Source organism: Rhinolophus ferrumequinum, chromosome 11 (genome assembly GCF_004115265.2).
Source record: "Rhinolophus ferrumequinum isolate MPI-CBG mRhiFer1 chromosome 11, mRhiFer1_v1.p, whole genome shotgun sequence".
NCBI classification, from domain to species: Eukaryota; Metazoa; Chordata; class Mammalia; order Chiroptera; family Rhinolophidae; genus Rhinolophus; species Rhinolophus ferrumequinum.
This window is the reverse complement of record NC_046294.1, coordinates 44,981,116-45,042,063: the sequence shown is the minus strand read 5'-3', so window position 1 is coordinate 45,042,063 and position 60,948 is coordinate 44,981,116. Positions and strand designations below refer to the sequence as shown.

Below are 60,948 nucleotides of genomic sequence, written 5' to 3'. Positions count from 1 at the left end.
GAGACTATTTATAAATTAAGACATTCTGAATACTAATTAAAATATGAAGTAGGCATTTTATATGGATTTTATTTTATTTTTATCATATGTTCATATATTTTAGTAAATTTTCTATTTACTAAAAAATAAGTAATAAGTTTCTTATTTACAGAAAATTTAGTATATTTTCTGTTTTTAAACAGAAGGAATTGAGACAAAGAAAAATGAAGTCCTTCCAACAGGAAATCTACTCTTGCAATGTTAATTGATTTATTTTTAGATATTTCATTTGAAAAATGGAAATAATGAACGTTCTTATTGTCATAAGGAGGTATCTAGGATTGTTCAGGTACTACAATTCTTTTGTTCACATTCTCGTACTCTTGTGGTCATTGAGTATTACTGTTTTTTCAAGTCATCAAGGACATTCTGCTTTGTGATTTCGAACCATTGATCAGGGATTTTACCTCTACCTATAAATTTTTTCTCATATTTTTCTTCTAGGTTTGATCTGAAGCGACAGACAAACCATTTCCAGTAAGGCTGGGTGGATGAGTCTGGGGTGATGCTCCATGTGGCATAGTCCCCTCCTGCCTGTCGATAGTTCTTATATGGGAATTTGCGGTCGTCACTCAAAATAAATATACAATCACTTGCTACTGAACTAGTACAGTAATCAATGGCAAACTCTTCTGTTCCATACCATTTCCATCCATTGACAGCCTGAGGACGGTGGAAGGGAACACTGTGGTCTCCATCATGTGTGGGGATTGTGTTTGTACAAATTGCTCTGCAGAAGGGACACTGTTTCCAGCAGCCACAGAGATGTTCAGAGAGCATTTTCTGGATTTCAGGAATCATCTCTTCTACAGACATACTCAAACAATTCTGTTCTACTGTCTTCATTGTGGGATCCAAAGCTTCAGTCATGGTTTCTTTGAGAAACTCAATATCTTTTATCTCCTGGTGTTCAATGCTTATCAAGTCATTTCGTGGAAAGATCAAGTTACTTCCCAGGTGATCACAGAACGAATCCAACCAGGCAGACACAGTGCTGTTTTCATCTTTAGCTATTGCTGTGGATTCATGAATTGCTGAGAGGATGGCATTCTTGGTGTCATCTAAACCTATTTGTAAAAAAGTCTTCATTGTTTCACTTCCTTTGGCTGAACAATATTTTTCAATATGGTTTTGAATGTATTTCCTAAAAAATGATTCTGGCTCATGAAGGTACTCCCAGTAATCATCAAAATTTTCTTTTTCTGCCAGAGAGATGAGAATGTGTCTCTCCAGGTTAGCCTTGTTTCCATTGAATGCGGAGCAGTTAGCTCGCATATCTCCAGCAATTTGAGGGGCCATTTTTCTCCATATGGTGTTAGAGACAGCAGGAGTAAGTTTGTGCCACAGAAAATCAACAAATGTTTTGATTGAGGTTGCTCCTTGACAAGAGATTTTAAAACTCATGAAAAAATCATCTTTCTTGCTTTCCAGATAGTTTACAGGATCATTTGCTCTTTTGAATGCCCTGTGCATCTCCTTAAAATTCTCTGATGCTCTTTGGAATAAAAACAAAGATAAGTCAATTTTATATTTATTTGTAAATGTGTATCTATCCTCGGTGGGGGCAGATTTCACCTCCTCTTCTATTATTCTCAGGATTTCATGGAAATAACTTGGATTGTAATCATGTTGTTGCCTCTGAATGTTTTTAATAGTGTCAGTACACCTTGAAATAATGAGCTCAGTGGTCCTCTCTATGGACTCTTTATCATGGACAATTAATGACATTCTATATACATGAAATTTCTTACTCATTTTGACATGTTCATCATAATTGATTTCAAATGTTTTTCCAGAATACTTATTCAGTATGTTCACCCTGTCTCTCTCCTTTTTAAAATATTCCAAAAGGATGTCTTCAGAATCCACATCAATGTCAGGCTCTGTGACCGGAGGGAGAGCTGAGGATACAGCATAGACCCATTTTTCCCAAAGTTGATTGAATTTCTCATATAACTCTTCATCACTCAATTCCTTGCCCTTTACAGTTAATGCCAATTTTCGGCTTTTTTCTAATAATTCCTTTTCATAACCTGACTTTTCATCATCCAGTTTTTCTTGACTCTTTTTATAATTAATAAGTCCCTCGGCCTTTCTTTGGCTGTCTAAAGTAAGTGCCTCTTTAAGGATCATTAGCTTGTTTTCAAAATTTGTCTTCCACTGAATCAGTATTTCATTGTCTGGATCTTCATTAAAATATTTTTCAAGTTCTTGCTTGATGGCTTCATATTTTTCTGTAACTGGAGCCTCAAGTGTGCTTGTTCTGAGTGTCTGGACCTTTCCATTCTGAATCTGGTTGATCAGCTGGTTCTGTAAGCCCAGCACATGACTCCTCAGCTCCCAGGTCCAGCTGTTATACATGGTTTCCAGTTTGCTCATGGCCATGACCTCTCGAGTGTTCCTGAAACTGAAAATAAAGTTCTCATTCACCAGGGCTCTCCATAGATCTTGAACTCGTGATTTTACATCTGATATCTTCATGATGCTCCCCCTGGATTCCTGTTTGGCAGTCATAAGAATTCTAGTTTTCAGTTCCTGGACGTTGTGGCTGTAGCGAGGATTGGGAGGGGCCATTGGGGGATTGCCATCCCAGAGGTGAGCAAAGTAGTAGACATGAGTATTGACATCAAACTTAATGACATCACTAAAGCGGGTTATATCTGAGCATTGTTCTTGCTCAGCCGCTATTGTTGCCATTTCATCCAGTCTCTGCTCTAAGCGCCTTCGTCCTTCCATAGTTTGGTCTTTAGCTGTAACTTCCCCCACATTCTGATGGACAAAGAGGCAACTTGGGGAGATTTTTACTTGCTTCATCCTCAAAAAGGCTTGGACAACGATTTGGAGAATATCTTGCATTTCTGATGGATTTTCCCCAAAAATATTGATCAGAGTCAAGTTTCCAAGTCCAATGACAAAGGTTGCCAACTCATTATCACGATTCTTGGATTTGTTGCTCAGTTCTGGGGCCCGAAGCCCTTCTGTGTCCACAACAAGCACAAAATCAAAGCCAAATTCCTCTGAGAATGTCTCCTCCACCTTCAGGAGCTGCATGTAGGCCCCCCGGGTACACCTCCCAGCACTGACAGTGAACTGCAGCCCAAAAAGTGCATTCAGCAGGGTGGACTTCCCTGAGCTCTGCAGGCCAAGGATGGAGAAAACAAAGAGCCGTTTGTTTCCAAGTTTCTCAGAAAGCTTGTCAAAAAGAGCTGTCACCCACTTCAGAGGCACATATGAAGCATCCCCGTCCATCAGCTCAATGGGAACACCAGATATCATTAGATCTGCAGCAATCTGGGGAAGGGAGAGAAAAAGGATATCTTTTGTGGAAGATGCTTCTTCCAGAGCTTCATAGATCTGGCCAATTTCTCTCAGAAGATGCTCAATTCCCAAGGTACAGTCAGTAACCTCTACGGAGATAGCTTCTATCTTATTTTGCCAATCTTTCAGGTTGTTGCTATTTGGTGCCTTTTGCTTTTCTGTTTGTATCAGTAACCACACAGACTTCTTCTCTTCATTCAGTTTTTCCAAGTGTCCTGAAGTCAGGTTGTCCAAAAACATACTCAGCCATTGCAAAAAGTAAAGTGTGGTGTGAGTTTCTGAGTGTGTTTGGAGAATTTCAAGGACAGAGCGCATTAAATCATTGAGAGGAAAGGCTCTCGTCAACTGTTGGTGCCGTATTCTCTGTTTTTCTGTCTCAATCTCACATTTGTGTTGTTCAATGCTCCGATTCCCCTTTTCTCTGAGGTGATAGAGTTCTTTGTCCTTTTTACACCAAAGGTGCCACAGTTCTCCCTGAAGGGGTAGTAAGTTTTCCTTCACCTGAGATATCTTCATTTCTTTCAGTAAGACCATTAGGATCTCTGCCTTTTCTTTGGCTTCCCTGCAATCTCTCTGGTCTTCATCAATAAGGAATCCTTGCTTGCGAGCAATCTGGGAACAGTCCTCTATGCTCAGAGCAGTGTCTGAGAGCTCTAGCAAACGTCTGATTGTAGTAGCGATTTCCACTGTTAATTCTGCCTCATTTCTGTTCTTGATCCCAATGATCACTTTCTGATTAGAATTATTGGCCATGGTTTTTTCTTTGTTATCAAGCAAACAGATCAGAGGTCTTGGTGACTGACTCAGGTCACGGACAATTTTCCGGTTTTCTTTATTGTCATCTGAAGTTGACATGAGGACAACAACGAGAGAAGAGACCTCCTGCAGGAAGGTGAGTTGCTTCTTATGTTCTTTTGCATCTCCATGAAGATTGGTGAAGGTCAAACAGTTGTCAAATCTGTCCTCATCTTCCCCCCCAGGACAGAACCAGTAGACTTCCACCACACCTCCCATCAAGAGACAGTCTTTGCTGCTCCCTCTGCAGTGTCGGTGAAAAAAGATATCATGTTTACGTTTACTGAGGAGACAGTTCATGATCTGAGATTTGGAAGCAGAGAAACTATTTCCAACTCTAATAAAGGACACAATGGGGGTAGAGACACGACACATCTGCTTATTCTTGTAATTGTTCTTCTCCTCTTTTGGTGATTTCCTGGCTTCCTGCCAACTTCTTCTAATTTGACGGAGAGACCAGAGAGAGAATTCAATTTCAGAACTGCAGGGATTTGGTATGAGAAAGGGGAGGGCAAACTGACAAATGGCAAGTTTGCCCAAAATATATTGTCTGGCAAAATCATCTGCACAGTGAAGAATCGCCATCTGAATATCCATAGGATGAATATGAGGACTAGGATTAGTGGCTGAAGGATTAGCGGGAGCATCAGTGTCTTCGAACAAGTCTTCATATGGATCAAAAGCCTCATTTTCCTGATTCAAGGCACTTGGATAGACTTCATTCTGTGTGTTTCTGTCATCTCTGAAGACCAGGTATCTCAGCCCGTAATCCAGCATCAGTAGCTTCTGCAGGAAATAGAAGGGAAGCTCCTGTTCAGAACTAGGCTGGCTGTTGTATACAGAAGCCTTGCAGATCACATGGAAGTTAGCTTTGCTCATCCTTTTTGGGTAGTAACGTGTTAGGCCTAAACGCTGGAGTAAATCTTGGAAGGCTCCATCTTCTATGACTTCCCATTTGCTATTTTCATTATCATGTGGTTCCTGGGGCTGTTTGTTTTCATGGAAGATGCTTTGCAAATTTTTTCTCACCTCATCCGTTTGCAGTGAAGAGATGGTGACTTCATAATTCCCATCAATGAGCAACCTCAAGTCTTCCTCTAGGTCTTTCCAATCATGATCTTCTTCAAGTTTGGTGAGGACATGTACCAGTTCTTTAGACAAAGATTGGCCCATGTGTTGTCTTATTAATGCCAAGCGTTGTGTTTTCTCCTCTGAAGACACAGCTGTGACTCCTGCAGTAGCTGTAAGACCTATGAGTATCAGGAATGCCTGAGCCCTATAGATGCAAATATTTTTGAGCTCCTGGTATTTATCTTGGGCAGTTTGCATTTCATTCAGTAGGAAGTCTATCTCATCACACCCCAGGAGATACTGAAAAGTATAGTTTCCCACATGATATCCTGCACCAGCTGCAATGTTAAGTAGCAAGAGGTATGTGTCGGGCTGCTCTATTTCCTGGAGGTAATTCAAGAAGCAGCCAAGAGACAAGCTCACCTTATAAGTGGCCTTTCTTTGAGCTTCCTCCACTGTTTCTGAAGATTCAGATTTGGTCTTCACTTCCTTGAGGTTATTCTGGGTTTCCTTTAAGATTTTAATTAATTCAGAAAACTCAGAGTTGTTGATGTGCTCTCTCTCTGACTCTGGCTGGAAGATCCATTGCATGATGGAATGAGCCTGAGGAAAGTTTGTCACTCTATAGATGTGTGGATCCAAAAGACAGCACAACTGAGATTTAATAAATTTGGTTTTGTAAGTGGAAGATTTTTTGCAAAAGTCAACAGTTTTTATCAGAAAATTCTGTAGACCCCAATCTGTGAGGCATATATTAACCCAAGTGTCATAACTTTTAATTTTTTGACTCAACATTTGCATGAAATTTATCAGCCTTTTAAGCTGCTCTTCTGGATCAGATACCTCCCAGGATTTCACATCCTCTAGGAAAACCCAAGCCTCCTTCCCAACACTCAATAATTCTTCTCCATCCTGGATCTGGGCAGTGAGGCCAGTCAGAGCAGTGTAGCTGTCTTTCAGCCAGTTAGCTACCTGAAGAGGATCCTTAAAATCTTTTCTGTGCCTGGATAGGATGATGTCCCAAATGGGTACCAGCTGAAGTCCCCTGTCAATGACACACCAGGTTTGATTACTGGCAATTAGGCCAGCTGTCCACTGCAGAAAGCCATTTGCTTCTGGTGGGCCCCCTGTGTGGGCCACAGATAGTTGGACTTTGATTTGAAGATTTTGGCAGGTTGTGTTTTGGGAGGATGCGTTTGAATGTGAGTGTGACACATCCACACCTGCAGCGATGTTCACTCCAAAGCCACTGTAGCTGCCCCTTATGTAACTATTCAGGGACTCTGCTGACAGCTGTTTCACTTCTGCCAGCTGCTCACTTCGGAAACCCTCTGAAATGGCTTTCCACCAGTATATTCCTCCCAGGTGCAGAGGGCCCTGGTTAGCATGAGAGCCAAACCTGTGGAAGAAAGCTTCAGCCCTGTGTCTTAGCAAGGGGAGTCTGTCTGGGCCTGCAGGCTGACCCAGGATGTCTTCAATGCATTTCAATTCCTGGAGAGCAGCCTTGGAGAACTGGAGCTGATCAATGGGAAAGTGGAAGGAGGTGAGTGGGACATAGCTGAACTTGGTAAAGCAGAAATAAGAGTGCTCAGAATGTGATTGATTGGTTTCCTTGGATTCTTTATGTTTGGTGTGATCCATACCAGTTTCCAAGCTAAATCCCCAACCTCCGCCCTTGGCTGAAGCTGTTATGCTGAAGCCCAGCCTCTCTATTGTCTGGGTGAACATAGATTCTGCTTGAGAAGATGTAAATTCCTTTGTTTCCGTGTGTGTCCCCTGCTCTGGGCCAAAGAGTAAGAAGTCCTTGGGGACAGTGAGTAGTTCTTCTCTTTTCTCCATAAGGTGCCTTTGGCAGCTGGTTTTGTAAATTCCCTGCAGGGCCAGCCCTCCAGATGCCCATCTCACCAGATCTCTATCTGGGAGGTTTTGCCTGTGGGACAGTGTTCCCTCCATGAGGTTGAGTCGTCTCTGCATATTTTCCATGACTTCTCTTAGGCACTTTTCAGGGGGTGGCCAGTACTCTTTGGGGATCTCCATTACCTTCCTCAATTCTGCCTCTCTTTCCCTTACTGCCTCTTCTTGTTGTTGCTTTCCTTCAAAGAGCAAGTCTTTTATTTCCTGCAGCACCTGCTCTGCCTTCTTTTGCTTTTTCTTTATCATTTCCACCTGAGACTCCTGGATCTCTGAAAGACTATTTGAGTGTGACAGGTTAAGCAGTTTCTCCAGGGCCCTTTTCTCCCAGGGGTATTGTGCCTGGGATTTCAGCTGCTGGAGATCTTTGTCTTCTAGGTGTTGTAAGGCCTGGGCACAGGTCACACCCAGGTGTTCCTGCAGCTTGGGCAACCAGTACTCAACCTCCAGTCCTACTTCTCTCAGCATCTCTTGGAGGTCTGGCCTGTTTTTGCATCTGAGAAGGGGCTCATCAGCGGTGGACTTTGCTGTGTCCATGGCTGTGAAAACAAAAGATACTCAGTTAGCCTGTGTCGTGCCCTAAAGAAGTGTCAGCCACGTGGCCAACAGAGTGAGTGTACTAAAGATGCAAGTCTTCAAAGCTTTCTCACCCCCTCCTTTCATTGTTCCAACAAATACAGTTTAACACTGCTGAAAAAAATGTTTGTGGTGTGTGTGTGTGTGTGTGTGTGTGTGTGTGTGTATAAGGCATCTTTGTGGGTTTTCTGAACATGGACTGCCATTTTACTTGCCAGGATAAGTTGCAAGTTGAAACCATGCTTTTCACACTTCCTATTACACAGAGTCTCTTACATGGAGAGCATTAAGCTGAGGGTTGCTGTTTGAAAATATACATGAGTTTTATAGCTTGATTTTTTTTTAAGTGATACCACCAATTACACCTCCTAAAGTTCTTTCCGTCAAAACTGTTGAATGGTTTTCTTCCTCTCTCTCACTTCTTTTTAGGTCCTTTTGTGATAATTAGTTAAATTGCACTTCTAGATGTCAGTATCATGGTGGCAGATCTTTCTCCTTTTTGTCCCCCTTAAAAAATAAGAAAACTAGACACATGTCCACAAACAAAAGTGCCTCAGTGGGAATTGTGGGATCTAGCTCCGTGTGCCAAGGGATGTCAAAGGAGTCTCGCCGACCTGTTCATCTAGTAATAGGAAGAAGAACTCAGCATGGGCTGTGGAAGCAGCAGAGCCAGCAAACCTGCCCCAACCATCTTGCAGTAGTTGGGGAAAAAAACAAAACAAAACAAACCTTTAGATTGCTGACCTGGGTAGATACCCACAGATAAGAGAATTTGCAGAAGTCCAGTGTTCCCAAGGGGAGAATCCTGCCTGAGTTGGGTGACATTGCATGGGCTAAACTATGTGGTGGTGGTGATCTTACCAGTGGGGGAAACGGAAAGCCTGACTATCCCAGTTGTGTGGAACAAGGATAGAGAAATACATTGCTTTCCAGGAGAACCAGAGTATTGTGGCAGGTCCTCCATAACTGGGGGGTGAGCAGATATGGGAAAGAGGCAGATAAGAATATCAAAGGGCATTAAAGGGCCAAGGTTACTGCTGATTTTGCTCAGGACTTTAGCAGGAAGGCCTCCCAAATCCCTGTGAGAGAACCTCACCTGAAAATCTCTCCACTGGATCTGCAGGCACCCCCAAAATCCCGAGTGCTAAACCCTGGGCTCCACCTACCCTGTGGCTGGCTCCTTGTATATGCTTCTGAGTTCGGTAGTGAGAGCTAGCATAGTAAATGTAGTGCTATTGGAAAAAAACACGAGGATCTTTGTGGTAGGGGACAAATCACACACGTGAGGTATAGCGCCACCTTGTGGAAAGCAAAAGTGAAGTTTCCCGTAGCCAAACGGGTGAGCTGTTAAGATCTAGAGAAGACATAAAAGCTTAAAAACTCTGCCACAAAAGAGAGCAAGAAGAGTGAAGCAGGTGTACGCGTACAAAGGCAGATAAAACCCAGGTATAATAGCACCAATAAACAGAATAGCCAATTTGAAGGAAACTAGTAAAGATTTAAGGAAGTGTCTGCTACTTCCAATGCTAAAGCAACAGTACAATAGTACAAAGTCAAGAAAAACCAAGGACACATGTCATCACCAAAAGATAATAACAATTCTCCAATCCAGCTTAAAGGCATGGAATTTTGTGACCTGACTGACAAAAAATTCAAAATAGCTGTTTTGAAGAAACTCAACAAGCAGCAAGAAAACTCAGACAATTTAACAAAATCAGGAAAAAATATGTGAACACAATGAAATATTTACCAAAGAAATTGAAATAATTCTGGAATTGAAAAATTTAATGAATGAAATGGAAAATGCAATAGATAACATCTTTATTAGATCAGGGAAAATGGAAGATAGAGTGACTTAGAAGGCAGGAAGCTTGAAATAACTCAATTAAAAAAGAATAAAGAAAAAAAATGAAAAAGAGCAAAGAAAACCTCCACAATCTATTGGATTCCATAAAGAGAACGAAAAATAGAATAATCAGGATTCCACAAGGAGAAGAGGGGGAGAAGGGTGCAGAAAGTTTGTTTAAAGAAATAATAGCGGTGGAGTTTCCAAACCTGGGGAGAGAATTGGACACCCAAGTTCACAAAGCTTATAGATCACCCTATTATCTCAATGCAAAAAGATCTTCTCTGAGACACCTGATAATGAAACTGTGAAAAATCAAAGACAAAGAGAGAATCCTAAAAGAAGACAGGGAAAAAAAGATCCTAACTTACAAAGGAACCCCCTTTAGACTACCGTGTTTCCCCCAAAATAACCTAGCTGGACAATTACCTCTAATGTGTCTTTTGGAGCAAAAATTAATATAAGACCCGGTATCATATTTATTATATTAACCGGGTCTTATTTTAAAATAAGACTGGGTCTTATTTTAAGTTTTGCTCCAAAAGACACATTACAGCTGTTTGTCTGGCTAGGTCTTATTTTTGGGGAATCACGGTATCAGTGGATTTCTCAGCAGAAATCCTACAGGCCTGGAGAGAGTGGGATGACATATTCAAGTGTTGAAAGAAAAATAAAATTGCCAGCCAAGAATACTCTGACTAAGTTATCCTTCAGATATAAAGGAGAAATAACAAATTGCCCAAACAAACAAAAGTTGTGGGAGTTCATTACCACTAGACCTGCCATGCAAGAAATGCTGAAAGGAGTTCTTTAAGCTGAAATGAAAAGATGTTAATTAGCAACATGAAAACATATCAAATTATACAACACAATGGTAAAGTTAAATTTTTAGAAAGCTAATTCTGTAATAAGATGGTATGTTAACAACTTAACTATTTCATATTCTTTAAAGGAAAAGAATATGAAAACCATCTATAGCTACTATAATAGTTAATGAATGCATACTATATGAAGAGGTATATGACATTAATAATATAAAGGGTGGGGAACAAAAGCACGGAGCTTTTGTAGGTGATCAAAGTTAAATTGCTATTAGCTTAAAATAAACTGTTTTATCTATCAGGCATTTTATGTAAGCCTCATGATAACTACAAGGCAAAATACTATGAGCAATTAAATGCAAAAAAGTAAGACAAACTGGAAGAAATGCATAAATTCCTTGAAACATACAATCATCCAAGACTGAATCAGGAAGAAATAGAAAATGTGAACAAATTGATCATTACCAAAGAAATTGAATCATAAATAAAAAACTCCAACAACCAAAAGTCCTGGACTGGATGGCTTCATAGGTGAAATTCACCAAACATCCAAAGAAGAGTTAATACCTATCCTTCTCAAACTATTCCAAAAAATTGAAGAGGAGGCTCCCAAACTCATTTTACAAGGCCAGCATTACCTGGATACCAAAACCAGAAAAAGACACTACAAAAAAAGAAAATTATAGGCCTATAGCCCTGATAAACACAGATGCAAAAACCCTCACCAGAATATTAGCAAACTGATATCAGCAATATATTGAAAAGATCATACACCATGGTCAAATGGGATTTATTCCTGAGATGCAAGCTTGGATCAAAATCTGAACATCAATTAACATAAACAAAATAAACAAAATGAAGGGTAAAAACCATATGATCATGTCAATAAATGCAGAAAAAGCATTTGACAAAATCCAATATCCATTCGTGATAAAAACTCTGAGTAACATGAGGACAGAGAGAACATAACTCAACATAATAAAGGCCATATACAACAAACCCATTATACTTAATGGGAAAAAGCTAAAAGTGTTCTCTTTAATATCAGGAGCAAGACATGGATGTCCACTTTCATCCTTTTATTCAATATAGTATTGGAAGTCCTAGTAACAGAAATCAGTCAAGAAGAAAATAAATAAATGCCTCTGTATTGGAAAGGAGAGGTAAAACTGGCATTATTTAGAGATGATTTGATACTATATATAGAGAACCCTCACGATTCCACCAAAAAAAACTATTAGAACTAATAAGTGAATTCAGTAAAGTAGCATCATACAAAATTAATACTCAGAAATCATTTGCATTTTTGTACACTAATAATGAACTATCAGAAAGAGAAATTAAAATAATCCCATTTACAATTACATCAAAAAGAATAAAATACTGAGGAATAAATTTAACCAAGGAGGTAAAAGAGCTGTATTCAGAAAACTATATAACACACTGAAGAAAGAAATTGAAGAAGACACAAATAAATAAAAGACTATACCATGCTCATAGATAGAAAGAAACAACATTGTTAAAATGTCCATACTACCCTAGCATCTGTAGATTCAATGCCTTCCATATCAAAATACCAATGACATTTTTCACAGAACTAGAACAAATAATCCTAAAATTTATATGGAACCACAAAAGACCCTGAATCGCCAAAGCAATATTGAGAAAGAAGAAAAGAGTTGTAGGTATCATGCTACCTGGTATCAAACTATATTATAAGGCTATATACTAATCAAAATAGCGTGTCACAGACATGAAAACAAGCTCATAGATCAATGGAACAGATAGCCCAGAAATAAACCCATGCCTATATGGTCAACTAATTTATTACAAAGAAGGCAAGAATATACAGTGGGATAAAAACAGTCTCTGCAATAAATGGCCCTATGAAAATGGGCAGATAAATGTAAAAAAGTAAAACTAGACCACTTCTTACACCATATACAAAATAAACTCAAAATGGATTAAAGACTGGAATACAAGACCTGAAATCATAAAACTCCTGAAAGAAAACATAGTATGCTCTTTGAGCATTTTGTAAGGTATATAAATGTGTAGTCACTATGTTCTACACCTGCAACTTGTATAATATTGTATGTCAAGTATAAATGAAAAATAAATTTTTAAATATTTATAATACATCACCTTAATAGAATGAAAGATAAAATTACATGATCACCACAATTGCGGCCAAAAAAAGCCCTTGACAAACTACAACATTCTTTCATGATAAAAACCCTGAACACATTGGGTATAGAAGAAATACACCTCAACAAAATGAAGGCCATATATGACAAACTCACAGCTAACATACTCAATGGTAAAAAATTGAAAGATCAGGAATAAGACAATGGTGCCCACTTAACTACTCTTATTCAACACAGTACTGGAAGCTTTAGCTAGAGCAATTAGGCAAGACAAAGAAATAAAAGACATCCAAATTGGAAAGGAAGGAAGAGTAAAATTATCATTGTTGCAGACAATATGATTATATATATATATATAAAATCCTAAGGAACTAATTAAAAACACTGTTGGAACCAATCAGTAAATTCAGTAAAGTCGCAGGCCATAAAATCAGCATACAGAAATTGGTTGTGTTTTTGTACATTAACAATGAAACATCTGAAAAAAAAAACAAAACTATTCTACTCACAATAGTATGAAAAACACTACTTAGGACAACATTGAACAAGAGAAGTGAAAGATCTATACAATAAAAATGATAAAACTTTGATTTAACAAATTGAAGAAGACACAAATGGAAAGAAATCTCATGTTCATGGATCAGAAAAATTAGTATTGTTAAAATGTTCAAACCACCCAAAGCCATCTATAGAATCAATATAATCCTTATAATTCCAATGAATTTTTTCACAGAAATAGAAAAAAAAAACACCTTATAATTTGTGTGAAACCATAAAAGACCCAAAATAGCCAAAGCAATGATGAGAAAAAAAGAATAAAGCCAGATGCATCACCAATCCTTATTTGAAACTCTACTATTAAGCTATAGGAATTAAAACAATCATGTAGAGGTATAAAAATAGGCACATAGACCAAAGAAACAAAAGAGAGAGTCAAGAAATAAACTTCTGCATATATGGTCAACTAATATTTGACATAGCAACCAAGAACACTCAATGGGGAAAGGATAGTCTCTTCAATAAATGGTGTTGGGAAAACTGGATAACCACATTCAGAAAAATGAAATCGGGCCCTTATCTTTCACCACTCACAAAAATCAACTCTAAATGGTTTAAAGCCAAACATAAGACCTGATACTGCAGAACTAGAAGTAAACACTGAAAAGAAGCTCCTTGACATTGTTCATTACAATGATTTTTTTTTGATATGACACCAAAACAAAAGTGATAAAAGCAAAAATCTACAAGTAGGACCTCAGCTAGCCACAAAGCTTCTGCACAGCAAAAGAAGCAATCAAAAAAGAAAGGGTAACCTGCAGAATGGGAAAAAAATATTTGCAAACCATATATTTGACAAGAAGTTAATATCCAAAATACAAACAAAAACAAAAATCTCATACAATGCAATAACAAAAAACCCACACACTCCAACTGAAAAATGGAGAGAGAAACTAAATAGACATTTATCCAAAGAAGGCATCCAAATAGTCAACAGGTACATGAAAAGATGCTCAACACCAGTAATCATCAGGGGAATGCAGATAAAACAAAATGAGATACCATCTCACACCTGTTGGAATGACTATTATCAAGAAGACAAGAGATAACAAGTTCTGACAAAGATGTCAAGAAAAGGGAATGGTTGTGTACTGTTGGTGGGAATATAAATTGGTTGGGCCACTATGGAAAAGAGTATGGAGGTTCCTCCAAAAATTAAAACTATAACTGCTATATGATCCAGCAATTCCATTTCTGGGTATATATCTAAAGGAAGTGAAAACAGGATATCGAAGAGAAGCATGCACTCCCATGTTTATTGCAGCATTTTTCACAATAACCAAGATTACACACACATACACACACACACACACACACACAGGAATATTATTCAGCCATGAAAAATAAGGAAATCCTGTCATTTGGAACAACATAGATAGACCTTCAGGTATTATGCTAAGTGAGATAAGTCAGACAGAGAAAGACAAATACTGTATGATACTAATTATATGTAGAACCTGAAGAAAACAAACTTGTAAAATGAGACATACAATAATGATTAGCAGAGGTTGGCAGGTGAGGGAATTGGGTAGATGTTTAAAGGTACAAAGTTGTAACCAGTAGATAAGTAAGTCCTGGACATCTAATGCTCAGTATAGTGATTGTTTAAAAAATATTATATTATAAACTTTAATGGTGCTAAGAGACTTCATCTTAATTGTTCCCACCACAAAAAAGAAATAATTATGTAACATGATAGAGGCATTAGCTGACTCTATAATGGTAGTAATATTGCCATATATAATGTATCATATCAACATGTTGAGGACCTTAAACCTACACAATGTTATATTAATTATATCTCATTATAAATAAATAAATACAATGTGCTTTTAACCTGGTCTATGCTTGTCCCTCCCTTCTTATTCTTCATCTGCCCTAATTAACATCATCTTTGTATTATGAATAACTGTACATATATTATGAACTATGTATTTATTATGAACAACTGTCTGTATACTGATGTCATCCTAATCTGTGTATATAAACCCCAAAATACTCTTGTATTCAATGTTTTCTCATTGTCATGCTTTTCCATCCACTGCCTTCGGGACATATCCTTGGCCAGCAGATGAGATGAGGTTTCCCATGTCTCAACTTCACACAGTATTCAGGTTTCCCCTCTTCCTGTAATCCCTGTAATCCTACTGAATTGTACTACCATTCTTCCAAGCCAATGGGCGTCCTACTCATCTTCCTTCTCCCTATAAATATAGTTTAAACTATAAATATAGTTTACCATGTCTTTTAAATTTATCCATTTAAATTGCAGTTCTTTTTCATCCCTCACAAGCTCTCCCTTAGATTTTATCTTCATCATGTCTTCTTTGTTGGATTGCTGTAATTGTCTTCTCATCTAACAGTCGTTCTCATTTTCTGCTCTCCATCTTTTCTCATATCACTAAAATTTGAATCTAGACTTTCATGGCAGACTCAACAATTCAGATCAACCTTTTCAAATGAAGATATCTAGAATAGATAGATAAAATTTTAAGGTAAATTCTTTAAAGCTCAAAGAATTTAATAGATGGTGAAGAATGTGTGATAGAAGAGGTAAAAAAATTGAAGCAATAATGACTGAACCATTTCTATTACAAATTAAAGACAAATTTAAGACCTTGCCAAACACTAAGCAGGATAAATAAAAGAAATTCACATTCAGTCATATCATAGTGAAACTACAGAAAAATAAAACAAAACAACAAAAAGAAAGCATCTAGAAAAAAACAGAGATCATCAAAAGACGAAAAGAGAGAGAGAGCTGACTTCTCAACAGCATCGATGGAATCCAGAAGGCAGTGGAATGAAATCTTTATTGAAAGACTATAACTGAGAACTAGGATTCTATACAGTCTGAAATATTTTTTAAAATTGTGGTATAGAAACCATAATTAAAAACAACAAATTGACAGAATTTGCCACCAGGAAATACACAGTGAAGGAACTACTAAAATTTGTTTTTTAGGAGAAGTAACATAGAAGGTCAGAGTTGCAGGAAGAAATGAGCAACAAATGAAATAAATATATAGATAAATCTAAATAAATGCATAAAACAGTGGGGTTTAAAATACATAGCAGTTGCATTCAAGTTGGAGTGTGTGGCCAAATGGATTTAAATAGCCTCTAGGTTCTTGCAGTATTTGGGAGGAGGGTCAAAGATTCAGTTCATTTTGATACCTTTTGTTAAGTCAACTGTACATATTGCAATGTCTAATATAATATGCAGATGGAGAGTCAAAGAATATACACCTGCCAAACTAACAGAGAAAACAACGAAATAATAGAAATGCTTGATTATACAATTTATCAAAATTTGTGGAATACAGTGAAAGCAGTGCTTGGAGGGAAGCACTGAATGAATGTATTAGAAAAAAAAATAAAGATCTGAAATCAATAAGCTAATCTTCCACCATGGATTATGAAGATAAAATTAAATCCAAATAAGCAGGAGAAAAGACATAATAAAAATTAAAGCTGAAATCAATGAAACTGAAAACAGGAAATCAGTAGAGAACGTCAATGAAGCCAAAATCGGGTTCTTTGAAAATACCAACAAAACTGATTAGCTAGACAAAGGAAAAAGAGTGAAGACACAAATTACTAATATCAGAAATAAAATAGGGGTTATAAATCCTGATTCTTTAGTCATTTAGAGGATGTGAAAGGAGTACTATGAACAATTGTATGCTCATAACTTTGATGAAATGGATCAATTCCTTGAAAGACAACTGACCAAGTATGCAAAGCTGGTTCAACATTCAAAAAACAAAGCATCACATCACAACAGACTAAGAAGAAATATCCCGATTATATCAATAGATGGAGAAAAAGCATTTGACAAAATCCAACAGTGATTCAGTATAAAAACTCTTGGCATAACCTAGGAATAAAGGGGAACTTCCTCAACTTGATAAAGAACATTTACCAAAACCCCACAGCTAACATCATACTTAATGGTATAAGCTTTCCCTCTGAAATCAGAAACAGGCAAGCATCTGCCCTCTTACTACTCCTACTCAATATCCTGCTGGAAGTCCTAGCTAATGGATTAAGAAAAGAAAAGGAAATAAAAGATATATAGATTGGGAAGGAAGAAATAAAACTTTGTTCATAGATGACATGATTGTCTATGTAGAAAACCCTAAAAAATCAACAACAAAAAATTCCTGGAAAAAACAAGTGAATATAGCATGTTTGCAGGATATGAAGGTAACATACAAAACAAAAAACAAAACATTGTTTTCTATATACCAGAAATAAGCATTTGTAATTTGATATTAAAAACACAATACCATTTACATTAGCACCAAAAGAGAAATACTTAGATATAAACTTAACAAAACAAGTAGGTATGGCTGTTATCTGGGAATACAATATATCTTTTATGATTCCTAATTCAATACTTAGTTGGTAGAAGGGACTTGGGTTTTAGGTGGTTCAGAAATTGGAGCTGGGCTATTCAGGACATGGATTTCATTTGGTGCCTTCATCTCTCTCCGGGTGGTAGAGGCAAATTTACTGAGATTATTCCTGGTTGAGATTGGCCTAGGAACCAAAGTACCAGGAAACTGGCAAGTGTAGTAGTTGGAACACAATGGAGACAAAGGCAGCTTTAATAGGATAATGTCTGAGAACCAGAGAATCCTATAGGACTGGGAATGGAAACCTAGGAAAAACAGAAGCTCCCACGATAGAAGGACTCTATCCAATCTCCCAGAGACCATGAAGATTGAAAGGGGAATGGCACACCAGCCACTGAAGGGAGCATGAAATACTGGATTTTGGATGACCATATATCACATTATGATAAACACTGGGGAACTTACACTGGGAATGAAAGGAATGATCAAGACAGAAGGGCCTGAATTAAGGCTACGCCTTTTTTCCCTTTGAACTTTAACTTGAAATTACATACCACAACTGTAGTCAGAGATTATCCTGTAGGTTAACTTTCAGAGGTCGCTTCCCATCTCCTGGTACTCCTGCCATGAGTTAATAAGAAATATTAGCTATGGAAATTGCTACGACATGGATAATAATTTTCCATTTTGGTATAGACTGAAAGTTAAGGGAGATGCTGTGTCTCTTTTTTGCTATATGTTTTAACAAGCCCTGTTATTTTTCTTGTTATCTCAAAATGGGGAGACTCCTTCCTCTAGGAGATATAGGAGGCCGTGGCCCAAGGATGGCCTCTTCAACCTTTGCATTCCCACAGCTATTGACTACCAAGTAGGTTAGGAAGAAACTAAACAGTAAGACAGAAGCTGCACCTCCTTTTTCAATCTAAGACTAAGCCTATTCAGCTAGAATTCTCAGAGCTGTCACTTCAAGGCCATAGACAAAGGCATGTAGGAAGGAGAGTAGACTTCGATGATAACTGCCTCCACTAGACATTGTGGTTCATATTTGGACCAATATTATTCTGGCACTGGGAACTGGGGAGTCAGTGTGGGTCCCATTACACTATCAGGCTCTTCTCACTCTGCACTCTGCACGAGTAAGCTCTGCAGGGCACTGTGTAAAAGTGTGACGGGTCAGAAGACATTCTTCTCTAAAGGGAGCTGGCAAAACTTTGATATGTTCCCAAGGAACAAGATGATCCACTAGTGATTTGGGAGCATCAACTTGTACCCTAATGAACGCCTCTTTTGTTTAAGCAAAATGGAACAAGATTTTATACTGACTAGAGAAAGTATAAAATTGGAAATCCATTCGTATATTTAGTGCTTGCTAAGATGGAGGACCTGGAAGTTATGGAGTCTACTAAAGTGATCTCTGCTGAACATTAATAAACAGGTCTTTACTAGGTACAGGTAGAAGACACTAATATTTTCCTCCTGAGGAAGTTACCGTTACAGTTAAGGAATGTACCAGGGCCCCTCCTTCCCAGGTCAGCTAGAGAGTCTGGGAAGAAATCCTTTGCAGCTACATAAAAAGTCAACTTTGTTAGTTCCAGCAAGAATCTAATCATACTCACAGAGTTACATCCTTGTTCAGGACCTAGTTTCTCTTTTCACTGACTTATTCTGTAAGAAAAATACATACAAAATGGTGTGTTTATCCAAGCGCTGTATATGAGGCACTTGTTATGATAGTTTTCAAAGGCCACAAACCCATTCTTTATAGCTTTGTGTGCCTCAGAGCAGGTGTTGGGGTTGTGTAAATGAGGAAGGAGCAGAGACGCGGATTGTAGTAAGAAGGTGGAGAAGCCACACAAGTCCCTTAGATTTTGTGAACTATACTGTTGCTTACTGAAAAGCACTTGTATTGTGGGGGTACATTACTTGCCCATACTTTGGGATGCTGGAAGATTTAGACAATATTTTTTCCTCCTGGTCTATCACACAGTTTGGGTCCATCTGAATTCCAATTATGGAGATAGATTAAAAGCAGGCAGGGATCTATTCAAGAAAGGCAACATTGTACAAATTAATGGAGGTCTTAAGTATTTGCATGTTCTCACTCTTCTGCCTGATTGAACTAGACTTGGTTTTAAGCCAATTTAGAGTTCAAAATATGAGTTAATATTTCCAAGTGTTTTTTTCTCAATCTTTATTTTGCATAATCACCACCTGAGGACATTTTAAAAATGTGAATTTCCAGTCCCACTCCCAGAGATTCTGTCATGAGGGGTGTAACTTATTGCTCAGGAACTATCATTTTAAAAACTACCTCAATTTTAGTTTATAAATGCTGCCAAGTGGTCAATCATATTTTCAAAAAACACTATTCTAAGGAGAAAATTTTAGTGGAGAAATTGTGGAAGTGTAAAAAATAAATTTACCTCCTGCAACTTTACTGTATTTTTTTTTTCACTTTAAAAAAATTAATTCATTTTTATTTTCAGATTATAGTTGACATACAATATTATATTAATTTCAGGTGTACAACTTGTTGATTAGACATTTATGCAACGTACAAAGTGATCGCCCTTGTAAGTCTAGTACCCCCCAACACCATACAGTTATTACAATACTATTGACTATATTCTTATGCTGTACTTTATAACCCCATGACTATTTTATAACTGTCAATTTATACTTCTTAATCCCCTTCACCTTTTTCACCCAGCCCCTACAACCTCCTTCCAATCTGGCAACCATCAATTTGTTCTCTGTATCTGTGAGTTTGTTTCTGTTTCGTTCACTTATTTTGTTCCTTAAATTACATATACAAGTGAAATCATATGGTATTTGTCTTTCTCTGTCTGACTTATTTCACTTAGCATAATACCCTCTAGGTCCATCCTTGTCATAAATGGCAAGATTTCATTCTATTTTATGGCCGAGTAACATTCCATTGTATATATGTACCATGTCTTGTTTATCCATTCATCTATCGATGGAGGTGCTTCCATATTTGGCTATTGTAAATAGTGCTGCAATGAATATAGGGCTGCATATATCTTTTTGAATTTTTGGATTTCTTTGGGAAAATATCCACAAGTGGAATTACTGAGTCATATGGTAGTTCTATTTTTAACTTTTTGAGGAACCTTTGTACTGTTTTCAGTAGTGGCTGCACCAATTTGCAATCTCACCAACAATGCACGAGGGTTCCCTTTCCTTTGGAGCACTTAAAATGCAGGTTCCTAAGCTCCACCAGGTAGGGGTTAGGGTACCTAGTTCACATTAAAGTGTGCGAACCACTGTCATATACATCAAAATACTTTCCATGTATTTGTTTTTTCTTTATAATAGTCTTTTGGTAAAGTTGTTCATATTTTACATATATAGAACCATGCTATCTTCAAACAATGACAGCTTTACTTATTCCTAATTTGGATGTCTTTTATTTCATTTTCTTGCCCGATTGTTTTGGCTAGGACTTCCAGTACTTTGTTAAACAGTGCTGAGAGTGGTCATCCTTGTCTTGTTTCTGATCTTAGAAGGAAAAGCTTTCCATGTTTCACTACTGAGTATGATATTATATGAAGGTTTGTCATATTTGACCTTTATTATGTTGAGATACTTTTGCTCTAGGCCATTTTATTGATTGTTTTGATCATAAATGGAAGTTGTGTCTTGTCAAATACTTTTTCTGCATCTATTGATATAATTTTATGATTTTATCTTTTAATTGTTAATATGGTGTGTGGTGTACCAAATTGAGTGATTAAGGCAACTAATTTTTTTTTTAAAGATTTTATTGGGGAAGGGGAACAGGACTTTATTGGGGAACAGTGTGTACTTCCAGGACTTTTTTTCCAAGTCCTTTCAGTCTTAGTTGTGGAGGGCGCAGCTCAGCTCCAGTCCAGTTGCCGTTTCTAGTTGCAGGGGGCACAGCCCACCATCCCTTACGGGAGTTGAGGAATCGAACTGGCAACCTTGTGCTTGAGAGCCCACTGACCCATGTGGGAATCGAACCGGCAGCCTTCGGAGTTAGGAGCATGGAGCTCTAACCACCTGAGCCACCAGGCCGGCCCCAAGGCACCTAATTTTTGACAAAGGAGCCTAAAATATACAATGGAGGAAGTAATATCTATTTAATAAATATTGTTAAGAAAACTGAAATGCTACATACAAAAGAATGAAACTAGACTGCTATCTCACATTATACACAAAAATCAAGTCAAATGGATTAAAAATTTGAATATAAAACCCCAAACAATAAAATACATAAAAGAAAACATAGGCACTAAATTATGGACCTTGGTCTTAGAGGGATTTTTTTGTTGACCTCAAAGGCGAGGGAAGGAAAAGAAAAAATAATAAATAAATGGGACTACATCAAACTAAAGAAGCTTCTGCACAGCAAAAGAAACCATCAACAAAACAAAAAGGCAAGCAACCAAATGGGAGAAGATATTTGCAAATGGTACCTTCCATAAGTGGCTAATATGCAAAATATATAAAGAACTCATACAACTCAAAGACAAAATAAATCCAAACAATCCGATTAAAGAATGGGCAGAGTACCAGAATAGCTACCTTTTCAAGAAGGACATAAAGATGGCCAACAGATATATTAAACCATTCTCAACATCACTAGTTATAAGTGATATGCAAATCAAAACCACAATGAGATACTACCTCATATTTGTTAGAATGGCATTTATCAATAATATAAGAAATAACAAGTGTTGGAGAGGATATGGAGAAAAGGGAACACTTGCACACTGTTGGTGGGAATGTAAATTTATGCAGCCACTGTGGAAAATTACCATATGACCTAGCAATCCCTCTTCTGGATATCTACCTGAAAAATTTTAGAACAATTATTCGTAAAGATATATGTACCCTTATGTTCATTGCAACATTATTCACAATAGCCAAGACATTGAGGAAATATAGGTGTCTTTTGACAGATGACTGTATGAAGATGATATGGTACATATACACAGTGGAATACTACTGAGACATAAAAAGATTAATATTGCCATTTATAGTAATATAGATGGGTCTTGAGAGTATTATGCTAAGTGAAATAAGACATATGGAATAGCTCAAGAACCGTATGATTTCACTCTGTGGGATATAAAACAAAAAGCAACAAATGAAGAAACAAAACAAATAAACTAAAACATAAACTCATAGGTAGAGAAATTAGAATGGTGGTTATCAGAGAAGAAAATGGATGGAGGAAGATGAAACGGGTAAAGAGGGTCAAATGCTTGGTGATGGAAGGAAACTAGGGTTTGGGTGGTGAGCACAGAATAGAGTACACAGATGTCATATTATAAAGTTGTACACCTAAAATTTATATAATGTGATTAACCAATTTCACCCCAAAAATTTTAATTTAAAAAATAAATTTGCCATTCTGGATGACCTGGATATGAAAATAACTCATTTGAGACATTTAACTTCCTAATTTCCAATTGGAGTATTCTTTCTAGCTGAATATTTGAATGAATACATCTGATAGTTCTACTACTATGCTAGAATGTTCAACTGAAGGATTTTTCAGAGTTTATCTTCAAAGAATAAAGAAAGCAAAAAGTCTATAAAGAAATATGCAGCTCTTAAAGTAGACATGTAGGCTCGATCCAGAAGTGTTGTCGACATCTGACTGACTCTAATATGGTTTCCAGAAGGATAGATTAGAAAGAATATTAAAGGAAAATTAAGAGAGAAACAATAGAACATTTCCCAGAGCTGCAGTATGACCTGATTCTTTGTAATGAAAATATACATAAAATGTTGAATTGAAATAATAATAATAATAATAATAATAATAATAATAATAATAATAACAACTCTATTTAGATATATTCTGGCAATATTCCTATACTCTTAGAATAAAGAGTAAAGAAGTTAAAGATTAAACAAATGAATAAACATGTCATTTATACTTCAATTAAACAAAACAAAACAAAACAAAAAAAAACAGACAAAGGCAAATGACCAAATTATATTATTTACAGATAAGCTAAAAGCAGACTGATATCAGAGTTCTCAGCAGCAGCATGGAACACTATATGATATTACAGCACTCTTAAAATTCTGAAGGACTATGATTTGAAACCTTACATTATATGTCAACCAAATTAGTAAAGAAGTAAGTAAAAATACTAGTGTAAATAATTGTTGTATAAAGAATAAATTAAGACCAATCTGTAATTAAAATTTCAGCTGCTTTAATATAGGAAATTGTGGTATGTGTGAGGAGTGTGCATGTGTGTGCGCGTGTGTGTGTTTATAGGGAGTATGTGCAAAGTTGATAGAAAATTATTTTTTAATGTATAGGATAAAAATGGAGGTTAATTAAGCCATAAAAGGGTGATTGCATATTAATTAATATAATAATAAAATGAAATTAAGAAATCTCAATCCATATCACAAAAGGTAGGAAAGAAAAAATGCAAGCAAAACAATAAATCGTAGAAATCACATAAAATAAAAAATAAAATGACGGTAATAAACCAAGATTTTTATTTTTACATATATGTCAACAGAACAGTGTGTACCTATGCACCAGGACATATGCACTGGAATATTTATAACAGCCCTACTCCTAAAGGTCACAAACTGGAGACAACTCAGATGTCCATTCATAGACAAATCGGTAAGTAAATTGTGCCATATTCATACAATGGAATGTTACACATAATGAAAACAAGTGTCACAGCTACATACTGTGTTTCCCTGAAAATAAGACCTAGCCAAACAATCAGCTCTAATGTGTCTTTTGGAGCAAAAATTAATATAAAACCTGGTCTTATTTTACCATAATATAAGACACAGTCTATAATATAATATAATATAATATAATATAATATAATATAATATAATAACCAGTATAATATAATATGATATAGTATAATGTAATATAATATGATATTATATAATATAAAATAGCAGATATAATATAATACCAGGCCTTATATTAATTTTTGCTCCAAAAGATGCATTAGAGCTGATTGTCCAGCTAGGTCTTATTTTCAGGGAAGCAAGGTACATCAGTATGGGAGAATCTCACAATATTAAGTTGTCAGAAAGAAGCCAAATACAAAACAATGCATGCAGTATGATTCCACATAAAGAAAGTTAAACAACTGGCAAAATTTAACTATACTATTAGTAGTCTGAATAATGACCAGTGTAAACTTTTGGTAAGTAAAGAGGATAAGAAGTAGATACAGGTATGAGAGATTGTTCTGGGTCACATGCAGTGTTCTCCTTCTGGGCATGCTTACATGGTCATTTAATTGGTAGCATTTCATTGAGCTGTCAATCCTACTAGGCTCTACTGTGATGGGATGATCTCTATGGCTTGTGAAGTCATTGGCAAATGGAGGAAGGATCAAAAAGACCAGGAGAAAGGACCAAAGAAGTGTTGTTTCCATGAAAGTCAGGATAATCTGCATCCTTTCTACCTATAAGTAATGTTGCAGGCACGTGTTTCCTGGTTTTGAGGTTCAAATCTCTTTTAATCACAAAACAGACAGCAGGCAATCTCAGACCTCATATGGAGAATCCTCTGAGAACTTGTGTCCTATTCCTTGTGCTGTCTGAGAAGCCTGGGCATGGTCAGTCTGAGAGAGATTTAAAGGTACAGTTTGCCAGGAACAGAGAAAAACTTGAAGGCCGTTGGAATAAGGTTCAGGCCACTGGGAAGTGGTAATTTTTCAGAGACTGGCACGTTGGCACAGGCTTATTATTAACTGACTTATCCCCTCTAAAAAGGAGAACATAGTTCTTTCTTTAATTTCCCATGGTTTAAGAAACAGATAAAATAGCATGGACACTCAATGGCCTGTACATTGCATGAGATAAAAATTTGTTCCGAGATTTTCTCTGACATCCCCCAGCTCAAAGTTTCCCTTCTAATGATTACACAATCCTGAGCTTCTGGGTTTTTGTGAGTAAAGAGGAAGACAGAAGAGAATAGTTTTCTCTGCTGTATTCAGTAGAAATTTGCCTGGAGAACGGATATAGTTCCTAAGGTTGATGTTCTAAAAGCTTAGATAATAGCTCATTTTTCTAACCTGCATTGATCTATATCTTCTTAAACATACAAATTGTTAATTCCACCTTGCTGAGATTGCCAGGAAACTCTGAGGAATTCATAACTCAACAAGACTTCTTTTGGAGATAGTTAGGAACTTTACTTTTTGACTCTTTTGTTTTCTCTAAGGAAATTGGATCTGTATATGTGGTTTGGGTATGCACGTAAAAAAAAGAGAAAAAGGTCATTACATTGTCTGATTTCAAGACTTAATATCAAGTTACAATAAATAAAACAGTATGGTATTAGTGAAAGGACAGATATAGATAAATGGAAATGGAACAAATAGAGAGTCCAGAAATAGACTCAAACGTATATGGTAAAATGATTTTCAAGTGGGAAAGGAAAGTCTTTCAACAAATGGTGTTGGCACTATTAGGTATGGACCGGGACGTAAATAAACATTGACCCTACATCATACCAGACACAAAGTAATTCAAAATAGACCAAACGCTAAAATGTAAAAGTTAACTATTAAAATTTTAGAAGAAAACATAGTCAAAAATGTCCATGGCCTTGCAATAGGCAAAACTTTCTTAGGATACTAAAATCATGAACCATAAAAGAAAAACTTGATCAATTAGACTTAATCAAAATAAAAACTTTTTGCTCTTTGAAAAATATCATTAAGAAAATTAACAGCCAAACAAATGAATGGAAGAAAATATTTTCAATGCATATATGCAATAAAGGACTGGTATCCTAATCATATGAACACTCTTGTAGCTCAACAGTATATGAGTATGCACTAAAAAATGGGCAAAAAATCTGAACAGACAATTCACAAAGAAGGTATGTTAGGGTCAAAAGGTATATGAAAAGATGGTCAACATAATTTGTCATCAGGAAAATGCAAACTAAAGTTGCAATGAGATAACATTACACACTCATTAGGATGGCTTACATTGAAAAGACTGACAATATGAAGCTTCAGGGAGAATGGAGAGCAACTAGAACTCTCACACACTGTTGTTGGTAACCACTTTACAAAACTGTTTGGCAATTTCTTAAAAAGTTAAAATTAAACCTGCCATACAACTCATACATTTCACTTCTAGGTATCTAAACAGGAGAAATAAAAATATACGTCCACACACGTTTGTGTATAGATATTCATAGCAGCTTTTTTCATAATAGCCCCGAATTGGAAACTCCCCTAAATGTCCATCAATAGGTTAACAAATAAATAAAATATGGTATGCAATGAAATGCTGCTCAACAATAGAAATGGATAACTACTCATATAGGCAACAAAACAGTTGAATTTAAAAATTATTATGATGAGTGAAAGAAGCCATCAACAAAATAATACATAACTGATTATTGCATTTATAGGAAATGCAAACTAACTTATAGTAACAAAAAGCATATCAGTGGTTGCCTGGGGCTGGGTCAGAGTGAGGCATAGACTGCAAAGGGGCACTAGGCATTTTTGGGGGATGATGAAAATGTTTTGTATCTTGATTGTGGGAACGTTTTCAAGGTTTCAGTGCTTTCAACTTGGCAAAGTTCATCAAAATGTGTACCTTAAGTGTGTGCATTTGATTGTGAATAAATTATTTCTCAATACAGTTGACATAAAATAATAAAAACAAACTTTAAGCCAGGATAGAGGAAGTCACATGAAATCATCTCCTATGGTACATTTCAGCGGGAGACATAGGCCCATTTACATGGGAGTATGTGCTCACACTTAGACATGACATTCCTAGGACGAGTTTACCCCATATTCTAATTTGCTTCCAAACTACTGAGGTGTCTGGGATGTTACCCAAAAGTATTCTGAAGCCAAATAGCAAGAGGATAATTTTTCCCTTCCCTTGGTTTTTATATTTCTGGCCTTTTATAGCTAGTGATTAGTAGTAAATCCCCTAGCTACAGATGAAGCAAGAGGCATTGTTTTGAGGACAGAAAGGAACTGAACTGGACCCCAGACCAGGATCAGCCAAGTGCATAGAGGATGTTTGTGAATAATTGAGGAGAGTGAAGAAGAAAGCTGAATCCCTAGAGGCTGAAGGGAATGAAACACTTCCAGGGCCAGCCTGGCACATAGATGTGCTTCTCACCAGCAGGGTCCCGTGAAGTGGGATATAAATAAGTGCATCCCAAGTTGCACCCCCCACCTTCTTTCCAAACTTTTTCCTCTTTTGGTTTCTCAACACACTCATTCTAGTCCCATCTTCCCAGGGTCTCAGGCCCCAAACAATGTCATCTTTGACTCTTCTCTCTTCTTCACTGTCCACAGTCAGACATCACATCTTCATAGTTTTACATCTAATTTACATACACTTATCTCCTCCTAAATGCCAGGCACTTTGCTAGACAATGAGGTTAGAGAAATAAGTAAGAAAAGTGTGAGATGGTCCCTTGAACCCACAATCCTGAAGCACAGAGAGAGGGCTAGGATTGCAGGAAAGATTACATCCAACAGCATTAGTTGAGCCTCCTCTTTGGTGACTTCACTTTCTAATTCTGGAGAATGCAGAAGCCATGTGGTCAGACCTTTAATTATTTTTAGCTTCAAATTAAGACTGTAATTTCATCCTTGTGTTTTTCCCTGCAGTCTTTAAGGAAGAAGTGTCCCTAAGTCCTTTGCAATACTAACTGTCCTCTAACTCATGCTCCTACTCAACTCCTCTTGGGTCTTGTTTTCTATTATCTCAAGTCTAAAATATCTTGAGTACCTCACTTTCATGGTTGCTTAGCTCTGGACAAGAAAACATACTCAAGCCTTCCCATTCCATTTAAAGAAAGATTGGATCCTGCCTCCTCCATAAGCTTTTATCTCCTTTATATTCCCTTTATTGCCACATTTCTCACAAAGTATTTGCAATTTAGCACTTCTGACTCAATAAATGTTTGGTGATAAAGTGAACCAATGAACGCATCTCATCCACTTATTAGTCTCATTTCTGCCCCTATCTTTTAAAGAAAAATTCTCTATAAGCCCTGTACTCACAGTCCAGTTACCCAGTCCAGAAGGCCCCTCCAATATTGTCATCCTGATCATTCTATGGACCTTCTCTTTGTGGACTATCTCCCCTCTCTTGTACCCATCATGATAATGTGCCCTTAAACAAACTACATCATATAAGTATTATGGATGTGACGCTTAGCAAAGACATGTTTAAAATTCCAGCATTTATTCCACACATATGTATTGAGGACTTTCAGCATGCTGGGAAGTGCTCTAGGAGCTGTGGGGTGATTGATGAATAAGAGAGGTTAGATCCCTGCCCTTTGAGAGTTTGCATTCTAGTCAAAGGAAGCAGCCCATAAACTTGTAAAGAATTGAATAAGCACAATAATTTCATACTGTTAAGTGCTAAGATAGAACTAAGCAGATAATGGGATGGAGAGTAACTTGCGACTACTTTTGATCATGTCGTTAGAGAATATGTGTTTGAGGGGTTGTGACTCTGGTGCCGATAATGAGCTGCTGTAGACACTTCTTGCCGTGTCCAACCTTTTCCAGTAACTATCAAATTTAATGATTCATAAATTCTATTTCTGGAATTCTATTTCTGGAAGGAAAAGAAAACACTAACCAGAAAAGATCTACACACTCATGTTTATTGAAGTACTATTTATAATAGTCAAAGATAAAGTAACCTAAGTATCCATGGATGGATAAATGGATAAAGAAAATTTTATATATAAAGTGGAATATTATTGAGCCATTAAAAAGAAGGGAATCTTGCCATTTGCTACAATATGGATGGACCTTAAAGGCATTATGCTAAGTTGGTAAGTCAGTCAGCAAAGGAAAGGTATGACCTCACTAGTACGTGGAAACCAAAATCACACAAACAAACAAAAGCAACAATGGAACCCCCAGAGAACAGATTGGTGGTTGCCAGAGGTGGGAGGCAAAATGGGTGAAGGAGGTCAAAAGGTACTAACTTACAGTAATAAAATGAATGAGTCCTGAAGATACAATGTACAGCATGTCGACTATAGTTGATAATACTGTATTGTATATTTGAAAGGTGCTAAGAGAGTTAATCTTAAAAGTTCTCGTCACAAGGAAATATGTAACTATTTGTGGTGATGGATGTTACCTAGATTTAATGCGGTGATCATTTTGTAATATATACATATATCAAATCATATGTTGTACAATAGAAACTAAGGATATATGTCAATTATATCCCAATAAAAAAAGGTTTAAACAAATTTTAGCTTGCCTCTTAATCTCTGCCTTGGTATCCTAGATCTTATTATTCCTTTTGTATTTGGAGCTGCCCATTGGACTTGTTGGATGAATTATGTAGAACAGCTTGTCCAATTAGAAACTCATCCTAACTTCCTGGCTCTAGCCATTTTGGGGTATCCATCCAATTCTGATGGGGGAAATGGTGATGTGGGTACCTTTTATGTCTTGAAGCCCATTTCTTTCCTATTTCTTTCCGTAAACTGTGGTCACTGTTGGATACTTATTAAATATTGGGCATTAGTAGGTGTATTTATTTGACTGATCTCTATGAAAAGTCCTTGAATCTGTTATCTAACTTCCTATTTGGTCCATTTTCTACATGGCATCCTGAAAGTTATATTTCAATCATTTGTTTACAAAAATTTGAAAACTCTTTGTGGGGACAGAGCCACGAGTGTAGTTTCTAGGCTCTCAGCCTCACAGGGAAAGGTACTGGCTCAGGTAGTAAATGGCCATCAACTGTGATTGGATGGCCATCAGCTGTGGCTAGTTGGCCGTCAGCTATAACCAGTGAGCAGTTATGGCCACTAATATAACTGCCGTGGCTACCCTAGCAGAAAATGGGGGCTAGCAAGAAGATGGTGGCTGTGCTAGCAAGGGCGGATTGCAGAGAGGTGCGGAGTATAGTGGTATGACTCCCCTATCCATGTCTCCGTGGGTGTTCCTTTTTGGCCTCACCATATCCTGCGTTCTTATGTGAGGAGCGGGACCAGAGACCCCGCATGACATCCTGCATGGCACATGGTGCAGCGAGCAGGGTACGGTGCCGGCCAAAACTCTCCGAAGGGCGGTGGAGCAGTTTGTGTATATGAACACTCAGTCTCAGGAAGACCAGGAGGAACGGCTGCCGGAGAGCTGGACCCCCATGGAGGGGTAGGAAGACATGGACGGTTCCCCAACGAGCATAGGCTGGAGAAAGCGAAGGTCGTTGTGGCCCTGTGGGCTGGGAAGTGCTTGCTGAGTCCCTCACCTCCAGGTTGGGGAGGACTTGGAGCCATCACCCTGCGGAAGGGGCACTGATTGTGAGGCTCACAGCCCTCGCAAATGACTGTGGACTATGGGGAATTGCCATCCATCCCTGATTTGATGGACCGCTTGACTGTTTGCTTGGGAACATACCACCATGTAGTGGAACTGGTGGATGTTTGCTTCCTGTGTCTTGACCAGCCCTCATCGAGAATATATAAGCACCTTGACTGTGAGCCGCTGTTGTTCCAGCACGGTACCCTGAGATGCCCAGAGAGTGGCAGTGCCCTGAGAACCCTGGCTGAGTCCAGGAAGTCTGGCTGAGCCCAGAGAGACTGGCAGTGCCCTGAGATGCCCTGGCTATGCCCGGGGAGACTGGTGGTATCCTAAGAAGCCCAGGAAATCTGGCTGTGCCCAGAAGGAATGGTGGTGCCCTGAGAAACCCTGGCTGTGCCCAGAGAGCCTGGCTGCGTCCAGGATATTGCATTCACCTCCAGGCTACTCGCACAAAGCCCCTTGCGGAAGATGCTGGTCGCATAGATTGTGAGGCGAGACCCTGTAGGGGTGGAGTGTGGGGACAGAGCCAGGAGTGCAGTTTCCAGGCTCTCGGCCTCACGTGGAAAGGTGCTGGCTCAGGTAGTAAATAGCCATCAACTGTTATTGGATGGTCATCAGCTGTAGCTAGTTGGCCGTCAGCTGTAACCAGTGAGCCATTGGGCACTAATATAACTGCCGTGGCTACACTAGCAGCAAATGGGGGCTAGCAAGCGTGCATTGCAGTGAGGCGTGGAGTATAGTGGTATGACTCCCCTATCTGTGGCTCTGTGGATGTTCTTTTTTGGCCTCACCATATCCTTCGTTCTTATGTGGGGAGCGGGACCAGAGACCCTGCATGACACCCTGCATGACACTCTTCACTAGTTTATGAAATGATCAAATTACTTGGCCCTGGCATTCAAGACCCCTCCTAACTTGGCAACAGTCAACCTAATTCCTTTCATAACTGCTTTTTCCTTTGCCTACCTTCTAGTTCACTTTCTGCACTTAGAAACTACACTCTGCCATCTTTCCTCAACCTCATAGTTTTCTAAATCCTGTATATTGAGGAGGAGCAGAATACACCACCGCAACGTGTTCCACTTTAGCACGTGGATTGCTTTGCACTGAAGGTAATTAGGACCAAGCAGACTTAGGAAAAACTTTTAACCTCTCTCTTGACTGCCTAAAAGCATTGATCGGGGCCAGTATTAGGAAGAGAGAAGAGAGCTATAACCAGAGACAACTTTTTATATCAGAAAGATATTATCTGCATGGCAGGGCAAACATTTGTTTACCGAACATTTGCTCTTTTCATCTTCCTCTGAATCGTCTTCCTCCCCTTTGGAGCTCCAGACCCCCACCCCCTTCTCCTTAGCTCAGGATGGCATACAAGCCTCAATTGCCAGACGGCCCTTGAGTCTTCATGTCTTTGTGGGGCTCCCATAGGTATGTGATTACACTTGGTTTTCTCCGGTTAATCTGTCTTACATTGATTTAATTATTACACCAGTCAACAAACTGAGAAGGGAAAGAAGGACGTTTTTCCTCTCCTATATTATTATATCCATCAGTCCTTTTCCATCTTCTCTACCTACGGCCTTATATTCCTGACCCAGGTCAAGTTTCTCCTTACTTTGAAGCCATCCATTTGTCTTCCAGATTGAGTAAATACCTCTCTTCTCTGTGCTCACAATAACACCTGTTACGTACATGAATCATAATAACAATGTTAATCTTTTCCTGAGCCTTTTATTTCTGGAAAACAATTAAAGAAATATATCCATCCTTTTTGCTCTAAGATAAGGCTTTCTGCAAAGAACCACCGTTCCCCATATGACTTGGATAGATAAGACTCACTGCTGTCTCCTTTTTTCACTTACAACGAGGCCAGATAAAAACCCTTCAAATTCCCATTTTTTTTTGCCTCAGAAAAGATGAACTGAGCCGTTTGTCTCCACTGATCACTTGAAACAAACACTTGTGACTAAACCTTCATTAAGCTTCTTTCCTTTCTCCAGGCCCCTGAACTTTGACCGGCCTTCCTTCTGACCCAGGAAACAACCCCTCCTTAAAGATCCTGCCTGAGAATCAGCCAATCTCATGGAAACACATTTCGATTATCCCACTCTCTCCATACCTTATTCTTTCTAGTAGAACCTTGTTGATCAATCCACATAAAAGAAAATTCCTTTCTGCCTGGCCTGTCTGTTGCTTGCAGCTCTGTGGTTGTATTGTTTTCCTTATTTCTACAGTCTCTTTCCCCTTGTTTCAATAATCCTTTCAAATAAAGTCTCTATTTACCTGTCTAGATTTATTTGTATTTGATAACACAAATTGCCAAGTTCTTTACTTGTCTGTTGAGCTAAAGTACCTCCTTTCCCCCCACATTTGGAGCTGTGTTTTGGAATAGTGACAAGGCCAGATTCATGTTTGTGTTCTTAGCATGTCTTAATCTGTCTGTTCCCTATGACTGTTTCCATCAATTTCTGACCCCACTTTCGTGTTTGAGTCTGTCTTTGTATCTGTCTACCCCATTTTTCTCCTTCTTCACCTACTTGTCTCCTTGAAGACTGGTAGGTCTCTGAATGTTAGAGACCTTGACTTAATATTAGGTCTCTGAATGTTAGGTCTCAGAGACCTTGACTTACAGACAGAACCATGTCTGCAAGAAAACAAAATGTCTGTTGGCCTGCACCTGCAGACAGAGCCAAACTTGCGATATCAGAAAACGCCACAAAACAGCTACTGGCTTGCAGGCAGTCAGCGTTTTCTGTTCAAACAATGCTACCCTGTCAGCAGAGCTTCTATAAAACCCTCCTAACCCCCTCCCTCGGGGCTGCAAGTCTCCTTTAGATATGCAGCCCGGGCTGCAGCTGTCTTTGTCCAGTCCGATATACTTTTCTGTGTTAACAATAAAAACTTTCTTAACTTGCCTGACCATGCGCGTTCTTTTACCAGCCGATCTATCAAGGCCAAGCTCCTGTCTTCAGGTTGCTCCAGAGAGACCTGCTTGTAGAGTAAGTTCCTTCCCTGAGTCTGGTGGGTGATGACTCACATCTCCAGCCCAGACTTTGGCTCCTTTGGTGACGGAGGGGTCTGATTTTATCCTCTAAGCTGGAAGGGAAAAATTGGTTTCACTTTTGTTTTTGTTGGTTCTTTTTTTCTTTAAAAAATTCAGCCGATTCAAGTGAAACCTGTTTGTTTATTTTTATTGCAATCCGTGGGTTTTGTAATTACTGCAATTAGAAGACTGATGTTTGTGCATGTACATGTGAGTGTGTGTACGTGCACGTGCACGTGTATGTGTGTGTGTGTGTGTGTGTGTGTGTGTACCAAAGGCGTGGGTGGGGTGAGCCCAAGATAATGAACATAGAAACAGGACTGGGAGAGAATTGGGAGAAGAGACATGGGCACATTTTCAAGAGCAGTGTCTTCCTCCACGGGGAAAGTGGTTTGAACTGCTTTCCTATTCTAATTCTCATCACCCAAGAACAAACAGAGAAGCATGTTCCCAGTGCCAACGAAACTTGTTAGTTTCTATTTCCTATAAAAGACTTTTCATGCAAGAATCAGTTTCAAGTCTTGAAGCTCTGAGTTCCCAAAATGATTACTTTGAAAATTAACAAATCTTCGAACATTTTATTACCAAATTTGGAGGATTCAAATCCAAAGTACTTAAAGGTGTTTTGTGGGAAAAAAATCTAAAAAATGTACAAAAACACATTCTGTGTTTATCTTGAGAAAGAGAGAATTTTATTGGTCTTCATCTTTTATATTAGAGCTTTCCAGTAATGTTATTTCTGACAGTTGTCCCTAAAACTTAAACCCATGTAAAGCACTTTGTTTCATTATATTTTTGTGAATATAATTCATTATGATATTGATTGCTGACCAGTGCCCCTGGCCTATTGTTCTATTTCAAACTTTTGTAGTCTGATGCACACATATTCTTTCAGGTGAACTTCATACTCGTTTTTTTTTTTTTCAGTTCCTCCAGAAATCTTACCCACATCCTCCCTTTTCCTACTCTTTCCCTTAGATAGGAGCACTGGTGTTTCCTAATCAAGATTTTTAATGTCATTCAGAGACACATTTGAGTCCAGCATCCAACAGTTACTAGCTGTATTTACTTCAGTCTTGGGTGTGGGGAGGGTGACCCAAGTAATGAGAGCAGCTGAGCAGTGGAATGAATTTGTGCCACTAGTACTATCTGCCTCACATGATGTTAAAGGGGATAAAATACTTGGCCTGGAGTAGTTATTCAAATTAAAAATTTCTCCCTGACACATAATTGGTTTGAAAATCACATCTATCTAGACAGAAGGCCTCAAGGGGAAGTTTTCCAGCTACAGTGTTCCAACAAGTATTAAATTTGAACCTCTGAGAATTGCTATATTCATGCCACCATCTGACATGTCTTGGGGGATTTCCTTTTTACACTCATGCTGGGTGTTGTATCCGTGTCTATGTTTTGACTATTGCTATGCTACAAGTCTATAGAGGATAGAGTGTGTGTCTGATTCACCTCATATTTTTTCACAGTTGAGCACACTTTCTGTATATGACAAGGTCTCAGTAAACGTTGTATACGTTAATGAAGGATGCAAGCAATCCCATGGGCTCAAAATCAGATTCACAAAGAGTTCATTTCACCACAGCAACTTCATGTTGCTCAGGTCACGTCCAGTACAGAGAAAAGACTTTTGGTTTCATTTCTCGTTCTCATCTCAATTCCCAGAAATGATTGTTTTTCACAGAACTGTTTGTTAAGTGATTAATGAAAGTTCTTTGTCAGCTATCTCTAAGCTTTCCTGCCAATTTTCTAACTTAAGTTCCATTTGAAAAATTCTAGCCTTATTCTGAATAAACTGAGGGAAAAAGAACACACTGAGACGTCCCCAGGAATACTAGAGAGAGCCGGTGACCCACAGGGCTCCCCCAGGGCTGGGAGGCAGGTGATGCCAGAGAGGTACTTGGGGTACAAGGGAACTTGAGAGTGAGGGAGTGCTTAAATTTTGCACTCTAGCTGCCTTACCTAGATCCAGTTCCTCACCCTAGTTCCAGCCCTACTCCCAACTCTGATTAAAAGCCCTGTGGAGTGGGGCAATCCATCTCTAATCCATTCATAAGAGAGAAGGGCAGATGAGATTACTGAGACTCTCCTGCATGGCATTTTCCCCTTATACTTTCCTTCCATCTGGCTCATCTTTGGTAGGAGAATATAACCTTTAAGGCAATTTGTTAGCCTCATATGAAATCTGGTGGGAGTTATTTGCCGGCCAAGACAGAGGGAGAAAAGGAGGAAAAATCAGATCATGTAGGTATATTAGTAACAACCCAGTTTTCCTTTGTTTCAACACCAGATGTGTGGGTGTTTTCCCTTCATTAAACAATTCTGTGACACTAACTTCATTAAACAATTCTGGGACACTAACTGGGGTGACACTAACTGTGACACTAACTGGGTGTACTACAATTTAACTCATTCTGACCCTTTCTATCTGGAGAGAGTGTCAGATTCCACAGGTTAAGGGTTCGTTCCCCCCACCCCACAGTGCTGCTTCAGATTCCAATCCCAAGTAGTAGGTGACCAGGGTAACTACAACTTCTGTTTCGCTTGTTTGGCTACAGGTCGGAAGTTCCCAGAAACCCCTTCTGAGGTTCTATTAATTTTTTGAGAGTAGTTCACAGAACTCAGGGAAACACCTAACTATTGTTTACCAGTTTGTTAAAGGATACATATGAAATGAGGGGATACATAAGGCAGGGCCTGAGTGCAGGAGCTTCTGTTCTCATGTAGTTGTGATTCTCACCCTCCTGTATAGGGCTGTTTTCAAGAACGTGGAAGCTCTGCAAAACCCATGCTATTGGGATTTTATGGAAGCTTTCTCATATACTTGTAGACACAATCTACTGTGAATTTCCAGGCCTTCTCTACTCTCTGAAGATGGGGATGGAGGTGGGCCTGAAAATACCACGCTTGTTGTCATGGCTTTTTCTTTGTGGTGACCAGCCCCCAACCAGAAGCTATCCAGGAGCCCATCCAGAGTCACTTCATTAGATCAAAAGATGCTCCTAGTGAACTTATAACTTCGGAATTTTTACAAAGGTTTGAAGAGCTCTGTGTCAGGAACGGGGATGAAAACCAAATACATATTTCTTATTATATCACAGTATCACACCAGGGAAAGACACAGGTATCAGATCCTGGCTTTCGTGGACTTCTCTTCCTACCGCTGAGGGCAGTGCCCAGCTGTAACCAGTATGGTGATGGTTGTCAGAGGAGGTAGAAAGGAAGAGCATCCTCCTTTTGTTCTGTGAACCCCGAGTTTTTCCTGATTTTGGTGTCTGATCATATCTTTGTCCTACTCACTTCAGAAGCCATGGATTTCTGAGCAAATTATTAGGCGGCATTATCTTTGCAGATGACAGGGATATGAGAATTTGAGCTGATTTGTTCTGTTAAGAGAGCTATTGTCATCAGTCCCCTTAAAGTCATTTATTAGATGGAAAGTGGACTCCGAGTCTTTTGTCACTACTTTTTAACTGTGTGATTTTGGGTCACTCATTTAATCTCTCAGACTTTCATCTCACCACTTTTCATTGTATTGGTTAAATGAGATAATCCCAATGCCTAACCTGGAGTAGGGGTTCAAAAAATTAATTCTATCTCTTCTTCTCATTCAAGTCCTTCTTAAGGGACCCTCTAGTGTCAACATCTCAGACTTGTATGGAGAAGTAGAAACCAATTGTGCGAAACAGAAGATGGCGTTCAAGGAAGCTTCCACCACTAAGGCAAGGGAAGAACCTCCTGTATCTTTATAGACATTATGACATAGAAGTGATGGTACTGAGCACTCTAGAATCCATGATGAATATCCGCCAATGGAGTCAGGAAGAGTAGATATAGAGAGTTTGTGGCAGATGTGGTTTGGGGTGGCCCCCATCGTGGAGGACCCTGAGGGATATTCAGTGTGGCCAGGTAGAGTGCAAAGAGCAAGCAAGTCAGAAGCTTAACTCAGAAGAGTGGGCACCACGGAAGTGGTAGGAATGGGTTTAGGGAAGAGCTACCCAAAATATGGCTGCAGTTGTGGACTTTGCAGGATGAGAAGGGGATTCAGCTTCATTCTGGTGCCCCTGGTGAATACTGAGAACATTAAAGACATTAATCACTAAAAGTGCCCTTGGATTTGGTGTCCTCACTGAAGAGGAACCTGAATCAGGATTTTTGTTAGTTTGGTCAAATAAGAATCTTGGAGTTGATGTAATGTGGGATGCCATTTTAGGGAAATATTTTTGAATCTTTAAACTGGTTAACCCAGACATGCTGTTTACATATCCAATTTAAGCAAATCCTGTTGGCGCTACCATCAAAATGTATCCTGAATTAGGCCACTTTTGATCATGTAAGGCACTAACCAGCATCCTAATCCAAGCTACTATCGTCTCTTTCCTGGATTGCTGCAATAGTCTTCTAATTTATTCCCCTGTATTGTCATTGTCACTGTACTTTATCCCAGTCCTCTATCAGTCTGTTCTCCACATGGTATTGACAATGAGCTTCTAAAATAGAAAGTAAGGTGTCACTCCTTTGCTAAGAAATCTCTAAGAGTTTTTCTACACACTCTTAACAAAAGTAACAGTCATTATAATGTCCCACGAGGCCCTATATCAATTTCATTTCTCACCAGTCTCTCCCTTGCTTTTTGTGCTATAGCCGTAGTGGCTTCCTTGATGGTCCTCAGTCACTCCAGGCATACTCCCACCTTGGGGTCTTTGCTCTTGTTCCCTCTGTGCAAAGAACAGTTTTCCCACCCATACCCTCACTTTCTCCAGAATTCTGCTCATACTTCATTCCTCCTGGGAAGCCTTCCCTGACGACCCTATATTAAGTAGCAATTCCCTATGCCCAGCAGTTGCCATGCTCTTTGCTCTATTTTTTCCTTCTTAGCACTTACCACCATTTAACATAGCTTTTACTTCCTTATTTATCTGTTATCTCTTCCCACTAGAATAAGTTTTATGGAAAAAGAGACTATCTGTTTGCTTTTTCTTGAATCCCCAACTTTCAGAATAGTAGCTAGAACATAGTAGGGGCTCAGTAAATATTTCTTGAGCAATTAAATGAACATATAAAGTTTTAATATTTTCTTTTTTTTTTTTCAGAATTGGGTCATATTATATATACCTGTTTGTAACTTAGATTTTTACTTAATGTATTTTCACATCTTTCTATGTAGCTATACTAGGAGTTGCCTCATTTTTCCTAATTGCTGTATTAAATTTTATTGAAGAGATATACCACTTTTCTTAGCAACCCCTAAGTAATGGACATTTAAATGGTTTCTAAATTTTCTTTTTATGTGCAATTCTATGATAAATACCTTTCCCTAATTACATTTATACATTTACTTAGGATAATTTCTAGAAGTGGAAATTGTTAGGTCATGTTCTACATTAAGGCTTTTGATATACATTACAAAATTGTCCTCCTGTGTACTAATTTAAACACCTGCCTGCTGTATATAAACCATTTTCATTTCCACATATGCTAACTAACACTGACATTATTTGTTTTAATCTTTGTCAATTTTGTTTATATTGTGTTTTATTTTACATTTATTTAGATCTTTATGGCATTTAAATTTCTTTATTTATGTTTTGTATTTCAGCTGTTTGGGTATGCATTTTAGTATTCTAGGCATTTTCTTTTTGATGTGTCTATTTTTTCATGTTTACTTATACATTTTAATAAATTCTTCACATATTGTGATGGCAAATTTTGCCTTTTTCATATATTACAAATATTTTTCCCTGTCTGTCATTACTTTAAAGTTGATTTTTCTTTTAACTTTATTTTTTCTACATAAAATTTAAAATTTATATGAAATCAGATCCATCAATATTTTCCTTAATATTGTTTGACTTTGGTTTTGTTATAAAATCTTTCTCACTGAAAGATTATAAATTACTCAAAGTATTTTTTCCTTTTATGGGATTTTTTTTTTTGTATTTGGATTTTTATTTTATGTAAAGTGTATGGTAATGATCTAATAAATATTTTTCTAAACAATATGCGATTTTTTTCCTCAACCACATTTGTTGAGCACCCATAATCTCTGTACTTATTTGAAATGCGACCTTTATCTTGTATGAAATTTCTATCATCCTTTTCATTGATTCCTTTGATCTTTCTGTTTCTGGTCTAGTAGCATACCATTTTAATTGCTGTGCTTTTGAAATAAATGTAATATAGCATACAATGTGGGCAATTTCTCTATCATTATTCATCTTTAAATTATTATATAATAGGTATTCTTATAAAACTATTCTTTCAGATGATCTTTATAACTGTTTGGTCTAATTCTCCTATGGATTGTGAATAGAGTTTTTAGTATATCCTGTAGCCAAAGATCCACCTATAGGGAACTACTTATTATCTTTTCTCTTTCTCCGCTCTCACATCATCTATCTGATAATTTTATAAGTGGCTGCATGATGTTTTTGGTGCCTTTTGTTTGTCTGTCTTCCCTTGGTCACACTCACTTAGAGTGGGATGCTCTCATAATCATTTTTATCCTGCTGCAGTTGGCTGAGTTCTTGGCCTATAATAGGTGGTCATGAAACAATAGCTGAATTCATTGATGATTTTTCTCTGTTCTTCTCGAAGTTAAACTTTTTGCAACTTTACAGGGGTTAATTGTGCATTAATGTTTTGATTAAAAAAAAAAAGGAATAATGAATTTAATGGACCTAGCACAGGGCTTTGCTAACCAAACAGTTATGCTTTGCTTTTTGTTTCCTTTTCCTCTGGTGTGGTGTGGGGACAGAGCCAGGAGTGCAGTTTCCAGGCTCTCGGCCTCATGTGGAAAGGTGCTGGCTCAGGTAGTAAATGGCCATCAACTGTGATTTGATGGCCATCAGCTGTGGCTAGTTGGCCGTCAGCTGTAACCAGTGAGCCATTGGCCACTAATATAACTTCCGTGGCTACGCTAGCAGAAAATGGGGGTTAGCAAGAAGATGGTGGCTGAGCTAGCAAGTGGCGGAGTGTGGATTACAGATTGCAGAGAAGCGCATTGCTAGCAAGTGAGATTGTTTGGCAGAGACAAGTGGATGGTGGGTTGCGGATAGTGTGGTTCCTGCCTCCAGTGTCTCCCACCCAGCCGCCAGTGAGAATATAGTGGTATGACTCCCCTATCCATGGCTCCGTGGGTGTTCCTTTTTGGCTTCACCATATCCTGCGTTCTTATGCGAGGAGTGGGACCAGAGACCCAGTATGCCACTCTTCATGACATGTGGCATCACCAATTGTCGTATGGGGCGGCATGCAGGGTCTCTGCTCCCGCTCCCCACATAAGAACGCAGGATGTGGCTAGGCCAAAAAGGAACACCCATGGAGCCACAGGTAGGGGAGTCATACCACTATAGTCTCACTGGAGGCTGGATTCACACGACGTGCGACCTGCTGTCCACTTTTCTGCCTGCCAAACGACCTCACTTGCTAGTTGCAATCAGCTCTTGCTAGCTCAGTCACCATCTTCTTGCTAGCCCCCATTTGCTGCTAGCGTAGCCACAGCAGTTATATTAGTGGCCAATGCCTCACTGGTTACAGCTGACGGCCAACTAGCCACAGCTGATGGCCATCCAATCACAGTGGATGGCCATTTACTACCTGAGCCAGCACCTTTCTATGTGAGGCCGAGAGCCCGGAAACTGCTCTCTGGGGCTCTGTCCCCACACCAATGGTAAGAAAAATTAAGGATTTTTAAGTCAGATATACTTAGCTTTTCTATTGAAACTTTCCTGAGGGTTAAATTTCATATGCTTGAGGACTGTGTCAGTTAATGTAAGTAAATCACTTTTTTTTATGGTTTATAGTCTACACTCAAATCAGATTATAATCCTGAAGATCAAATCTGAGCAGAATGAAAAGCATCAGACAGGGACCCTTTACTCCCATGTGTAATTTGAACCTCTGTGACACCCCCCCCCCCCAGAAGGAAGAGACCATGTAACTTGTTCCATGTCTTTCAGGTATTTCTCCCATATTTTGTGCTTAATTCTGTTCCAGTTTGTCGTTTGTCTTTGTTCTCCCTCTCTGCTGGGGGATATAGAGGGCTGAACCCAGATCAGATGTCAGCACATTTCTCATTTCTCCAAAGCAAAACTACTATAGCTTTGAGAAGGAACAATCCTGTCCCCTCTGCCTCTGTCACCCTCCCCCACAACCTGCAATGGTACAAAATTCTTGTATCAGTGTCATGCAGGGTGTCATGCGGAGTCTCTTGTCCCACTCCTCACATAAGAACGCAGGACATGTGAGGCCAAAAAGGAACACCCACGGAGCCATAGATAAGTGAGTCATACCACTATAGTCTCGCTGGCCGCTGGGTTGGAGACACAGGAAGCAGGAGCCCCACGATCTGCAACCTGCCACTTTTCTGCCAACCAACCCCACTTGCTGGCTGCAATCTGCTCTGCTAACTGCAATCCGCGCTTGCTAGCTCAGCCACCATCTTCTTGCTAGACCCTATTTACTGCTAGTGTATTTACAACAGTTATATTAGTGGCTAGTGGCTCACTGGTTACAGCCCACGGCCAACTAGCCACAGCTGATGGCCATCCAATCAGTTGATGGCCATTTACTACCTGAGTGAGCACCTTTCCACGTGGGGGCGAGAGCCTGGAAACTGTACTCCTGGCTCTGTCCCCACAATCAGCCAACTGCCAAAACGTGGTTCAGGGGGAGGTCCTTAAGCTACCCGGAAATATACTCTGCATAAAACTCAGAAATGGCTGGGGTTTGGGGCTCAGCCTCTGATGTGACTCCGCTAGGCCAGCACCGGTGCCAAATAAACAGCCATTTCCTAATCCTCTGAGAGCATTCAGTCTGCCTTTTTCCCGCTGCTCAGTTCCTTCTGTAACAGCTTCACAAGTAATGTTTGTTGTCCAATTCATTTAGTGGAGAAATTATCCATAGATTCAAAAACAGTCTTCCACAAGTGCCCACATTCTTGCCTGGCTTCTTCCCTATTAATCAGGGAAAAGTTTCTATTTCTTAGCTCTTAGAAATAAGCTCTTACTATTAGTAGAGATTTTGGCCAAAGCAGAAAACACTTGTCTAAAATATGGCTTTGAGTGAAATTGATACACTACTCCTTTCTTTCCTTAACTAATTGATAAGACATCAGAATATATCTCAGAAGGAAACATACTTTCAACTTGGATCCAGAAACAGCTGCCTTTCTACCAAGTCAGAGTTCGAAAAGATAAAGGTTATATAGCATTTGTAAAGGTGAATAGTATCTATTTTATCTTATTGAATATGTAAAATCCAGAAATTGTGATGTTTGAGTCACCAAGTAGTCTGGTCATTTCCCATTTGTAGTATTTGTTGATATTATAAGTTTGTAGTAATGATCTGTCTCCTGATTAGTGTCTCTGGATCTCTCTTCACCTGTCTCCCTTCCTCTAATCACCCGCTTCCTCCCCACTGTGTCCCCAGGATGTTGGGGAATAGAAGACTTAGGTAAGAGACAGAATTCACATCATGGAATTCCTGGCTTCAGGCGTTTTGAGCAGTGGAGCACATCACTCATTGTATGGGTTGTCCTTGTGTTTGTGTGTCAATTTATTCTCTTTTGTGTATGTTTGTGAAGGGGTGAACCTGCTTATATTCTCTGAGCAACTTGAGCTGTAGCTTACTCTGGCCTGTTCTATCCATTATCATTCTTCCATGCATTTTCAGAATCTCTCAACCCTTCACAGACCTTCTTCTCTGTGTTATAAATTTATATTAAAAAGAATTTGATTTTTTTTTTTTTTTTAACATTTTAGCAGGGTCTCTGAAGGGTAAGGGAAGACATTTGAGTTCAGTCTGCCATCTTTCCTTGAAACTGTATTGGCTACTAAACAGGTTCACATCTTTCTCTTTTTTAAAAAGCCCTCTATCTGCAGCCTCCTATACTTTCACTTACTGCTTTATCTTTGTCCTTGGCTTCTCAGAAATTCTGTGAAAGTGATTTATGCTGATGTTCTTTAGTTTCTCACATCAAACTCAGTGAAACAATAACAGTTAGATTTAACTCGATTGCCCTTTGATCCACCTGATATACAGCTGTTTTCTGTTTGTTTCTCCCTTCACTGATTGATTTAAGAACTCTGTTTTGTTCCCTTTGTTAAGACCACACATACCTTGTTAATCCATTTAATTAGCTGAATCCTAACCTGAAAAGATAAATTTCTTAATCCTTAGCCACTTAGATGCAGGAATCCATTTTGCAACTCCCTTGAAGTTTTAACTTGTGATGCATTAAGCCCCAGGCTGTTGTGGCCCAGTCTGGAGATTACATTAGTTTCAAACAGACCAGACCCCAGGAAACTATGTCAGCTCTCAGACCTGCCTAACTCCCCCTTTCCTTTAGCCTGTTGCTTCTTATGTACCTATAAAATCTTCTGACCATTCTAGGAACGGAGAGATGGCATTTGGACAGGAGTCCGCCATCCTCCCAGAATGCTGGAATTCTGCATAAACATGCTTTCCTTTTTCACCAACCTGATTTTTAACTTTTTCAAGCGGCAGGCAGCTGGGCTTTATAGCACAGTAACACATCCTCCTCTTGAACTCACTCCTGACTGATTTCTGGCTCTGACCCTCTCCCTGTACTTAAACAGCACTGGATCAGGTCATCAGTAGCTTCCACATTGTTCAAAAGGCATTTTTTTCAATGTCCATCTTACTCTCAGGAGCTGTTAAAAATGAAATTCAACTGAGTAACTTTTAAAGATCTTGCTGGCTTTATTGTGATTCATGCATCAGTCAGCATCCAACCTAACAGACAGAAAATAGCTCTGCAAGGCAAGAGATTTTAAAGGTAGAAGAGAAGGAAGTTGTACTAGGCAAAAAAGGAGGTTGGTTATTGTAAGGTTACTTTCCTTATGAAGAAGGCAAGGGCTTCTTATCAGGCAGATTACCTAACCAATGCTGATCAGGCAATTTCTGATGACTGCTTTAAGATTCCATTTCTGGGACAGATGAAACTAATTAATTTAAGTATCAGTTTGGTGACATTGGGCTTTGCATGAACAACTCGATTTTGGGCCCAATGTCTTGTTTTAACAGAGCATATGACAATGTTTCTTCTTTTTGTAATCACGATTGGCGTTTACACAACACTTTTATAGTTTCCTTCCTTTACAAATCTAGCTGTACTTCTCTTCTGTTGGCTTTGCAGCCTTAACGTACTCTACCCAGACATGACCTACTGTTAGGCACAGCTAGAGGAATGAGTCACGGGAGACCATAATTGGCCTATTAGAATTTATTTGGCATGTTTGAGCGGCGGGAGGTCAGCCTAGAAAAGACCATAACCTCCCCGAGCAAAAAGGCGTATGGAGTTTTATAGGAGGGGGTAAAAGAGGCCATTCCCCCTTCAGTACTTCAGAGGGTTCTCGTTGCATTGTCTCTCCCACAAAGTATTTCGAGGCATGACCAAGCCCTCCAATTCCACATCCTGACCCCCAAGCTGCTATCTGCTATGCACAGGCCTGCTGAACTTAAGCTCCTTGGAGATAAACACAAGCCAGCAGGTAGGAAGTACAAAGCAAGACAAGATGTCTTTTAGGATAAGATGGTTTCTACATTCCAGGTGGCTTTTCCAGGCCTAAGGCAAATACAAGCCAGTGTGTACAAGGTACAAAGCAAGACAAGATAGCTTTTAAGATGAGAAGGTTTCTGCTCCTGGCCTAAATATGGCCGAAAAAATTCCCCCTCTGGATTTGGTAACTATTTTTAGGAAAAAGGGCGGTGGTCATTCTTAGGAAAAAGGGTGGTGGTCAGTCTTCTGTAACTGCTCCCTGCTGAGCGGAGGCTTCGATCAGGGTCCCTAGTTAGACCTTTGGGGCTGTAGTGGAGCTCTTGTACGAGCATGGTGAGAGCTATTTGCCTACCGGTAACTTCGGCTATGGTTTTTTGTATAAAATTTATGAGCAGGCCGAGCAAGAAGGGGCCAAAAAGTAAGAGGAGCAACAAGGTGATTAAGGGGCCTCTGAGTGGGAGTAACCAAGAGAGGCTCGGGAGCCAGGAGGTCAAGGAACTAGTCGCCCCTTGACTGTTGTATTTGTGCAGTCACTCCCTGTTCATAAATATTTTTCATGTTGGTTACAGCTTGTCCTGAATTATTAATATAGGTACAGCAGGTCTAGTTAATGACCGCACAAACACCCCTTTGGTCTGTCTGCCAGGAGGTGGTCTAGAGCAAGGCGGTTGTTGACGACAACATTGGCTAGTGAATCTAACGACCTGGAGAGTCCTGCCAGGGCATCTGCCATTTCTCGGGAAGTGTCTTCTATCAACTTAGTTTCCTTAGAGTGTGTTCATGACAAGCAAAACCTCCCCAAGGGGCAGTGGCCACTATCGCTGCAGCCACCCCCACTACCAGAGTCCTAAATCCCTCCTTTTTCTATGTGGAGGTGGGCTCTGGGTGAGGTTTAGAATGGTAAGGCGCTGTGGGGTCAAGGTGCCTAGGGTGCAGTCTCCCCTGTGTAGGGAATTATCAAAGTGGGAGTGGTTTATGGCCTCAAGAGGCTCCTACTGGGTAGTGAGCCAGTTGTTAGGGGTCCCGCACAGCCACATCAGGCCCAGCGGGGAGGGGATGACAGTGTTATTGGTAGAGTTACATTGGCTAAGGAGGATATACGATGGAGGGGAGATACAAGATTTGAAAGGACCTAGGTTGGCAAGCTTGGATGTGTAGGGGGAAGCCGGAGATGGGTTAAAGCTGGGTAAGGTCCTCTGAAGGGATTTTTCCAGTTTCCATGGTCTGCAGCTGGTCGATATGGCTTGGTCCAAGGTTGTGTTTCCCCGAAGAAAAGACCCAGCCGGACCATCAGCTCTAATGCGTCTTTTAGAGCAAAAATTAATATAAGATGCGGTATTATATTATATTACATTATATAAAACTGGGTCTTATATTACATGAAAATAAGACCAGATCTTACATTAATTTTTGCTCCAGAAGATGCATTAGAGCTGATGATCCAGCTAGTTCTTATTTTTGGGGAAACACAGTAGTCTCGGGACAACAGTGGGTGTCATTAAGGGTTTAGGGTTGACTAAAGATAAGTTGGCAGAGGAGGTGAGACCAATTGAGAGGCTTTAGGATGTTGCCAGTTGTTAAGTCAGCTGAGCCGCCCTGCATTAAGGCACCAAAGGCGGGAAAGAAGTCGATGTTGGATGTATGGGTGTTATTAAGGCAGGAGGTGCAGCCTAGGGATGCGTTACAGGTGGGAGAGGTTTTGGAGAAGTTGAAAATCCTGTGTTATAAGGGAGTTAGTTGGAAGCAGAGAGGTGGGTTATGTTCCTAACGAACCCTTAAGGAAAAGGGGGGCCTCTTGTCCTGGAGGGAGAAGTTCAGTGCTTGGATTAGAGAGTGATTAGTAATTGGATTAGTAATTAGTAATTGGATAAGCCTCAACATGGGTATTGTTTCTAGAAGGTATCTTGGGGTTGGCATGGCAGATCCAGCATCTAGTTAAATTTTAACCTGCAGTTAAAATATGAGAGGTATTAATTTAAAAATTGTCTTCCCAGTCCCCGTGTCCAGGGGAGGGGAGATAGCAGAGAAGGTGAGGTAAAGGAGTAAACCTAGAGAAGGTAAGGGAGCATGATGGTGCATTATGACAGGCTGGAATAAAGGGTTTGGGGATTATAGCGAAAGTTCTAAGTAGTCCTGAAGCTCAGTTGGTGTATAGTTCATAAAAACCCCTGTAACAATTTGTCAAAGACCGTTCCCAGATCAGTTTTTCTAGTTGGGTGTCGGTTAAGTCCCTTAAACTATCCGGGGGCATTTGAGTCAGATCCTCTAAGTTGATATCATAAACTTGTCCAGCACGTACCTGTGAGGTCGTATTACTCATGTGGTCTGTTGTTTACATATTGTCACCTTCCTGTTCCTCATCCGAGTGCAGGTATGAATGTCTGGTGGGGTGTCTGGCTGGGGTCTTTTTGGCTGGTCCAGCTTCTGTTTTTTTTTGTTGATCTATCTCTGGGGTTGCTAGCCTAGATAGGTGAAGGTATCCCTAATAATTTGGCTACTGAGGGGGTCATTAGGATGACTTTATAGGGTCCTTCCCATTTGGGATGGAAAGGGCAGACTTGGTCTGGGAGCGCCTTTCAGAGGACCCAATCTCCCGGTTCTAGAGGAGTTGCTGGAATTGAAATTCCAGCCTGAGGTTTGGAGAGGAAGATATCAGCATGGTAGCAGAGGAGGTGCCGGGTGAGAGAAAGGGTAGGGAGGTAATCACCAAGGAGAAGTGAAGAGGAAGGGCGAGCATACATGAGTTCAAATGGGCTGAGGAAAGTTGGAGCGCGGGGGGGGGGGGGCAGTGTGGAGGAGGGAAAGGGCAATAGGGAGGAGGGAAATCCAGTCCTGATGGAGTTGTAAGGACAGTTTGGTTAACTGAGTTTTGAGGGTAAGGTGAGCCCTTTCTACCTTTCCAGAAGATTGGAGACGGTACGGGATATGCAGTTTCCATTGAATACCAAGAGAGGTAGCAACCTGTTGGGTGATTTGGGAAATAAAACTAGGACCATTGTCACTCTGGATGGTTGAAGAGAGGCCAAAGCAGGGGATAATGTGGTGGAGAAGGGCTAGTGCGACTGGGAGGATTTTTCAGACAAAGCAGAAAGGCTTCTAGCCATCCAGAGAAAGTGTCCAGGAAGGTGAGGAGATGATGTTGGCGGATTCGTGATATATGAGTGAAATCAATTTGTCAGTCTTGGTCAGGAATGTGGCCGCAGGCCTGATGGACTGGGAAGGAAAGCAGAGGCCAAATGGCCCCCTGGGGGTTGAAGAAGCGGCAAATAAAGCAAGCCTGGGTAACGTGGGATAAAAGGAAAGAAAGACGTGGGTGAGTGACACAAGAACATAAGAAAGTGAGTAGGGGTCTATGTCCAAAGTGAAGAAAAGTGTGGAAACCATAAGGATGTCTAAATTGGGCAGGATTAGTTTGCCAGTGGAGGTAAGCCAGGGGCCCTCCCAAATGGCTCCCTGACTGGTAAGGCAAATCATTTCATGGGGAGTGTAGGTGGGCTGAAGGTCAGGAATGGGAAGGAGTTGGGTAACAAGCTCTCCAGAGCTGAGGAGGGCGGCCCGGGGTGCCTCCCTGACAGCCGTGTTGTTACCAATGGCAACAAGGCCAGAGCCCCTTTGGTGGCCCCTTCAGTGTATAACAGAAACACCAGAAGGGAGTCAAAGAGCCTCAATAAGCTTGAGGATTAAGGGGCCATTGGCTACAGGGGAATCTTGGGAGGTAAGGAAGACACATTCTGCCCAGATTGCAGCATGGGAATGGATAATATGAAAGACATATTTGGAGTCTATATAAATGTTGACAGAGAGTTCTTTGGCTAGGGTTAGGGCACGGGTAAGGCTGAATAAATTCAGTCTTCTGAGTGGAAGTGTTGGAAAGCAGAGGGGAAGATTCTATGAGTTCATAGGCAGAAGTAAGAGTATAGCCTGAATAGCAATCACCTTTATGAATGTAACTGGACAAGTCAACGAACCAGGTGTAGTTGGGATCAGAAGTGGGTTGTCAGAAAGGCCAAGGCGAAGAAGTCGGGGAGATTCAAGTTCCTCAATGCGGGAATGAGACACAGAGGTGGAAGTAGGAAGAAATGTGGAGGGATTAAGAGCAGGGGACTGGAGAAGAGTAAGGTGGGAAGAGGTCAGAAGAAGTTGATAATGAGTAAGGCGAGAAGAGCTAAGAAAGGAAGGGGCCTTGTTATTAAGAAGATTAAGGACCAAATGGAGTGAGACAACATTGATAGGTTGAGAGTAAGTAAATTTGGAAGCATCTAACGTATGGAGGGCAAAGGCAGCGAAGGCATGGAGGCAGGGGGGCAGCCCCAGGCAGTGGGGTCTAGTTGTTTGGATAGGTAAGCAATGGCTTTGAGATTGGCGCTTGATTTCTGACCCAAGAGGCCTAGAGCGAGCCCTCGAGATTTATGGGTGTATAGGAAGAAAGGCTTGGTCAGGTCAGGTAAAGCAAGGGTGGGGGCGGAAATGAGAGCCATCTGGAGTTGAGAGAAAGCAGAGGTGGTCTCTGAAGTAGGCAGGAGAGGTTCCTGGAGGGGACCAGTGACGGCCTGGTAAAGGGGTTTGGCAATGAGGCCAAAATTGGGGATCCAGATGAGAAAATACCCAACCAAGCCAAGGAAAGAGAGAAGATCCTGTTTAGTGGAGGGAAAAGGGATAGCTAGAGCGAATGAGTGTTTTATGTTGTGTAGTGATTTTCTGGTGACCTGAGGAAAGAAGGAATCCTAGGTAGGCGATGGTTGAGGTGGAGAGTTGGGCCTTATAGTGGGAGACACAACAACATAGGGAAGCCAGATTATTAAGGAGCAGGCGGGTATGGGAAGTGGAGATATTAGGTGTAGGCCTACAAAGGAGGAGATCATCAACATATTGGAGAATTATAGAGCCAGGAAGGGAAAGGGAGGCTAGGTCTCGAAATAAGTCCTGCTCCAAAAGATGGGGGCTATCCCTAAAACCCTGAGGAAGGACTGTCAGGTTAACTGTTGAGAAAAGTTGGTATCAGGATCAGTCCAGGTAAAGGTGAACAGGTCCTGGGAATCGGGGTGTAAAGGAATAGAAAAGAAAGCATCCTTAAGATCAAGGACAGTAAAATATTGAGTGTCAGGAGGTATGAGGGCTAAAAGGGTACACGGATTGGGAACTACAGGGTGGAGGGGAATAACTGCCTCATTTATAATTCGAAGGTCCTGAGCAAAGCGGTTTGTGCCGTCCAGCTTCTTGACTGCGAGAATGGGAGTGTTGTAAGGGGAAGCAGCGGGGCGGAGAATCTTCTCCTGGAGAAACTTAGATAGTAGAGGTTTGAGTCCAAGGAGGCCTTGTCGAGTAATAGGATATTGAGCTTTAGTGGGGAAGTGAGTGGGATCTCCGAGTGAGATAATAAGAGGCGGGTGTTGAGTGGCGATAATGGGTCGGGAGGTTCCCATGTTGAGGGGTCAATGTCAGGTGGGTTAGAAGGGGAAGATGGGGTGGGTTCTGGGGTGATTCCGCTAGTAAACCGAGAAAAGTGGTAGCGGAAGAAGGGGTATATAGAGTAAAGGTGGAATGAAATTTGGAGAGTATGCCCCTCACTAAAATAGGAGTGGGACAACGAGGCAGGACTTGGAACAATTAGTAAAAGGGTGTCCCTCTAGGGAACATAAAAGGGGTGGGGTAGCCATGGGGAGAGAAGATATCCCATTGACCCCCACGGTTGAGACGAGAGTGGGAGAGAGCTTGCCCGAAAATTCGGGGAGTGTCGAGTAAGTGGCCCCCGTGTAGAAGGAAAGAAATGGCCTTACCAGCAACTAGGAGAGTTTCTCACAGTTCCATCATGTGTATGGTGGAGGTGGAGGCCTGTGACGGGACCAGGCCCCTTCAATCTTCATTGGTCCCGAGGATCCCCAGGAGGGAAAGATTATTCCCATCTGTTGGTGCTGTGGCAGGCATGGTGTTTGACTGGGGCCAGGAAATGCATGTTCCTGAGCCTTGAGGGGATTGAGGACAACCCGATTTCTAGTGGTCACCACGGCCACATAGGAGGCAAGGAGGCCTTGGGTTAGGGCACGAGCAGCTCCAGTATCCTGGGAGGCCAAATTTAAAGCAGGCACCTGGTTGATTTGGCTTGCAGAGGACTGAGGTCCTGGTTCTTTCCTTTGGGGCCAGCCCAGCCTAACAGCCTGGGAAACTGCTGCAGCAACCATCTGTAAAGCCTGATTTGGGCCTGTCTACTCTCATCTCAATTGTTGAAGATCTTAAAGACCAGTTCTAAAAGATCCGCTTGTGGGGTGTGAGGACCTTTCTAGTTTCTGAAGCTGCCTGCAAATATCAGGGGCCTACCGCGAGATGGAATGCATGGCTACGACGGCTCTGCCATCTGGAGAGTCAGGATTAATGTTAGTGAAGGTTTGCAGGGCCTCTGAAAGGCAGGAGAGAAAAACAGCCGGGTTTTCATGGTGGTCCTGGTAGATTTCCCTAACTTTTTTCATAATTGACAGCCTTCTGAATGGCTGCCTTCATGCCATGAAGGAGACAATTAATCATATGGTCTTTCTTTAGGTGGTTGGATGGGGCTGGGGGGAGTCTGGTAATTCCAGTTAGGATCCTGGGGAGGAACGGCCACCTCCCCTGGGGGATGGGTGTTATTATTTTGACGATGCATGGAGTCTCCTATTTCCCTAGCTTTTTGAATGATACGATCCTTTTTATCAGTTAGTACATGTAGAGAGAATAATATAGATGCCCCTTCAAGTAAGGTCATTGCTAAGGGTGAGGTGTTTGAGCTCTTTAGTAAAGTGGGAGGGATCAGAAGAAAAGGAGCCTGGCTTAGATTCAATCTGACTCAGGTCCGTCATCGAGAAAGGAACATGGACCCTAACAGGGCCTTCAGTGCCTGCCTCTCCTCTGAGAGGGTGCTTAAAGCTGCCTGGATCGGGTATGAGGAGGGGAGGAAAGGTTGGGAGCAAGTGGGGAAGTAGTGGGGGAAGCTGGAATATTGGTCATCGAGGAAGAAGAGTAAGTATTGGGTGGTGACGCTGAGACAACAGGTTGATATAGTGGGGGTGTTTTCAACTAGCGGAGGTTGGGGAGGAGAAGAAAAATCAGGGGAGTCAAAAGGATTCAGATCAGGATTAGAGGGTAAGGACTCTGAAGTAGAGGGAGAAGAAGAGACTGAAGCTAAACCCAAGAGGCATGATTCGCCCTTAGGTGGGAAATGGGACAAGTCCCCACGCAGCTCACAGAAAGCCAGGAGGTAGGGAACCTTGCTCCATTTACCCTGCTGGTGGAGGAGGTTGTCGAAATCCTGGAGTATCAAGGTCAAGAGTTCCGGTGGATGGCCAGAATTCGCCATTATAAAGCTTATATTGTGGCCAAGCCACAGTTGAAGAGGAAATAAGGATTTAGCCTTTAAATTGGGGTAAAGTCCACTCTTAATGCGGTTCAAAAGGACCCCCAAAGGGGAGTCCTTGGGGTAAGAGGAGGAGCCGGAGCCCATAGTAATGAAGGAGGGGAATGGGGGCAGAAAGGAGGTAAAGTCTAGACCCCCTTAATCACCCGGAGGACAAGGGAAAGCGGTAGGGCGTCCCCCTGTCTGTTTTCTCAGGTCCGTGGAGGAGAAGGGTGCAGACTGGAGCAGGCATCCCTACCCGATGGCTGACCAGGGGCCTGGCCCCAGGACACAGTCAGGCCTAGCACTAAGTCTTGTATCGGATGACAAATCTGAGTCAGAGGGTGGAAGAGGGAAGACTTACCTAAGTTGTCCGCTGAAGGGGAGACGAAGGCAGCTCCCCATACAGGCCACCAAATTGTTAGGCACTGCTGGAGGAATGAGTCGCAGGAGACCAAAATTGGTCTATTAGAATTTATTTGGCATGTTTGAGCTGCCGGAGGTCAGGCTAGAAAAGATCATAACCTCCCCTAGCAAAAAAGGGTATGGTTTTTTATAGGAGGAGGTAAACAGAGGCTGTTCCCCCTTCAGTGCTTCAGGGGGTTCTCGTTGCTTTGTCTCTCACAACAAAGGGTTTCGGGGCATGACCAAGCCCTCTGGTTCCACATCCTGGACCCCATGCTGCCATCTGGACGCCCAGGCCCACTGATCATAAGCCCCTAGGAGACAAGCACAAGCCATCAGGTACAAAATGCAAAGCAAGACAAGAGGACTTTTAAGATTTCTGCTCCTGGCCTAAATGTGGCCTAATACCTACTACAGTTTGTTACAGCCTTGTAAGACTTTCCTCATCCTGTCTGTACTCTCTGATGCGACAGGAAAAGAGTTAACAGGAACAAGCTTGTGAGTTAACAGGAAGGAGCTTAAAAATTAACCACTTGGCTCTGAATCCCCTGGCTAGCTGTGGGAACAGAATGGTTTTCAGGAGAAGCCAACTGTAACTTCAACACCTTGCTAGCTGACAAGCACGCTACATCCCACATAGAAAAATATAAAACCCCAGCCAACCAGAAATCCGCTGCTGCTTTCTACTCTAGACTCTGCCCCAGGCAACTCCTCTGTGGTGCTTTTCTTCTTAAATAAAATTTCTAACTTCTATTCCTTTGTACATTGTGAGTTTTTTCACAACCCATGAGTATCCTCGACGCTCTCACCTTAAGTCATCTGTACCCTTGACTTCTGTGATTAATCAGATGTAAATTATTTTCTTATTTATATCTATCAAGCCTGTATTAGTTAGAGCTTTATCCAAGAAATAGAACTTCTACTTGGGATAATATGAAATGTGAAATTAAAAAAAAAAATTTTTATTAAAGTTTATTGGGGTGACGATTGTTAGATTTCAGGTGTACAATGCTGTAATACATCATCTATATGTCACAGTGTGTATTCACCACCCAGAGTCAGTTCTCCTTCCATCACCATATATTTGACCCTGTTTACCCTCATCTACCACCCCTTCCCCCCTTCCCCTCTAGTAACCATTGAACTATTGTCTATGTCTATGAGTTTTTGTTTCTTCATTTGTTTGTCTTGTTCTTCTGTTTTTTTCAGTTTTATGAACCACATATCAGTGAAATCATATGGTTCTCAACTTTTACTGTCTGAATTACTTCGTTTAGCATTATAATCTCAAGATCCATCCATGTTGTCGCACATGGTACTATTTTATCTTTCCTTATGGCCGAATAGTATTCCATTGTGTATATATACCACAACTTCTTTATCCATTCATCAACTGAAGGACACTTGGTTGTTCCATATCTTGGCTACTGTAAATAAAGCTACAATGAACATTGGAGCACATATGTCTTTATGGATAAAGGTTTCAGATTCTTTGGGTAGATACCAAAGATAGGGATTGCTGGGTCGTATGGTAATTCTATTGTGAATTTTTTGAGGAACCTCCACACTGCCTTCCATAGCAGCTGAACCAATCTGCATTCTCACCAACAGTGTATGAGGGTTCCTTTTTCTCCATAGCCTCTCCAGCGCTTGTTACTATTTGTCTTGTTGATGATAGCCATTCTAACTGGAGTGAGGTGATATCTCATTGTGGTTTTTATTTGCATTTCTCTGATGATTACTAATGTTGAGCATTTTTTCATACAACTATTGGTCATTTGTACGTCCTCTTGGAGAAATGTTTTTTCAGGTCCTCAGCCCATTTTTAATTGGATTGTCTGTTTGTTTTTGTTGTTGAGTCTCATGAGTTCCTTGTATATTTTGGATATTAGCCCCTTATTGGAGGCGTTGTTTGCAAAAATCTTCTCCCATTTAGTTTGTTGCTTCTTTATTTTGTCAATGGTTTCTTTTGCTGTGCAGAAGCTTTTTAGTTTGCTATAGTTCCATTCATTTATTTTAGCTTTCACTTCCCTTGCCTTTGGAGTCAAATTCATAAAATGCTCTTTGAACCCAAGGTCCATAAGTTTAGAACCTATGTTTTCTTCCATGCAGTTTATTGTTTCAGGTCTTATGTTTAGATCTTTGATCCATTTTGAGTTAATTTTGGCACATGGTGACAGATAGCAGTCCAGTTTCATTCTTTTGCACATGGCTTTCCAATTCTCCCAGCACCATTTATTGAAGAGGCTGTCTTTTCTCCATTATATGTTTTTGGCTTCTTTGTCAAAAATTATCTGTTCATATTTATGTGGATTTATTTCTTGGTTCTCAGTTCTATTCCATTGGTCTGTGTATTTGTTTTTCTGCCAATAACATACTGTTTTGATTATTTTTGCCCTGTAGTGCAAGCTGAAGTCATGGAGTGTGATGCCTCCAGCACCGTTCTTTTTTCTTAGGATTGCTTTGGCTATTCGGCGTTTTTTGTGGTTCCATACAAATCTGATGATTTTTTGTTCTATTTCTTTAAAAAATTCCATTGGGATTTTGATGGAGATTGCATTAAGTCTGTATATTGCTTTGGGTAATATGGCCATTTCAACTATGTTCATTGTTTCAATCCATGAATATGGAATGTCTTTCTATTTCTGTGTCTTCTTCAATTTCTTTTAAAAATGTCTTATAGTTTTCAGTATATAGGTCTTTCAAATCCTTGGTTAAGTTTACTCCTAGGTATTTTATTCTTTTTGTTACAATTGAGAAAGGAATTGTTTTATTTCTTTTTCTGAGATTTCATTGTTAGTGTATAGGTGATTTTGTACCTGGAAACTTTACTGTATTCGTTTATTGTTTCTATTAGCTTTTTGGTGGAGTCTTTAGGGTTTTCTATATATAGCATCATGTCCTCCGCAAAGGGTGGAGTCTTTAGGGTTTTCTATATATAGCATCATGTCATCTGCAAAGAGTGGCAATGTGACTTCTTCATTCCCAATTTGGATGCTTTTTATTTTTTTCTCTTGCCTCTTTGGTCTGTCTAGGACTTCCAACACTATTTTTGAAAAGCTGAGGTGATAGGGGACAGCCCTGTCGTGTTCCTGAACGTAGAGCAAAGGGCTTCAGTTTTTCACCATTAATTATGAGATTAGCTGAGGGTTTGTCATCTACAGCCTTTATTTTGTTAAGATATTTTCCTTCTATACCCATTTTATTAAATGTTTTAATCATAAATGGATGTTGTATCTTGTCAAACACTTTTTCGGCATCTATTGATATTATCATATGATTTTTGTCCTTTATTTTGTTTATGTGGTGCATGACGTTGATCGATTTGTGTATGTTGAACCATCCATGTGCCCCTGGGATGAACCCCACTTGGTCGTAATGTATAATCTTTTTAATGCATTGTTGCATTTGATTTGCTAGAATTTTGTTTAGGATATTTGCATCTCTATTCATCAGCGATATTGATCTGTCATTTTCTTACTTTGTGTTATCCTTAAGAGGTTTTGGTATTAGGGTAATGTTGGCCTCATAAAATGAGTTAGGGAGTATTGTCTCTTCTTCAATTTTTTGGAAGAATTTGAGTAGGACAGGTATTAGATCCTCTTTGAATGTTTGGTAGAATTCGCTAGTGTATCCATCTGGTGCCGGACTTTTGTTTTTGGGAAGGTTTCAGATGACTGATTCAATTTCCTTACTCTTGATCAGTCTATTTAGATTTTCCAATTATTTGTGATTCAGCCTAGGAAGGCTATATGTTTCTAAGAACTTGTCCATTTTTTCTAGGTTATTGAATTTGGTGGCCTATAGTCCTTCATAGTACTTTTGGATGATCCTTTGTATTTCTGTGGCACCCATTGATGACTTCCCCTCTTTCATTTCTGATTTTGTTTATTTGTGTCTTTTCTCTTTTTATTTTAGTGAGTCTAGCCAAGGCTTTCTCAATTTTATTAATCTTTTCAAAGAACGAGCTCTTTGTCACAATTTTTTCTATTGTCTTTTTGTTCTCTATTTCATTTAATTCTGTTATGATTTTTATGATTTTCTTCTGCTGACTTTGAGTTTCATTTGTTCTTCTTTTTCTAATTCTTTAAGGTGTAATGTGAGGTCATTTATCTGAGATTTTTGTCATTTCTTGAGATAGCCCTGTAATGATAGTAATTTCCCTCTTAAAACTGCTTGGACTGCATCCCCAAAATTTTGGTAGGATGTATTTTCATTCTCATTTGTTTCTATGTATCTTCTGATTTCTCCTCTTATTTCTTCTTTGATCCAGTCGTTCTTTAAAAGTATGTTGTTTAATCTTCACATATTTGTGGTTTTTCCTGCTTTCTTTTTGCAGTTGATATCGAATTTCAAAGCCTTGTGGTCAGAGAATATGCTTGGGATGATTTCAATCTTCTTAAATTTGCTGAGGCTAGTTTTATGTCCCAATATATGGTCTGTCCTTGAGAATGTTCCATGTACACTAGAAAAGAAAGTATAGTCTGATGTTCTAGGATGAACTTCTCTCTAAGTGTCAATTATGTCTATTTCATCTAATGTGTCATTTAGGGCTGATATTTCTTTATTTTCTATTTGGATGATCTATACATAGCTGTCAATGATGCATTTAAGTCTCCTACTATAATTGTGTTTTAGTCAATTTCTCTCTTTAGTTCTGTTAGTAGTTGCTGAGTATATTTTGGTGCTCCCTGACTGGGGACATAAATATTGATGACTGCTATGTCTTCTTGTTGTATAGTCCTCTTTATCATTATGAAATGTCCATCTTTGTCTCTTGTTACCTTTTTTATCCTGAAGTCTGTTTCATCTGATACCAGCATGGCTACGCCTGCTTTTCTCTGGATATGATTTGTTTGGAGTGTCAATTTCCACCCGTTCACTTACTTTGAGTCTATATTTGTCCTGGTAGCTGAGATGTGTCTCTCGGAGGCAGCATATGGTTGGGTTTAGTTTTTTGATTCAATCTCCTACTCTGTGCTTTTTTATTGGTGAGTTCAGTCCATTTATATTTGATATATAAGGATTTTCTATCATTCTATCTTTGGTTTTCTGGTAGGACTGTGTCTGCATTGTTTCTTTGCCTTTTTGTAGCTCTCTATTATTTCAGTGTGGTAATATTCTATGATTTTCCCCATAGAATATGTTACATATTTTTATTATGTTACATATTTCAGTTCTGGATTTTTTTCTGAGTGGTTACCATTAAGTTTATGTAAACGAAAGTTGCACATTTAGAGTATTCCATTTTCTTCACCATGCTTACTTTCTGCATTCCCTTATGCTGGTTCAGACCTTTACTCTCCCGCCTTTTATGTTTCTGTTGTTACGAATTATCCGTCTTTATGCTGTACATTGATTTCTGTGCTGCAGTAGTAAGTTGTCTTTTTTCTCTTTTTTTTAAGGGTTTTTTTTTTCTTCCTTACCTTGTATGTTATGTTTAGTGTATAGTGTCCTATTTGGTGTAGGCATTGCCATTTCCTGCTTCTGTCTGTCTGTTTGTAATACTCCTTATGGTTTTGTATTCTTTTGGTTTTTTGTTTCAGGTTGAATAGCCTCCTTCAGTATTTCTTGTAGTGCAGGTTGTCTGTTACAAAAATTCCCTCAGCTTCTGTATGTCTGGAAAGGTCTTTGTTTCTCCTTCATTTTTAAAGTATATCTTTGCTGGATATATTATTCTTGGCTGATAATTTCTCTCTTTCAATAGTTTGAATATATGATTCCATTCCTTTCTGTCTTATAGAGTTTCTGCTGAAAAATCTGATGACAATCTAATGGGCTTTTCTTTGTAGGTTACCATCTTCTTTTCCTGGCTGCCTTGAGGATTCTTTCTTTGTTGTTAATTTTTGACAGCTTCAATAAAATGTGCCTTGGAGAAGGCCTCTTGGGATTGTGGTAATTAGGTGTTCTATTTGCTTCTTGGATTCGAGGATCCAGTTCTTTCCACAAGTTTGGGAAGTTCTCATCGACTGTTTGAATACACTCTCTGTTCCCTTCTCCATTTCTTCTCCTTCTGGTATGCCCATTCGTATATTGCTTCTTCTGATGGAGTCAGAAAGTTCTTGTACAGTTCTTTCATTTCTTTTAACTCTCAAGTCTCTCTCTTCTTCCATCTGTGTCATTTCCAGATTTCTGTCTTTGATATCACTGATTCTTTCCTTCATCTGGTCAGCTTTATTACGTAAGCTGGCTCTTCCATTCTTTATTTCTTTTATTGAGTTCTTAATCTCCAGTAATTCTATTTGGTTATTTTTAAAAATTTCAATCTTTTTGGTAAAATGTTCATTTTGTTCTTTGATTGTGTTTCTGAATTCATTAAACTGCCTGTGTTTTCTTGCATCTCATTGAGTTTTTTAAGAGCTGCAATTTTGAATTCTCTATCACTTAAGTCACATATTTCCATGTCTTTAAGTTCATTTTCTGGAGACTTTTCATTTTCTTTCTGAGCTGCCTTGTGTCCTTGGTGAATTATTATTTCTCTTCCTAGGCATATACAGGAGTGGGTTCTGCAACAGGTTGGTAGAAAGAGGTCTTTCTTTTCCTTTCCTTTCCTTTTCCTTTCCTTTCCTTTCCTTTCCTTTCCTTTCCTTTCCTTTCCTTTCCTTTCCTTTCCTTTGTAGTAGGTGTTGGTAAAATGCTTTTTTTTTTTTTTTTCTCCCCCAAATGCAGCCTTTTATTCTCTCTCATGCTGCAGTGTGATATTTTCTCTGCACTATTCTGGCTTCTCACACAATGAGGGGATTCCCTGGAAGGTAAGCTTCTCCTCTGTGAGCAGGTTGCCTGGGTCTCAGGGCACCACCTCTGTTGGGAGATGTGGAAAGCTTCTGAAGTTCCAAAGCTCTTCCTGCACCAGATTCAGGGCCTGTGTGTTTCAGCGGTCTGTTTACCCCTGCAGAGATCCACCCAAATAGGTAGGGGCAGGGGCGGAGTGGGTTGTGGAGGTGGCTGTGAAGGTGGTAGCGACCACCAGCACAGACTGTCCTGCACCCAGGGCTACCTCCCCTTCACCGGAACTACTGTTTCCCCAAAAATAAGACCTAGTCGGACCATCAGCTCTAATGCATCTTTTGGAGCAAATATTAATATAAGACCTGGTCTTATTTAATATAAGACCAGGTCTAATATAACATAATATAGCATAACGTAATATAATGTAACATAACATAATATATAATACAGTGGTACCTCAGTTTTCAAACGTAATCCGTTCCAGAAGTCCATTCGAGTTCTGAAACGTTGGAAAACCGAGACACAGTTTCCCCATAGAAAGTAATGCAAAATGGATTAATCCATTCCCAACCTTTAAAATCAACCCCTAAAACTGCAAATGTAGCATGAATTTTACTATCTAATGATACCATAGATCCATAAAATTTACGGCGTTCATAAACCAAAATGTTCGTCAGTGGAGACGTTCAAAAACTGAGGTACTACTGTCTAATATAATATAATATAATATAATATAATATAATATAACATATAATATATAATATAATACCAGGTCTTATATTAATTTTGCTACAAAAGATGCATTAGAGCTGATGGCCTGGCTAGGTCTTATTTTTGGGGAAACACAATAGTTGAGCTGCGGGCTGCAGTTGTCACAGATGCAAATATTCTGTTGTCACAGATGCAAATATACTACTGTTCCACTTCTAGCATTGAGCAGGTGGGGTCCAGCGAGGTCTGGGAGGGTAGGGAGGGGGCGGCTAGGCTCAGTGCCTAAGCCTTCTGTCCTCTGCTTGGCAGTGAGGGCTTAAACTGCCATTTTCTCCATTCTTCTCTCAGTCTTTGGTCTGAGGTCTTTGCCGTGAGCGTTGGGTTCAGCCC

General features: G+C 39.8%; 1 protein-coding gene across 2 annotated transcripts; it reads right to left on the bottom strand.

The window, feature by feature from the left end:
* Window positions 1–312: 312 nt before the first annotated feature.
* Window positions 313–33,829, bottom strand: LOC117031175 (interferon-induced very large GTPase 1-like). Of its 2 annotated transcripts, XM_033121564.1 has the most exons (3): window positions 19,060–19,076; window positions 17,998–18,064; window positions 313–7,673 (listed from the first exon to the last, which is right to left on the bottom strand). In XM_033121564.1, exon 3 carries the CDS (start codon window positions 7,669–7,671, stop codon window positions 379–381), a length of 7,293 nt encoding a protein of 2,430 aa, XP_032977455.1. In that variant the 5' UTR covers window positions 7,672–7,673; window positions 17,998–18,064; window positions 19,060–19,076; the 3' UTR covers window positions 313–378. The 2 variants fall into 2 exon arrangements, with proteins under 2 accessions (XP_032977455.1, XP_032977454.1); XM_033121563.1 differs by lacking the exons at window positions 17,998–18,064; window positions 19,060–19,076 and adding an exon at window positions 33,687–33,829.
* Window positions 33,830–60,948: the final 27,119 nt, after the last annotated feature.

What these genes read in the sequence shown, in the direction of transcription:
- LOC117031175 (XM_033121563.1), bottom strand. Translation starts at nt 7,671, where the DNA reads ATGGACACAGCAAAGTCCACCGCTGATGAGCCCCTTCTCAGATGCAAA.